This window comes from Drosophila suzukii, chromosome 3 (genome assembly GCF_043229965.1).
Source record: "Drosophila suzukii chromosome 3, CBGP_Dsuzu_IsoJpt1.0, whole genome shotgun sequence".
Classification (NCBI taxonomy): domain Eukaryota; kingdom Metazoa; phylum Arthropoda; class Insecta; order Diptera; family Drosophilidae; genus Drosophila; species Drosophila suzukii.
The window spans coordinates 36,534,115-36,606,203 of record NC_092082.1 but is presented as its reverse complement, the minus strand read 5'-3'; the positions used below and the strand labels follow the sequence as shown (position 1 = coordinate 36,606,203).

The following is a 72,089-nucleotide window of genomic DNA, read 5'->3' as shown; positions in this document are numbered from 1 at the left end:
TCCACAAATTTCCATGAAATCCCTTCTTATCCCTTCACTGTCAGAATGTTCGGGGGCATCTTAGTAAACTCTCTACGCTTTATATAAAAAGTTCAATTTTTGAGGCCAATGTTATTGTACTCACTGAGACCTGGCTTAACCCATCCGTACACGATAGTAAGACTTTGTCTAATAACTTTTTTGTTTATCGGAAGGATCGTCAGACCCGTCGAGGTGGAGGCGTTCTTATTGGAGTCAAATCCAATTTAACTTGTGAGTTTGTTGATATTTCTGAATCATCAGGTATTGAATTTATTTCCATAAAATTATCTTTCCCAAAAAGAAACTTTTTTTAACCTGCTCGTATATATCTCCTGGCTCTGAATTAAACGTGTATCTATTGCACCTGTCCGCCATACATTCTATCTCCTTGTTGCTTACTGAAACTGACCAACTTATTGTGCTTGGTGACTTTAATCTTCCCAATATCTCTTGGTTGGAGAGTAAGGACTCATTGGCAATGATTCCTTGGAGGCAAAATGATTTTATTGATGGTCTTGTTGAACTATCTTTGCAGCAAGTTAACCGGATTCCCAATCATATTGGTCGTCTTCTTGACTTAATCTTTGTTTTTGATAGTAGCGATGCTGAAGTCAGTCGTATTTCGCCACTATCTTTACCTGAAGATTGTTATCATCCTACCCTTCAGCTCTGTATTAACGGATTTTCTAATAATCCTAGGACTGCAATAAATGTACAGCCTAGATTGTCTTTTACGAGGACTGATTACGGCAGACTAGTGAAATCTTTATCGACAGTAAGCTGGTCCTTTCTAGTTGACCTTCCTGTTGATGATGCAGTTAGGTACTTTTATGAGATCCTTTACCGTTTATTTGATGAACATGTCCCTCTTTCCTCCATGAAGAATTAATACAGGCACTGTCATAGCGAGGATCGTTCTAGCAGCCACGGTAATATATGATACAATACAATATTTTTTGACTTTAAACAATTCGTGTAATCAAAAAATTTCGAAACAGAATAAATATGTGAAATCGCCTCAGTCGCTTATGACAAAGCTCCTTTTCTGCCAGTCGTATTCAACTCCAGTTCGGATAACTTTGCCCTTAGTACAGGCACTGTCATGGCAAGAATCGTTCTAGCAGCTATGGTAATGCGTTCAAGCCGTTAACAAACAGTGGTACAATTCAATACTTAAATATTTTGATACAATACTATATTGCTTGACTTTAAACCACTCGTGTGATCAAAAAAGTTCGAATCAGAATAATCATATGAAATCGCCTCTGTCGCTCACCACACCCTACTGGATTTTGTTGTCTTTTACGCCTGCTTGAATTTCGCCAATTCCAGTCTACTCAGCTACTCCAGCTCGTACTCTTCTACTCTACTCTCCGGCACTTCTTTGCAAATTCCGTCGTTTGCAAGTTCTTGCAGCTTCTCTTTTCGCCACAGGAAAACTTTTGTTGTCGCAAAAATAATTTCACCAAATTGTCGCCGAAATATTTTTTCGTCGGGATCTATCTGTGTTGCAATTTATCTCGTTGCGATTTTTAGCGCATTTGTATTTGGGCAAACACACAATCAAGTTTTCGCACAATGTTTGGCACTCTCTTGTGGTCTTCGTAAAGAAACTTTTTTTAACCTGCTCGTATATATCTCCTGGCTCTGAATTAAACGTGTATCTATTGCACCTGTCCGCCATACATTCTATCTCCTTGTTGCTTACTGAAACTGACCAACTTATTGTGCTTGGTGACTTTAATCTTCCCAATATCTCTTGGTTGGAGAGTAAGGACTCATTGGCAATGATTCCTTGGAGGCAAAATGATTTTATTGATGGTCTTGTTAAACTATCTTTGCAGCAAGTTAACCGGATTCCCAATCATATTGGTCGTCTTCTTGACTTAATCTTTGTTTTTGATAGTAGCGATGCTGAAGTCAGTCGTATTTCGCCACTATCTTTACCTGAAGATTGTTATCATCCTACCCTTCAGCTCTGTATTAACGGATTTTCTAATAATCCTAGGACTGCAATAAATGTACAGCCTAGTTTGTCTTTTAAGAGGACTGATTACGGCAGACTAGTGAAATCTTTATCGACAGTAAGCTGGTCCTTTCTAGTTGACCTTCCTGTTGATGATGCAGTTAGGTACTTTTATGAGATCCTTTACCGTTTATTTGATGAACATGTCCCTCTTTCCTCCATGAAGAATTCTTACAGCTCTCCATGGTTTACCCGTCAACTATCTTATCTGAAGAATAAAAAAACCAGACTATTTAAACGGTTCAAAATATCCGGCTTACAGACAGACTTCACCAAATATAGTTCAGCTAAGGTAGAATTTGTCCAGTACAATTCTGATTGTTACAGAAATTACCTGTCTCGTTGTAAGCGTGATTTCAAAAGTAATCCTAAGCTTTTCTTTCCTTTCGTCAATTCTAAACGAAAATCTAGCTGCTTCCCTCTTTCTCTCTTTCTCAATAATAATGTAGCATCTGATGATAATGATATTTGCAACTTATTCGCAGACTTTTTTCAATCCACTTATACGAAATGCAATAATGTCATTAATAAAGATTATCCATACGCACTACCTCATTTGAACTCTATCTTCAAACCAGTGATTGATGTATCTGATGTTCTTCCGAGTCTTAATACTCTCAAGCTCTCATTTTCACCGGGTCCTGATAGAATACCAAGTTGTATACTTAGGAATTGTTCATCTTATCTTGCTCTTCCCTTAACATTGATATTTAATCTGTCCCTAAGTCAATGTAGATTTCCATCCATACGGAAGAAATCCTTTATTATACCATTGTTTAAAAAAGGGAACAAGTCCGATATCCCAAACTATCGCGGTATTGCTAAACTCAGTTCTACTCCTAAACTTTTTGAAAAAATTATTACCTGTCAGTTGCAGCATCATTGCAGGTCTATTATTTCACCTTGTCAGCATGGCTTCACTAGATGTCGCTCTACTTCTACAAACCTACTTGAATTTACGTCTTTAATTACTAGAGGTTTTCTGACACATCATCAAACTGATGTGATTTATACCGATTTTTCTAAGGCTTTTGATTCAGTGAACCATAGGATTCTTATTTATAAATTGTCCCTTTTAGGTTTTCCACCCAACCTACTAGAGTGGATACTTTCCTACCTTTCTAATAGAACTCAAATGGTCTGTTTTAATAATAAAATTTCCAAAATAATTAATGTTACTTCTGGAGTGCCACAGGGTAGTACTTTTTGGCTTAATGATTAATGATCTACCTTATGTCATAAAATCGTCAACTGTTTTAATGTATGCAGATGATGTCAAGCTATGTTTGTCCATGTGTTTACCTAATTCATATAATGACCTTCAATTAGATATTGATTGTTTATATACGTGGTGCATGATTAACATGTTGAATTTGAACTATTCTAAATGTAACTTTATGACCTTTTATCGTAGTAATCCATCTCTGTATTCTTATTCTATCGGAAACAACGCCCTTGAACGTATTTTTTCTGTTCAGGATCTTGGCGTTCTATTTGATCACAAACTTAGTTTTAAAGACCATATATCTACTATAACTAACAAAGCCAGAAGTCTCCTGGCGTTTATGAAGCGCTGGTCAAGGGGGTTTGATGATCCATACACAACAAAGCTTTTGTATGTTTCTCTTGTTCGTCCGTCAATGGAATATTGCTCGTGTGTATGGTCACCTCAAATTAGCTGTTACCAAAATATGTTAGAGTCCGTTCAAAAACAATTCCTTTTATTTGCTTTGAGAGGTTTAAACTGGGACACAGGAAGTCGATTGCCCTCTTATCATGCGAGGTTGCGCCTGCTGGACTTACCAACCCTGAACCATCGTAGAAAGTGTCATGGAGTTATGTTTTTGCATAAATTAATTAATGGTGATGTCGACTCTCCCTTCCTTCTTAGTTCCCTCAACTGGAATGTACCCTATAGACCAGTTCGTCTTTTTCGTCCGTTGTCCCTGCCAATTTGTAAATCCAATTATGCCCTTCATGATCCTTTTCGGGTTCTTTGTGATGACTATAATGCACTGTGTCACGTCTTAATGTTTGATTGCCCTAATGCAACTAATTATGATAAACTTATGTATTTTCTATCTTCCAATAATTTGAAAAATTTCTATGTTACTAGCCATTCTATGTGAGCATGTATTTTAAACTGTCTATTGTTATGTCGTCTTTTTCCATGTCCGCGATTTCGCTTACTTGCCCAAATCGGTTTAGGGCTCCGCGCGTAACAAGCATTGCTTAATGTCGTAAGGGCCACTTGTTTGTACTGACCATAGTGCATCAACGTCCAAGAACGTCCAAGAAAACTGCATCATGGCCAATGGACTCATTAGCGAGGATTATTAAATCAAAATAAATCGTTATTTCTGTTTTCATGATAAAACACAAGGTTTTTCCAATATCATTAAGTTGACTCTTATTTATATTGTAATACCAAGTGTTAACTTTATTAATAGTTAGTCCATAAGGGTCTTTAGACAGTTTTATAAATGATATCGCACTCCCAGAGTCTAAGAGGTATTCTGCAATGATTGGTGCATTAGGAAAATAAACAAAAAATTTGTATAGATCTTACATAGTTGTTGTTGTCACTAGCGCTCTTCCTCTGAGGACATGTCCTACGAAGTGCCCCATTTCTCCACAGGCGAAACAAGAACCAGGAGTCCTTTTTGGCTTGCGGAAATCCTTTGCGAACCGACCCTTGGAGTTGCAGTTCATCCGTCGCAGTGCGTTGCTGTGTAGTATTCAATCGGCTTCGGAAGGTAAATATTAGCGAAGGCTTGCTGCGTCTACTCCGGGTTGGTGAATCGTTGGATGCGGGCTTGATCCCTCAAGGTTGATGATAGTACTCTTTCAATGGTCTGCTCCAAAAACTCCTCTGTGTCCAAGTTAATGGGTTGGGCTAACATCACTTTATTCTCAAAGTACATGGCAAAACGCTCAGTCTGCTGCTATTTGCGTTGCTCGAACTTGCGACGCTGCTCCGACTTTAATGACACTTGCCCAATGGCCATAATTAGTTGCCCACGCAATCTTTCGAAGGGTTCTAGCATCCTAGTGTGGTTTGCGTGTAACCAGCGCTGATCTTTTCCCTTTAGTTTGGTAATGAACCACATCTTTAGGCAGTCGTCTACCATATATCTGACCAATGTTCTTCAAGTGCTCCACCCAAATTTTCGTCGAAGTAAATAGCTGCTTCTTTAGCGAAAGATAACGAAGCTGCTGATGCGGCCCGGACGGTGATTATGTCAGCGCTACCTGTTGTAGCTTTGTTGTTCGGAGCTGCGAAAACTGGCGGGTTGCTGCTGTTGGCAACCGATACATTGCTTTGTAGGGCTGGCGAAACGTTACGGGTAGCAGTGCTACCAACCGATGCGTTGTTGTAGCAAGAAGCTCTTGTTGCTGAAAATCATTCTTAGAAGACATTTCCTGTGAGGTGGGGTGTGCATTGTCCAGCGCCTTAAAGTCCGTGGTCGGAGGCGTCGTCCCAGAATTCTCGTTGGCATCTCTACGTGGTGCCTGGCCACGCTCTTCGGGTGGAGCACGAACGAGACGAGCCATCAGTTCGAATTTAAGGGCTTGCGTTGGCTATCCTAAAGTCATATATTTTAGCTGGACGACCGAGTATTCGATGAAACTTACATGGTTCATGGTGTAGACTTGAACCACTTCTGATTTTGTGAAAGGAATATGTTTAAACGAATAACACGATTTATTATATATTCGCTCGTCCGCTTTATTCAATGGTTCGCAAAAGAATGACTCTAGCTCTAATGCTTACAAACTATGTCTCCTCGTTCATATCAGTTATCGGGAATAGTCTGACCATCTGATGTGCCTACTGCAATTCGGCCATCCTGCCCATTGGATCTCCTGATCCTGATGTACTAAGGGCTAAAGGTATATTTTATAACAATATTTTTATGTTTATATACATGTTATTTTAAACCTCTGCATCACAATGAAATAATTTTTCCTACCCACGGTATTATATTTTGAGCACTCCAACACCCTTGTTTGGATTTCGAATAACTTTAAATCCTTCAACATCCTTACCTTGGCTATAACGAATGGGCATTTATTCTTGAGTATCAACTTTCTTGCTACCCCCTCTGAACTATCAAAAATGTTAACCATAAAGTAATCCCCCCGTGTGTAATCCTACGCCGTTTTCTTTGTTTTGTCAAAATAAGTCTTATTGTATTCCAGAGCTTGATTTTGATTACACTTAGCCTTTTATCGAATCTTCTTTAATCTTTCTGTAACAATTGTATCCTGTATGTCTTGCAATCTTTCTTTAAGCTCTACTACAATCTCACCCATCTCTTGCACACCATTTTCTCACTATTTTCTCAGTTACTGTGTCCCAATGTGTGTCGTTTTCAGGTTCCGTAAGTTTTGCAATCATAGGACGAATGCTTCTGTTTATTCGTTCGACCTGCCCATATGCTCCAATACCTATCTTGAAGTGTTTTACGCTTCTTTCCGAAAAGAATGGTTCGATTTCATTAGAGGTAAGCAACTGCCTCTATGTGAAACAATAGATGTTTGTGTACTATAAGCCCTGAAGTAGTAACTTAATTTTTTCAAAACTTATTTTGTGTTTGTCTTTTAAGTTGTGTACAATCTTACGAATTTGGTAAACACATCTACGATAGGAAATGTGTGCTTATTCGCTCTACCTTTAGCTACTGGTCCATAATGATCTATTTGCAGTAGTTGGAATGGCCTAACCACTTTCGGATAACTATTTAGGAAACCTTCTTAATTGCTTGTTTTTGGGGAAACGCTACACATATCAAGCAGTTGTCAATGTGGCTACTGCATTTCACTTTCATGTTCTTGAACCATAATGTTTTGAAAATCGCGTCCATCATTTTATCTCTACCAATGTGTTCAAGTTCATTATGGTACTTATATATAACATTCATCTGTCGTCGATCTTTTTTCTGTAGACAACCCCGTTCCTCATTTCAAAGATTTTAAGCTGATTTTTTTCTAATTGATCCCTAATATGTTGTATGTTTGGGTACTTCGATTGACAGATAAAAAGATTGTCCTCAAAACTATTAGCCTCAACAATCAAAACATGACACCGATCGGTGAACCACTTCGTTCGAGTGCCCACCGAGATCTTCTAGAGCTGAGTTCTACCCTGTTTAATGTAAGAGTTAAGGAATTTCGGTCAGTTATTACCTTAAAATGCTTTCCCTGAAAGTATATTAAAACAAGGGAGAACGCTATAGTCGAGTACCTCGACTATCAGATACCCGTTACTCAGATAAATGGAGATATGCAAGCAGCAAAGCGAGATTAAAATGCGCCACCTACCGGCGGTATACAGATTTAAGCGTTATGGGCGTTAGAGTGGGCGTGGCAAATTTTTTTTTTGGATCAATCGATAGGTATTGACGAGACCAATACATTTCAGTTAAAATTTTTTATCTAGCATGAAAATTGTGGGCGTCACAGGGTTTTGCGGTTTGTGGGCGTTAAAGTGGGCGTGGCAAACTTTTTTTTGGGTCAATCGATAGGTATTGATGAGAACATTACATTTCAGTTAAAATTTTCTATCTAGCATCAAAACTGTAGGAGCCACAGTTTTGGGCGGTTTGTGGGCGTAAGAGTGGGCGTGGCAGTCTACTGAAACAAACTTGCGCTGCGTAGGAAGCTCAGGAATCTGCACGCCAAATCTCAATAGCCTAGCTCCCATAGTTTCCGAGATCTCAGCGTTCATCCGGACAGACGGACAGACGGACAGACGGACATGGCTAGATCGACTCGGCTAGTGATCCTGATCAAGAATATATATACTTTATGGGGTCGGAAACGCTTCCTTCTGCCTGTTACATACTTTCCGACGAATCTAGTATACCCTTTTAGTCTACGAGTAACGGGTATAAAAAAGAAGAGCGAAGAGCGCGCGATACTATTTTTTAGGAAATAGTCTTTGTAGTCATCCTTGTTGGTTAATACGGATTTAACAGCTTTTATCCAGATGTCGTTGTCGTATGCCTCTTCTAAACGTGACTTTTTGGAATCTGCGATTAGAACGGGCCACGGGCCTCATCTTGGTTCAAGCCCTGTGTTCCCTTGCAGAGCCACGACCCATCTGGCAACTCTTGGTAGTAGGTCATCCTTCTTGATCATCATTGCGAAAGCGTTGCAATCGGTAACCACGGTAAAAGGCTTACCAAGGAGAAAAACTCTCAATTTTTTCAGCGCATTTACGATTGCTAAAACCTCGAGCTCGTAGGAACTGTACTTTTCTTCACAACCGTTTGTCTTCCTGTTCATGAACTCTACAGGATGAAACTGCTGATCTTCCGAGTATCTCTGCATTAAAACCACTCCAAAGCCAAACGTTCTTGCATCTGTATGCACTTTGGTTGTAGCTTTCGGATCGAACAGTTTGAGTACTGGTGTTGAAAATAGTAGATGTTTCAAGAGGATAGCCGAAACTAATTCTTGCTCAGTTAACTTGAGATTTCTGTCATCCTTTTTGTTGTATCCGAAGAAAGTCGCTTAAGGGTTTTGCTGTGGGGGTGTAATCTTTAATGAAGCGCCGCATATATGACGTTAGACCAACTATCGCTGCAAAGCTTGCCTTCTTTGAAAAATTGGAAAATGGACGACTGCTTTAATTTTCTCGTTGGTGGGTGCTATGGCTCTATTCTCAATCGTGTAATCCAGCCCTCGATACCACGCTCAAAACTTTCTCCAACGCATTTAGTCCATCATATTCGTCCTTACTTAGCACGAATCTATCGTCCATATAGACAACGATCGTTTGCGTTTGAATGAGATCCCTCAACGTAGCCGTGAGATATCGGCAGAAAACAGCAGGAGAATTGGAGATACCAAACGGTACATGAGTAAATTCGTACTGCCCGTTATGCGTCACAAATGCTGTTAACTTCCTGGATTCTTCGTCATTCGGCAGATGAAAGAATCCGTTCATGTCCAGGGTTGGGAACATTTTTGAGCCAAGCAACCTGTCGAGAACATCGCCAATTAGACTCATTGGAAAATTGTCCTTCTTGATTTTTTGATTCAGTCGGCGGTCAACGCAACAAAATCATCTGGATCCGTCCTTTTTAGCTACCAGGACCACTGGCGAAGCATACTCTGAGGAGCTGGGTACAATAATTCCCTCTGTCGACCATACCTGCAATTGCTTCTCTATGGAACACTTGTTCTCGTATGACGTGCGTTTTTGGCGTTAATATACAGGAATGTCGTCTTTCAAAACGATTCTCGTGCTTACTGGAGACTCTACCGATTTTATTGTCTTGTACTCTGTAACAAGCTGCTGTACCTTTAGCTTTTGACTGTCGTTCAGGTGAGATAAATTAATTTTATCAAGGACAGAACTTTCCTCGACTTTCTCTGTGACACACAAACCATTAAATTTCTATGCCAAATTCTCTTCCTTTTGCCCTGAACTCGACACCGTTGGAAATGAAAATAACGTCGACTGATTGTAGCGCATCTTTTTCCACAATCGCAGGGTACTCGAGTTCATTCTGTTTAGCGACAAGGAAAGTTTCCGAGACGCATACACCATCTGCTTCAAGATCGACGTCGAAGCATCCAACGGTCACAAGTTAGCCCTTGCCCATACCTGCCTAACTACTGACTTTAGCATCAAGCCGTCAAAACTTTTGAAAATGTCCTCTCTTATCAAACACAAGTCATATTCCGAATCAATCATTGCTATGAATGTCACTCCCTCAGCTTTAATCTTTTTGAGATTGAGTTCCCTCGCAGCTTTCACTTCCAGCACGCTTGCAAGCTTTTTCTTAACGGAAATAGTTGCTTTATTCTCATAGCAATTTTTAGAGATGTGTCCTTTCTTGTTGCGGTTCTTTACTGCCTTCGCTGTTATACTTGAAGCATTTTCTTAGAAAATTGCCCCTTACCTGTTCGTAAATGAATACTTCGTCTTTAAGTTCCTTAATGGATTTCCCTAGATACAACCCTGCCTTGTTGACCTTGCTATCTGGAATGCCATCTACGAAGTACAATACTAGACTTTCCTCATCAAGATTTATCGGTTTGCTGCTCTCCATTTAACTATAGAGATACTCGATGCATGTCATTTTTGGTTGACTTGGCCTTCGGCGGTAAATCTTGTGGCTGCTCCAATCAGAAGTTGCTTGGCATAAATAAATTTCTGCAAATTATCCCAACCCACAGTAACTGCAACGTCATCGAATTCAGACAGCCAGTGATTGAATCCTTCTAGTTCGGATCATGAAAATGATGAAACTCTGTCCTGAATATCGCGTAGGGTAAATCTCGAGCTACTATGTTAAACCGCATCTTGATAATTGGAAGAAACACTAACATTCGCACCATCCTCATCAGCATCGCCGTCTTCATCGTCGGCCACAACTAATTCATAATGATAAAACAACCGATCCTGCAAGCTCCTTTTCTGTCACTCATATTCAAATCTAGTTCGGATAACTTTGCCCTTAGTACAGGCACTGTCATAGCGAGGATCGTTCTAGCAGCCACGGTAATGCGTTTAAGCCGTTTACAAACAGAGGCACAATTCAATATTTAAATATTTTGATACAATACAATATTTTTTGACTTTAAACCATTCGTGTTATCAAAAAATTTCGAAACAGAATAAATATGTGAAATCGCCTCAGTCGCTTATGACAAAGCTCCTTTTCTGCCAGTCGTATTCAACCCCAGTTCGGATAACTTTGCCCTTAGTACAGGCACTGTCATGGCAAGAATCGTTCTAGCAGCTATGGTAATGCGTTCAAGCCGTTAACAAACAGTGGTACAATTCAATACTTAAATATTTTGATACAATACTATATTTCTTGACTTTAAACCACTCGTGTGATCAAAAAAGTTCGAATCAGAATAATCATTTGAAATCGCCTCTGTCGCTCACCACACCCTACTGGATTTTGTTGTCTTTTACGCCTGCTTGAATTTCGCCAATTCCAGTCTACTCAGCTACTCCAGCTCGTACTCTTCTATTCTACTCTCCGGCACTTCTTTTCAAATTCCGTCGTTTGCAAGTTCTTGCAGCTTCTCTTTTCGCCACAGGAAAACTTTTGTTGTCGCAAAAATAATTTCACCAAATTGTCGCCGAAATATTTTTTCGTCGGGATCTATCTGTGTTGCAATTTATCTCGTTGCGATTTTTAGCGCATTTGTATTTGGGCAAACACACAATCAAGTTTTCGCACAATGTTTGGCACTCAAATCTGCTGCTTTAGTCGATTTAGTCGATTTAGTCGATTTGTTTAAGTGTTTAGATTTTCCTCGGCTTAAACTTTTACTAGTTAACAGGTACTTCCACCTTTTATAACTGTTTCTTTTTAGTTTTCACTTCGTTCTTCGTCGCGGCAGTTTTTCGAGGTGTTAACGCACAGTTTTTCTCTTTGTTCTTTTAATTTATCTTGATCGAGCCCCCAATAATTTGTAGGGCATTACAAATTAAAATTTTTTTTCAGGTATAGTTAGGTAAATTAAAGAAATAAAGGTTTTTTTATTTTAACTCCACGACTTTCACTCTATGGATGAAACGACTTCTTCTGACCCATATCCAATATCGACTGACTTGTTTGAATTTATAAGGTGTAATTTTTGTCAGGAAGAGGGTGATGGATATAGATCACTTTGATAAAAGGGATAGGAACTGGTTAGAGTTTTTGGCTGATGAAATATGATATGAGGTTGTAGAAATCTGAACAGTGTGTCCCCAAAAGAAATTAAAGAGTCTGCTGTAAATCCCTCAATATATCCATATACAACTATAATGTCATACATATATTCAACAACTTTTTCTCTTTAATCAAATCGGCAAAAATCTTGTTTACAAAACGTTGAAATACTGCTGAAGCATTTTTTATGTTGAATTGTTCCGTTATCCAGGTATTCATCTAACAATTTTTGGAGCTGGTGCTTTTTACTATATTATAGTCGCCTAGGTGAACCACTGAACGGTTTGGTCTCATAGGTAATATCATTACCACACCTATAAGCCGGATCACCAACTACCATGATGTTTAACATATCCTCTTTAAATCATTCTTCTAAGGCGCTCTTTCGCGGATTTTCAGTAATTTTTCATGACAGTTGCTTTTTAAAACTCTTTTTTTCAACAGTCTCTTCTCTTAACAGTTGCTTCTTAACAGAAGAAGGAGAAGAGTCTCCCAACAGTTGCTCCTTAACCGACTCTTTTCCTCTTTTACTTCTTAACGGTCTCTTTCTCACTTGTATTTCTTTGCCGATCCGCATACCATTCACTTACCGATTTCGAAATTTCAAGAGGATGACCCTTCATCGTATAAAACAGGTTAAAGTTGTCGGTGTTATTATTGAAACGTGAAAAGTGTCAAAGGTGTCTAGATTGATGCTCACTCCACAAATTTCCATGAAATCCCTTCTTATCCCTTCACTGTCAGAATGTTCGGGGGCTTCTTAGTAAACTCTCTACGCTTTATATAAAAAGTTCAATTTTTGAAGCCAATGTTATTGTACTCACTGAGACCTGGCTTGACCCATCCGTACACGATAGTAAGATTTTGTCTAATAACTTTTTTGTTTATCGGAAGGATCGTCAGACCCGTCGAGGTGGAGGCGTTCTTATTGGAGTCAAATCTAATTTAACTTGTGAGTTTGTTGATATTTCTGAATCATCAGGTATTGAATTCATTTCCGTAAAATGATCTTTCCCAAAATTTTTTTTAACCTGCTCGTATATATCTCCTGGCTCTGAATTTAACGTGTATGTATTGCACCTGTCTGCCATACATTCTATCTCCTTGTTGCTTACTGAAACTGACCAACTTATTGTGCTTGGTGACTTTAATCTTCCCAATATCTCTTGGTTGGAGAGTAAGGACTCATTGGCAATGATTCCTAGGATGAAAAATGATTTTATTGATGGTCTTGTTGAACTATCTTTGCAGCAAGTTAACCGGATTCCCAATCATATTGGTCGTCTTCTTGACTTAATCTTTGATTTTGATAGTAGCGATGCTGAAGTAAGTCGTATTTCGCCACTATCTTTACCTGAAGATTGTTATCATCCTACCCTTCAGCTCTGTATTAACGGATTTTCTAATAATCCTAGGACTGCAATAAATGTACAGCCTAGTTTGTCTTTTAAGAGGACTGATTACGGCAGACTAGTGAAATCTTTATCGACAGTAAGCTGGTCCTTTCTAGTTGACCTTCCTGTTGATGATGCAGTTAGGTACTTTTATGAGATCCTTTACCGTTTATTTGATGAACATGTCCCTCTTTCCTCCATGAAGAATTCTTACAGCTCTCCATGGTTTACCCGTCAACTATCTTATCTGAAGAATAAAAAAACCAGACTATTTAAACGGTTCAAAATATCCGGCTTACAGACAGACTTCACCAAATATAGTTCAGCTAAGGTAGAATTTGTGCAGTACAATTCTGATTGCTACAAAAATTACCTGTCTCGTTGTAAGCGTGATTTCAAAAGTAATCCTAAGCTTTTCTTTTCTTTCGTCAATTCTAACCGAAAATCTAGCTGCTTCCCTCCCTCTCTCTTTCTCAATAATAATGTAGCATCTGATGATAGTGATATTTGCAACTTATTCGCAGACTTTTTTCAATCCACTTATACGAAATGCAATAATGTCATTAATAAAGATTATCCATACGCACTACCTCATTTGAACTCTATCTTCAAACCAGTGATTGATGTATCTGATGTTCTTCAGAGTCTTAATACTCTCAAGCTCTCATTTTCACCGGGTCCTGATAGAATACCAAGTTGTATACTTAGGAATTGTTCATCTTATCTTGCTCTTCCCTTAACATTGATATTTAATCTGTCCCTAAGTCAAGGTAGATTTCCATCCATATGGAAGGAATCCTTTATTATACCATTGTTTAAAAAAGGGAACAAGTCCGATATCTCAAACTATCGCGGTATTGCTAAACTCAGTTCTATTCCTAAACTTTTTGAAAAAATTATTACCTGTCAGTTGCAGCATCATTGCAGGTCTATTATTTCACCTTGTCAGCATGGCTTCACTAGATGTCGCTCTACTTCTACAAACCTACTTGAATTTACGTCTTTAATTACTAGAGGTTTTCTGACACATCATCAAACTGATGTGATTTATACCGATTTTTCTAAGGCTTTTGATTCAGTGAACCATAGGATTCTTATTTATAAATTGTCCCTTTTAGGTTTTCCACCCAACCTACTAGAGTGGATACTTTCCTACCTTTCTAATAGAACTCAAATGGTCTGTTTTAATAATAAAATTTCCAAAATAATTAATGTTTCTTCTGGAGTGCCACAGGGTAGCCACCTGGGACCTTTACTTTTTGGCTTAATGATTAATGATCTACCTTATGTCATAAAATCGTCAACTGTTTTAATGTATGCAGATGATGTCAAGCTATGTTTGTCCATGTGTTTACCTAATTCATATAATGACCTTCAATTAGATCTTGATTGTTTGTATACGTGGTGCATGACTAACATGTAGAATTTGAACTATTCTAAATGTAACTATCTATCTATCGACACAGATGTTTTCTCTGGGGATTATCTTCGCTGGCCGACTTTCCGGGACCTTTTCACGGCAATATACATAGATAATCCGAGTCTAACGCCCGTTGAAAAATTAATCCATTTAAATTCAAAAACAAGTGGCGAAGCTCATTCCATAGTTTCAAGATCCCTACTCACCAATGATGGCTTTCGCTCAGCCTGGAATAACTTAACTGAGCGTTTCGAAAATAAGCGATTGCAGGTGAACAGTAACCTGAAAACACTTCTCAATGTGCAATCCATAGCTCAGGAGTCGGGAGCAGCCTTAAAAGAACTTCAACGCACTTTTCAAGGTTGCTTAACTTTCTTAAAATTTTTCGGTGTTAATATTGAGAATTGGGACCCTATCCTGGTTTATATCTGCTCGACAAAACTACCAAAGCTCACTCTCTCATAATGGGAGCAATCCATCCAAAATAATGCCGAAATTCCTACGTGGCTTGAGCTTGATTCCTATTTGACGGAGCGCCATTGAACTCTTGGGGCCGTCGATAGCTTCCGATCTGCCAATTTCCACCACGTCCAGTCCAAAGACACAAATCGAGTGGCAGAATTTCCAAAAATAAATTCCTTCAACACAAGGCTAGTTCCGATACCCAAAGGCTGTGATCTGTGTTCGAAGAAGAACCACCCCGTGCGTATATGTCCACGCTTCCACAAATGACGGTAGACGATCGCCTAGCCTATATTCAAAAGAAGCAGTTGTGCTCCAATTGCTTTGCAAGCAGCCATCAATTCCGGGATTGCACAAGCGCTCACGACTGTCTCACTTGCCAAGATCGCACATTGCTGCATCGAAACAGCGGCCCTACTACTCCGCCGACTCCATCCGATCCTCCAAGGCCAGTATCCGCCTCAGTTCCACACATCATTTCGTCCTATTCAGCGCAAGTTTCCGTACAAAAAGTCCCTCCTAAGAATACTCCATCCGAATATTGGGATCAATACCCCGCCTTGGATGGCAGACGTACTCGAGGTATTAAATCCTACCAATGCCGAGTCTGTCAAAATCCATCCTCTGTTGTTTACGTCAAAAGGGCGTTTAATTTCAGGAGGCAGTGTCGAACGGCCGTTTTATCCAGATGTCTACATCTCGCGCTCTCGCACTGCCGTCCGCTCTCCCTCTCCATCTCTCCCCTAAGTCTCCGCTCTGCTCTGGAGCGCCTAAGTTAAGTTAGGCTTAAGCAGTTCTCATTTCCAAAAGTACAAATAAACATCTAAGCCCGTCGCGTAAAAACCCCAAAGTACTCCCGTGTTTTTTGGGTACCACTCGATCTTGGGGCTTCAACTATTCACAACGATCAAGCCACCCATCCCCAACAACGGGTATTAATATTCTCGTAAGTACCTATCGATTAACATAAAAAATAAATGTTGCCACGCATATATTACGCCCTCAGAAATTATCAAAGCTAGAATTGGGATTTTAAATTGAGATTCTTTAGCTTCGTTCGCAGCGCAAGTTTGTTACGCTAATGTGCCACGCCCACATACCACCCAAAACGGTGGCTAGTCATTCTTAGTGCAAAGAACTAAATTTTAAATGAAATTTATTCATTTCCTTTTGATCTCCTTAGCTGAGTAACAATTTTGTGATAGTCATGGCACGCGACTATAGCGTTAATAGGTGTTTTTGTTTCATATATTTTATTGGATCAGAATCTTATTCTTCTACATGTTACAAACTTTTCGGGGTTACAATTCACCATTTTGAGTAAAAGGGTATAAATAACGCAAGAACGCAGTTCTGACGAACTGTTGGTGCTGCAGAAAATTAACCATACGTCTTATTTATCGAAATAAAATGCTGTCAGGCGTGCACAAAGTTTATGTTGTTCTGAGCTTTAAATTATTCATAGATTCTACTGTTCTACATTTTAAATAAATAAAATAAATGCGTGTATATATTAGGTTCCTCCCTTTCAGCTATACTTTGCCAATGACATTCATTCATATATGTATAATTATTGTAGGTTCTTAGTCTGCATTATATATTTCTATTTATAGAAAATAAAAGCATGTTTTTAGATTAAATGACATTTGACTATGTGGAAAGCCAATTGGGATACAATCGTCAAGAGTCGTTTCCGATTTTAAAGTATTATCATGCCGTGTAGCTGTTCGCCGAAATCGTAAAGCCGAAACGTTGCCTTTTTTAGTTTTTACATCTAAATACATTTCTAAGTCAGCGAGTTTGCTAAATAAAGTTTTAAAATCTCGCTCAGCGCTATAAAGAAATTTACATCGTGTAGTAAAACTTTTATTTTTAAAACAATTGAAAAGTCGTTGGATGCGAAACTCAAGCTGTGTCATAATATATTTGACGTTAAGCTTTGTCACGGAATACACATCATAAACCAGGTGAAGATTATCCCCAGCGGCACATTTAAAAACCTTGGCGGAATAATGTTGTAAAAAGTCAACATAGAGCTGGTAGCATTCCAGATTTAGCTTTAATTTCCAATTTTTTAAAATAATATTTTGAGTATCAGCGTAGTAAAAAAATATTTTTTCAATAGCTCTTAGGGTTTCTAAGCTGTATTCCATTGCTTCGTCGATAATTTCTGAAAATATTGTATGAAAGAATTCCATTTCAGCAAAGTAGTTTGTAAGATAAACCTTAACAAATGTTGGTTGTGCTGTTGGAATTTGCCGAAGTCTTAATAATAGTTCATGACTTGAATTTTTTGACATTTCAAAAAATTGTTCACTATCCGTAGAAAATGTTTCAATAGTTATTGAAGTTTTGTAAAAAAACGTTGACAATTGGTGCATCCTGAGGATATAATTTTCTACGCTTGTAACATTATTTTCGGAGTCACTAAACAACGTCGACGCCGTGAAATTTTTCTGCAGTCTTTCCAAGAAGTGTCGTAACTTATGTTGCAGATTGTGTTTACTGCCATCGGACTTTTCAATGGATTTATAAAAGTATTCCGGAATTAGTTCTGCTCTAAACGAGTGTAGCCAATTCTGTGCTCTGGGTTTTTGTCGAATACCGCTGACATTAAATTGTTCAATTTGGCTAGACCATGTCAGCAAGCTTATAAACGTAGCAATAAGTCTTGTCCAATTCATTGCGAAAGGTACGGTAATGACCGCGCTGCGTTGAACGACCACTAAAAAGAAAATCATGAATTAGGGCTGAAATGAAAACACTTTTTTAAAGCGAAATATTCTATAAATAGCTCATGAAGTATTTTAACAAATGGTAAAAATGGCTGTATAATATATGTATGTATACGTATACACTAGGGTTGTCGAATATTTTCAAAATATCGTACCAATGATTTTTCTAAAAATAAAATGTATTCGATATTTTTGATAATTTTTTATTTTAATTAAAAGTTAATTTTTATTTTTCTAAAACAAATCTACATAAGTTACACACAAAAAAAATATTTGGTAAAATTTACTAATAAAATATTTAAGTCCATGCCACCAAATAAGCGATTTGGCCTATTTAATAGTTATTCCTACGTAATCTGTTATCGTAAGGGTTACCGTAAAACTATAAAAAAGGGTAGAATGGGCCCAACCCATCGAGTGTAATTAAAAAACTATTTTTATACTTTTCTAACCCATAAACAGCTATAGTTACTGAATTTGTTATAATATATGTTTAAAAGGAATTATTTAAATTCAGAAACGAACTACGTACTTTGCGTTAGAGCAGCTGGGAATGTAGCCTACGTTAAGCACGGGTTGGTTCCGGTATTAGGTTTCGGTAGATGGGAACGGGGATATATTAACGCAGCTACTTTCTCTAGATCAGAGATGCTCAGCTCATAAGCACGCGGGTCACATTTGTTTTTGTAAAGTCACAAAGCATGCCTGTGGTCACATGCCCATATTGAATAAGGCACACGTCGATTCTTCTTTGTGTCGCAGATAAGCGCGAGCCAAGCCAACAACGATTCCATTGAACTTTTTTTCGTCTCAACTCACAACGCAAATTGTTGTTGTCTTGTTCTCGACTGTACACTGACACTTTTTTAAACTAAGTTTTTGATATAACTTTTGATTTTAGTTTATTGTTGGTTAGCGATGCGTGCTTTTTGTTCGATTTATGTCGGTAAAAAAAATGATAGAGTTGATTATTTGGCAATCAATTTTAAATTAGAAAGGCAATGCCTTATTTGCCACAAAGTTTTGTTGGCGGAAAAGAAATATTTTCGGGACAGACATTTTAGGTCTTATCATTAGTCGGATGCCGGAAAAGGCGTAATTCCAGAATATAATGACCTTTTAATGAGGTTTTAAAAATTCTTAAATTTATTGAAAACAAGGAAGAACGCTATAGTCGAGTACCTCCAAAATCAGATACCCGTTACTCAGCTTAAGGGACCAAGGGGAAGCAGCAAAACGAGATTGAAATGCACCACCTACCCGTGATCTCAATATATTATTATATGGGCGGTAAACAGATTTAAGCGTTATGGGCGTTCGAGTGGGCGTGTCAAATTTGGATCAACCGATAGGTACTGACGAGACCAATACATTTCAGTTAAAAGTTGTTATCCAGCCTGAAAATTGTGGGCGCCACAGGTTTGGGCGGTTTGTTGGCGTTAGAGTGGACGTGGCATACTCGCGTAACAAACTTGCGCTGCGTACAAGGCTTCGGAATCTTAGTCTGAGATTACAATTCTCTATCTTTGAAAGTTTCCGAAATTTTCGCGTTCATACTTACGATTTTTTGAAGTTTGTGGGCGTAAAAGTGGGCGTGCAAACTTTTTTTGAGTAAATCGATAGGTATTGATGAGAAATATGCATTTCAGTTAAAATTTATTCTAGCATCAAAACTGTAGGAGCCACAGTTTTGGGCGGCTTGTGGGCGTTAAAGTGGGCGTGGCACCCCGCTGAGACAAACTTGCCCTGCGCGGGAATCTCAGAAATCTGCATGCCTAATCCCAGTATTGCATCTTTTATAGTTTCTGAGAACTCAGTGTGTTTACGTGTTTGATGTAGAACATTGAGTATTTTAAAGTTTTCCGTTAAAATGTTGTTTTGGTACTTCAGAGCCTGGTTGATGTAGTTGTAGAGAGTCGACCGACATTGCCCATCCAGCGAATAGTATACATTACGCGGTTGCAGCTGTGCCTTAACAAAATGCAGCAGGCGGATCTCCCGTAAAATGGGGCCAAGTCCTAAAAAGTGCTCGACATTTTCCTGCTCCCTCATATTGCAGATCGGGCACAGTGTCGCTGGCTGTCACGTTTGGGATATAGCTTAGTGGGAGGATTTCTCCCCTGGCCATGAAAGGGGTACGGATTTTCTATGTACTAAATACTTTTCGACCATTGCGACCATTGTGAAGGATCGCCTAACTGTAACCTTTCTCCGTAGGTCTCGGCAAGCGTCTCCCATTCTATGACCCATCACTAGAATTCGTTGCAGCCTATGTTCGGGCATGGTTACCACATTCTGGATATACCTGAAATGCGTTTCAGCTGTAAGGATATGCAGCGGCGACAGACCTGTTTCAAGATATAGCATCCTGTTCGGGGTAAGTCTGGGCAGACGAAAAATTTTCTAAAACAGGCTTAGAATTCAGTAAGATTATTCAATTTTTTGAACCAGTTTTTAAGCCGATCGAGTAGTACCGCAGAAAAGACTTAAGCTTAAACATTTTGAAAAGTGAGAGAGAGAACGCTCTTTGGGACTGTTTTCGATTCCAAGAACTTGTTAAATGCAATGACTAGGCTGGCTTTGAATTGAAAAGAAGCGAACTTTATGAATTCCGATGTTATCCTGTCAGGCCGGGGTGCTTTTCTTTCTTTTAACATCGCATGAACATTTTCCACTTCTCGTCCTGTTACCCATCCAGCGATAGAGTCCAATCTAAAGGCGCGTGAAGATCACGGAAATGGTTTCCTAGGTCAACTTCCATTGATTTTACAAATTAATTTCCTTTGAGTTTCCTAATAGTACTCCAATATGTCCCGCTATCTGTTATGGAATCCAATGATCCCGCTAGGTTAATGTAAAATTGCGTCTTAGCGTTTAGACAAGTTAACTTGTATGCGGCGTTTGCCACTGCTTTTGCTGAGTTTGTTGATTTGACCTGCCATAGCAAGTTGAAAGAAAGTATTCAAGCTGCCTCACACTGCTCCGTTGTAGTATGCACATATATTGAATAACTACTGTACCTAGAGTACTTGAAGCAAACACACTGTAACACTTTGTTGCAGTGTTCACATAAACAAAGGCCCGGTCAAAAACCTAAGTGGCCGAAACATGAGTCGATCGGCGCGCTCACAGAAAGTGCAAGTGTCAGCATTCTGTTGCACACGCCGGCCGCTCAGCCAAACTAAATTACATACATATACCCTTGCGCTCCAGCTAAAGGGAGCATAATTAAATACACTAATATACATAAGATATACATAGCCGTCTCTCTGCCATCCAACTGTAGGCAGCGCAGCTACGAGACTTAGGCTTACTTAGAACCTAAGGAGAATTGTCAAGTCAGAAACAACTTGACGTTGCTGCTCCAGATTTTGAATAAAGATTTTAAATAAAGAATTACAATAACAAATAAAAGATGACATTACTCTACACCGTGTACCACTCTTGTATAATGTATCGGGGCTTTTTTCAGCCTCGATTATTAACGTTACAATCTCTTATGCCCTTTCATTTAATCGAGCATGGTTTAAAACCTCGTATAACTTCCCAGAATCTCTTTGCCAATAATTGCAATTAATATACACTGGCAGAAGGTGCAGGTTTTCATGTTCTACAGTCCTCAGTTGGACAATAATTTTCTCATCTACATTTATTAGACTGATTATATTCTGTTCGTAAAGTTCTTTTTTTGTTCCATATGTAATTCCACCACTTGCTCGTCCTCTTTGACTTCGACAGCATCCAATTTGGTTTCAAGAAATGTTTCAGACAGAATGAAAGTTTAAAACGACGCAATGTATTGAAAGAAACCACTATATATAAGCTAATTTATTTTTATTTCTGCCACGTTATAGGACAATATTCTGATCTCCAGTCTCTTTATGGTATCGGCCTCTTCACTAGGACTACATCTAATACATTTATTTTTGTTTCTTTTTAGTTTATTGACTTTGACGTATGATTTAGGAACGCATAACTAATGTGAGAAATTTCCATACTGTTTCCGTATATTTCCATAAATGTTGTTTCAGCTGGTTTTCCTTGCCACATAAGCACCTTATTATTATTAAACGACATCCAATTTCCATCTAAGTTGATACTATCGTCTTGGACTTTTACGTTTGTTTCCCTGCGCATAGCCAGAAGAATATTTCTTAGCCCTAGAAGAGCCACTTTATTCGCTTGTTCTCCACTGTCAAATGCTTGTCAAGAAACACCTGACTTTCACGCAATTTATGACCATTCTTTCAAATATTCTCCGCTTCTCCTTGGGGATTCAAATTCCACTGAAATGAATTTGGAGCGCACAGTGGTCGCCCCCATAGGTCAAAAATAAAAAAACAAAAGATAATATTACTGCTAAAAAAAGGTCAGTACTGTCTCATAACACCTCAAAATTTTTTACTCTGCTGTTATTTTTGTTTTGCTCCATCTGTCCTCTTCAAGAATAAGTGTTAAACATAGAGCAAAACATTTTATTGTGCTGCAGTGTGAGCGACGCGTCGCGACGTTTCAAGTGAGCTTGTGCAACAATAAATAAAAACAATTTAAAAAAAGATTTGATGCAAAATGGAAGTATTTAATATTTCAAATACAGGTATAAACTATTATTTTAAATTATATTCATGTACTAAGATTGTTGTGTCTATTTTTAATAATTAAGTTAATATTTGTCCGTTTTTGTATAAAATTTGTTTGTAAGTTAAAGTTTCACTAAGACTTTTAGTTGTGAAGTTAATCGAAGTTAATGATCAAACTTATAATAAAATATAAACGAATATTTACAGATTATTTAGAGAACATTTCAGCTGCTAGTTTTTGCTAGCCGCTGCGTAAGCTTGAAAAGAACCACGTGGTCTCGCCGTTTTCGAGCATTTTTTTCGTTTGTGTAACTGTGCTTATATGCTGATATGCTGATTTATAGCAGGGGGTGTAACTTCAATAGTTGGTTGAATATAAACGTTTTGTTTTTTTTGTTTTATTTATTATATTTTTATATAATTTTGCAAAAAAATTTAAATTTTTATCTACACTAGAAGTATTTTTGGCCGCTCGCTCCATACATGCCCGACCACTGCGCTATGGAAGCGACAAGATATAGTGGTACGATCCGGTCAATTTTTTTTCAAATATATTTATAATATTTTTATAGATTTTTGGTGAAAGTTTCATGCCGATAGCACGTCTAGAAGTATTTATGGCCGCGGCTCCATACAAGCCCGACCACTGTGGAGCGGCTCAAATTCGATTTTTCCTCTTGAGCGTTGCTATGCCCATCTTGCGCTGTGGCCGTCTTTTCTGGCTTCCGCTGTATTTTGGTTCCACCAGTATGCAAGCCTACGTCTGGGTGGGTTTTTCCCCTTTTTCTGCATAGCTGTATCTCAGGCTAACTTGGTGTTGTTTACGATGTGGCTTGGGCTCTTTTCTGCTGAGCCACTTGCGTAGAGGTCTTCAAATAACATCAGTACCATCATCAAATTTAGCGTTTCTGTTTTGTACCCTGTCACGGTCTTACAAACTCATGATGGGCCTGTACGTATTTGACTTAGCAGATATTCGTTCGCTACCGATAGTTTTTTTGACCTAAGTAATTATGAATCGGATATCCTGCTCTGCACACATTTGCATATGTTAACGGGTCTTAAACCATATGAATCCAGCCGACGGTTGTGTCTTCACACCATCTGTCATAACTCTTCAGAAAACTTAACCCGACCATCTGGTAGAAGTAATGGCTTATTAAGTTTATTTTATCTATACTAGACCTAAGTAAATATCTTTGTCATTACAAATCATGTTTGTAAACCTGGGTCCATGCTCAATAAAAGTACGAAAAGAAATCTTGGTGAATTCACTTCTCCGCAGCCCAATTTCTTCTGTCCTTGTTGCGGCGACCTTTGCCACTAGTTCTGTACCGATTCGGTAGAAATCCTACATTTGGTGACCCCCGAATTTTAACCGCAACAGTTGTTCAAATTGCTAATCCAATCCAATCAACCTCATACTTTGTTCAAATAATGTTTCCAATTGATCATGCATCATTGATCACAAGTGTGATTAAAAGTGTGATGGTCAACTAAACGACAAAATCATTTTGTTTTATTGCTTTATCAACATATTGATAGTCAACACAAAATTACAGTCCTAATAGGTCAACAAGGCGACAGCAAAATATTGCATCAGAAAAGAGTAAAAAGCTAAATGCATGTGCATCAGCTGGAGCTGAAACACAATTTATCTGTTTCTTTTGTAAGAAACCGAATCATAGCATATGTCGGGTCACGCAGCCGCAGCAGCTAATTAATTCGATATCTTATATTAATTGCATCGCGAAAGGTAGCTCTCTCTAGCTCTAGCTCTCTCGTTTTTTGTGTACTTGCATTCTTGGGCCCAGCATTCGGCTGGCTGTCCCTTTGTAAAATCAGTACGAATTCTGACCTCGACATTAAATGAACTCTCGTCTCGCCTGCTGTACTCTCTCTCGCTAATAAATTGTTAACAAGCCTAAAGCAACCTGAAATTCGTATTTTAATTAAGCAATAACTAATAAAAAAGCTTATTAGTTCAACATTGGAGACCCCGACGTGATTTGTGCATAAATAATAATAAGTGCAAATCATATAAGTCTATATATTGACTTTTTAGTTCTTGCGGCTGCGGTGCATTGGCGGAGCAACAATCATAAGGCCTTAAATGCAGTGAGCGCTATAAATAAACAGCAGTTGGTGATTTCGGAAATTTACATATAAGGCGCAAAATCAGCTTTACATAGAAGCGTACATAGCCAAGTAACGGGCTGTTACTCCCTCGTTATCTTTGCGCTCATCTTCCCGCTGGAGCCGAATTTCGGGCATTTCGTCTGCTGTTGTTGTTGTAGCCATGCCTACGGGAACTTTTAAAGATGTTACCGCTGATGCAAACAGTGCAATATTTTTAAAGCGCAAGGCAACGGCTTTATTTAATAGAGTGGAGCGCTTAGTGGATTCCCCTATCGGTGTTAACATAGTGCGACGAATCCGGTCTTCATGTGAGGTTGGAGTTGATTGATGAGCTTCAAGAGTCATTTAAAAAGGTGCTCGGTGAGCTCGAAGAATTGGATTTCGGGGAAATTGAAAGTGATTTAAGTGAGAAATTTGATGACATTCTCGTAATTCTGAAGTCATCGGTTCGATCCGAAATTTTAAAGCGCGCCTCACAGCTTCTTTCGCACTCAACTTTTGCTGACGGCATCACCCCGGGAGTTTTCGGCCCCCAGCAGCGTCAGCCTCGACATAGGGCAGCATTGCTGCCCCCACTGGAGCTTCCAAAATTCGCTGGAGGATATGCAAATTCGTCTGACTTTTATTCTATGTTTACCACGATCATAGATAGTCATCCGGACCTCACCAACGTAGAAAAGCTGCAGCATCTACGATCGTGCGTGAGGGACGCAGCGTTTGAAACTATTCGCGTAGATCAGCATTTGTTGTCTCGAATGCTTACCCTTGGATTTGTATATTCTGTAATGATACGGGGCATTCCATTTCTTATTGTCAGAATTTTAAAACCCTGTCTCCTGCGAATAGGCTTCAAGAAGCGAAACAGCTCGGTCTTTGCATAAATTGTCTTAAGGTTGGTCATCAAGTTCGGCAACGCAACTCCAGTAGTTGTCGTGCATGCGGATCTACCTGGACCTGGGAAACTCACCTTCCTTTCATTCACAAGAAGGAGCACAGCTTCAAGAAGCACTTCCCTCTGCCTCACCCTCTGCACTGCCTTCCACTTCGACTGCTCTTATTGCACAGGAGTTTAGTAACGATATTGTGCTCTTAGCAACGGCTAGCGTTTTAGTAAAAAACCGTTCCGGAATTTTCGTTCCCTGTCGAGCTCTACTCGATTCGGGCTCACAACTGCATCTATTAACGTCCCGATTCGCTTCAAGTAAAGAAAATAAAATCTTCAGCATCTGTAACTGGAATAGGAGATTCCAATTTTGTGATGGACGGTCACTCTGTCAATATTACGATTCAGTCCTGAACTTCCGAATACTCAGCCAACATTACCGCGGTGATTGCTCCGAACATAACAGGGCGACAGCCTAGCTTCAACGTCGACATTGGCAGCTGGAACATACCCAAAAATATACAGTTAGCTGACCCAAGGTTTTATGCTCCCCAGCGGGTGGATCTTTTAATCGGTGCCAGCCTCTTTTTCGAGATGTTGTGCGTTGGCCAAATCAAGCTCCTTCCTGGATTACCCCTAATTCAAAAGACGCGTCTTGGTTGGGTTGTTTCTGGAGGTTATGGCCTTTCCAATGACTCGGCTTTAATGTCGTCTCAAGATGTACTTCTCGCTAGTAGAGAGAATAGTTTCGATCGGTTAGATGATCTTCTTCCACGATTTTGGGAAGTGGAAAGCTGCGCCGAGCCAATTATACGCGCTACTAAGGAAGAATTGGACTGTGAAGCACATTTCGTAAGACACGTCGTTCGTTTGTCAGCTGGTGATTATTCTGTTCGTCTGCCTGCCAAGTTCAATTTAGATCTTTTGGGAGAGTCCTACCAGCAAGCTTATCGAAGATTCTTGTCCCTAGAGAGAAAGCTGAATCGTCAGCCAGCCTTAAAGGCTCAATACGTAGCATTCATAAAGGAATACCTCGATCTAGGACATATGTCATCAGTTTCTGCCGCTGACATCGAATTGTGCCGATACTTCTTGCCTCATCATTGCGTCATAAAGGAAGATAGCTCCACTACAAAGCTTCGCGTAGTTTTTGATGGATCGGCGGCCAGTTCCTCAGGCTATTCTCTTAACGATGTTCTTATGGCAGGCCCTGTTATTCAGCCTAAGCTGTTTCAGATTCTTCATCAGTTTCGTTCACACCCAGTAGCAATCACAGGAGACATTTGCAAAATGTACCGTTATGTTAGGGTTCAGCCTGAGGACAGCCATTTGCAATGCATTTTGTGGAGGGATTCCCCCCAGGACAGGATTGCGGGTGTTTAAGCTAGACACCGTTACTTATGGCACGAAGCCAGCATCATTTCTGGCTGTGCGAGCTATGCATCAGTTGGCAGCAGATGAGCATACAGCGTTTCCGCTTGGGGCTGAGGTCATTCGTCGCGATTTTTATGTGGATGATTTGATATCTGGAGCCAAGTCCAAGGAAGAGGCAGTCATCGTTATGGATCAGGCATCAAAACTTCTAGCCAAGGGAAAATTTAAGCTTAGAAAGTGGTGCTCAAATGTGTCTGATGTTTTGGATGGAGTTGCAGACAAGGATAAGGAGTCCTATTTGAAGTTTGATGATGGCACTGATTTTGCAAAAACCCTAGGTTTCGCTTGGGATCCAGTTTCTGGCCAATTATGGTTTTTCTTTTCGTTCTTACAGGCGATCTGTCCCGTCTGCAATAGAGCGATTTTACGATCCTCTTGGGTTGGTTGGACCTGTGATCACAAAATCGAAAATATTCCTTCAACAACTGTGCAAGGATAAGTTATCCTGGGATGAAAGCCTTCCTGAGTCACAGAATACGGAATGGAGTGCTATATGTACGAGTTTTGGGCAGATTAAGCATGCGTTATTTCCTCGGCTGGTTCGTTCTCCAAACTCTGAGAGTGAAGTTCATGGATTTTGTGATGTCAGCATAGAAGCATATGGTGCCTGTGTTTACAACGTGTGCAACGGCCGATCTCAATTACTTTGCTCAAAGTCAAGGGTAGCCCCCTTGAAAACACTCACTGTGCCCAAGCTGGAACTGTGTGGGGCGGAACTCCTGTCTAGGCTCATCGCAGAAGTGGCTGGGACGAGTGCATTTGAGGGAAAGTTTTACTGCTGGAGCGACACTGCGGTAGCGCTTTCATGGATCCGAGACGAGCCGTCCAGATTCAATATTTTTGTAGCGAACCGAGTAGCTGCCATTCAAGAGCTAACTGAGTCAGTGGAGTGGCGATATGTTCCAACTTCTTTAAATCCAGCTGACATTCTCTCCCGAGGTGCTTTTCCTTCTGAGCTCAACGAGTCTCCTCTCTGGGCTCGATTCCACTGTGGCCCCAAAGCTGACTGGCCGACCCCAATCACTGCTAAAAAGCCAACGCTTGAGGTTCGCCGGAGGATTCTACTAACAAAATCTCCATAGGAAGACATAGTGGCCAGTTCAAAATTAGCCAATTCCTTTACTGCCCTTCAAAGAATTTTCGGATACGTCTATAAGTTTAGTAGTCGCATCCATCGCCCTACGCTCACGGTGTCTGACCTTCAAGGCGGTACTCTACTGTTGCTTCGTCATGTACAGCGCTCACATTTATGGGATGACATCAAATCATTGCTGTCAAGGGGAATGGTGCACTCCAGCTCGCTCGCATCTCTTTCGCCATTCATAGACCAATTTGGGCTTCTTAGAGTGGATGGCCGGCTAAGGAATTCTTCTCTGGATTTTAATGGGCGTCATCCAATTATATTACCACGGAGTCATTCGGTCACTATTGCCATTATTACTCACTTTCATGAACACAATCTGTAAACTGGGCCACGGGCATTACTCGGCATAATTCAATCGCAATATTGGCCTATTGGGGGGAGGAAGACGGTTATGAAGGCGGTAAACAAATGTATTAGATGCTTTCGAATGAAGCCTCGAGTAGCGACTTTATGAATCTCATGCGTTCGAAGTCACTGGCATTGACTTTTGCGGGCCATTTTTCTACAAGAGGCGCGAAGCAAGCCTCCAGTAAAATTCTACGTTTGCGTCTTCATTTGTTTCGCCACGAAGACTATTCATTTGGAGTTAATCAAGGATCTCTCTACGGTATCATTTCTACATGGCCTCAAACGATTTATATGCACTAGAAGAAGAACGCAGCAGCAGATTTGGTCTGATAATGCAACCAACTTTGTTGGCGCTCGCATGAGCTGCTCGAACTAAGGCGCCTATTCCTCAGCAGTGATTACCAGAGAGCTACATTGGACTTTTTCCTAGCGGAGGCTATTGATTGGTGTTTCATTCCTCCTAGGTCACCACACTTTGGCGGTCTTTGGGAAGCGGCTGTGAAGATCGCTAAGCATCATTTCTACCGCGCTGTTGGCACTGCTGTTTTAGCCTTTGAGGAGTTGCGGACCCTGATGTGTCACATTTCGGCGGTTGTTAATTCTCGACCATCAGTCTCGATTTCAGAAAACCCAGCTGATCTGGATGTATTAACCCCAGCACATTTTTTGATTGGTGGTCCGCCTTCCTCTTTCGTCGAGCCGGATGTGACCAGTCTTAACTTCAATCGCTTGGATGGATGGCCACGCGTGGCTTACTTGCAGCAGATCTTTTGGTCCCGATGGAAGGAAGAATACTTAACATTACTGCAGCAGCGCTCCAAGTGGCGCACCCCAAAACCTGGCCTGGTTGTCGATGACTTAGTTCTGGTCATGGACGAAAACTTGCCTCCCATGAAGTGGCCCCTCGCCAGAGTGATCGAGCTTCTGTTCGTTGGAGATGCGGTTGCTCGAGTTGCCATTCTGAGTGACAAAGCGAGCAGTAAACAAGCTGTGCCTGCTTCCCCTTAAGGATGATGTTGAAATAGAGGCTTCCAACGGGGGGAGTATGTCGGGTCACGCAGCCGCAGCAGCTAATTAACTTAATTCGATCTCTTATATTAATTGCATGGCGAAAGGTAGCTCTCTCTAGCTCTAGCTCTAGCTCTCTCGTTTTTTATGTAATTGCATTCTTGGGCTCAGCATTCGGCTGGCTGTCCCTTTGTAAAATCAGTACGATTTCTGATCTCGACATTAAATGCACTCTCGTCTAGCTAATAAATTGTTAACAAGCCTAAATCAACCTTAAATTCGTATTTTGATTTAGCAATAAATAATAATGTTGAACTAATACAACAGCATATATAAGTGCAATGATTTTTCAAAGAAAACCCCAAAAAAAAGTCTTAACTGGATTCAAAATCAAAAATGATGTGTTAAATATCTAAGTCAAAATCACTCGTCAAAAACATTCACAAATAGAGATTGCATTAAGTGCAACAAAAAACACAACTCCTAATTTAATTTAGAAACAAAACCCCTTGGATGGTATCAAGGCAGCATCTGCGAGTGAAAAGCAATCCAGTTATGTACTCCTGGCAACTGCCCGAGTAAATATTCAAGGAAACAATGCTTGACTCTGGAACCCAAATTGATGCAAGTTCCGAAAGAGGAATCGAAATACTCGGCATTGGTGGAAAATCACACACTTCAAGTGCAAGAAACAACGTCCAGCTAAAATCAAAACCGGCTGATTTTAGTTCACGGCATGAAGCAATGGTTTTTAGTCATTGACTAACCAACTGATAATTGGAAGATTACGACAAAGGCAACATTGACTGAAAAACTTTTTGGAAGACCAGAAGAGATTTATATTCTTCTTGAAACCGATCACTATTTTAATATGCAATTAATGCAAGCTAAGTGCATGAGCTTAAAGAATTCCAAACTTGGATGGATTGTAGCCGGTAAAATTGCAGAGAGAGCACCGACATCACCGATGTGTGCTGTACTCACGGAAGGAGAAAAGGTGGATGAGAAACTCGTCAAATTCTGGGAACTGGACCACTTTTAACTGGAAACAAAATGTTATCCGCCAATAAAAAAACAGTGTGAAGTTCATTTTCTTCAGCACACTCATATGGCTCAGGACTCAAGATTAATTGTAAAATTTCCATATTATTAATTAAAAACCGTCACATAACGTCACAAACGTCTGCGTCATTTCTGCCAACGAAATACTTGGAATATTTAGCAACCAAGCAAATGCAGAAGTATCCTATAGGATCTTCTGCACTGGAAAATGATTTTTATGTCGACGATTGTATCACCGGAGCCAATGCAAGTCCTGAGGCCCTACAAATTGAAAAGGAGCTTATCCATATTCTGTTAGGCTTTAATTGAGGAAATAGTGCCCAAATAGTAACCATCTAATTCAAGGGATGAATAAGAAAGATATAATTTCTAATATACAAATTGAAGATGCTGCTTATGAAGACTGCAGTATAAAAACATTAGGAATTACATGGAATCCTACAATAGATAAGCTCTGCGGAAAAACACAGTCCGTAACCACACACAAAGTAACAAGACGCGATGTAGTCTCCGAAATATTCAAAAAACTCGATCCTTTTGGACTATTTTCTCCAGTTGTTATAAAGGCCAACATATTTTTGCAAGGTTTAACAATGGCAAGATTCGAATACAACGAAGAATTACCTACGCATTTACATTGGGAGTGGAAGCCATTCCGGGAAAATTGTAAAACATTGAATGACGTAGAAGTTTCGTGTCATGTTTTTGATAGAAAAATTACGATATACAAGGAGATACATTTACGGATAAAAGAGTGACTGTACAATTATTATGTGCCAAGTCTAGTTTGACCCCAGTAAATGCTATCATACTCCCGAGACTTTAATTAAAGGAATGAGTTTTACGTGCTCAATTATCTGCCACCATGAAGCAGCAATTGTCGCTACAAGGAACTGTAATATATTTTAGTTCGGATTCCGAAATTGTGTTGTTCTGGATAAATAGCCAAAAACAATAAAGGATAAATTTGTGGCCAATACCCAAAAACCATTATTACAAGGGATTGGCGACATGTTTCATCAGAAAACAACGCTGCAGACATAGCTTCAAAAGGAATTAGTGGTTCCAAATTCACCAATCTAATACTATAGTTCTATGACCCACTTTTCTTATATGGTCCTTCACCAAAACGGCAATTACCATTTGTTGCTGCGAAATCAGAACGCCAAGCTCCACTAGCCACATCAAGGCAACGTTATTGGGCTATAAAGGGGACAACTATAGCTAGAAATGTCATTTTCAAATGCGTCAAATGCACTAGAGCTAAGCCAAAATTAAAAGAACAAACAATGGGACAGCTACCAACATTAAGGGTCACACAAGCTAGACCATTCCATAACTCTGGAATAGATTATTGTGGTCCATTTAAAATTTGTGGAAAGAAAACACATACTGCGTACATAGCAATATTTTGCTGCTTCGCTACTAAAGCTGTTCATTTGGAACTGGTCAGCGAGGAAAATGTCAAACATTGCACTGCGACATTGCTACCAATTTTGTTGTTATTTTGTCCAAAATGGAGGAGATCCTTGGAGAACGTAAAGGAAAGAGAGTTTCGGATACTTTATTCAGAGGGATTAGGAGTTCCCTTATCTGTGCGCCTCACAGCGTTCACGGCTTGTCCTAGCTCCATCAGCTGCGTAAGACCCTCCATTAGCGGCTGCAATGACTATCGCGTCGTTTCGTGGCGGCCGTACTTTGGGCTTCTTGACCTTCTGCTTTACCTGCTGCCATTCCTTTTGCTTTTTCTTAGGGTTTTGCCGGTACCTTTTTTGCTGGAGCAAATAGCGATTTCCATGTTTTTGGCCCGCTTGCTGTTGCTGGTCGCAAGCACTTCTCCGCAAATTGTCCCGGATTTCTCCTTGGATTTCTCCTGCTCTTCGATTATGCTTTGCACAATCGATAGGGCCTCTCTCTGTGGGTAGTCGATTTCATCGACTATGTCTCTCATTGGGTTGGTAATGGAACGGTTTCCTTACATTACCTTTCTCAGCTCGCTGGCCATTAATCCCTGGACTATTAGCTGTTTCAGCTCACCCGTTTCTGTACTTCGGAAGCTTTTGGGCCGCTTTCTTCTCCTACTTGTGTGTCGTTATGCTGCCTCCCTTCGCACTCCAAACTTTTTCCGGGCGATCTCGCCATTACGCAGCTCTTCCTGAAATGGTCAGCTTCGTTGTTGGCCCAATCTGGGAGGTTTAACAACGGCTTGTTGATGCCCCCGGGATTGGCCGGGGCCGACACGTTCCGTTTGCCGGCGTGAATCCATGTACAATTCGTAACACTCATAGGCTTGCACCTGGGTGTTGTGCTGGCCATTTCCCCGCCTGGAGAATTCATGCGTGTAGTAGCGCAGGAAATTTTGACCTTTCCCCGCAGTAAGCTGCTATTTATTAAGTCGGACTATGCGGAGATTTCCCTCTCTTTCTTTGTCTTAAATCTAGTGTTCTTTGCCCTTAATCGGAATTCGGTGTTTCCGTTATTCTCTCTTCTTGGTATTACGCCTTAGAAAAGCAAAACAAAATAAAAACGCGTAATTGAGCAAGAAGTATCCTTGGACTGCAGGCATAATTAAACATCATCTGCGTACATTAGTACATGAGAATGAGTTATAACTGAGAGAAGGTCATTTATAGGAAAAGTAAAAAATAGCAGCCCCAGGTGGCTCCCTTGTGGGACAACGGAAACAACGTGGAGTAGAGAAGAGAGAGAATATTTAAGAAATACTCTTTTTGTTCTGCAATGCAGATAACTTAAGATACATCTTAAAGGATCAACAGGGAACCCTAATAAGAACAGGGAACCCTTACAGTTACAGAGTCAAATGCTTTACTAAAGTCAATCTGACGTCTGTTTGAAGATGTTTTTTAAATCCCTTTATCACAAATGATGTAAGTTCTAAAAGCTTAGTGGTTGTTGATCGACACGGAGATATACTGACCTACAGAGGTGCTGCAAATGGGGAGTAATAATATTTTCAAAGAGCTTTGGGATTACTGACAATTAAGTGATTCTTCTATAATTTGCTATCTTTTTTGGGGAGAGGAATTACAAACGATACCTTCAACATATGGGAAAATTGTAAAGATTCTTAGGCCCCCGCGCAATATCTAAGCACGCAGCCAGGAATTCCATCGGGACCAGGCGAATAGACGGGCTTAACACGTCGACGATCACGTATCGTGTAACGTATCCTAGAAATCTTTAGATTTCCGCAAGGAAGAGCAGATGAAAATTTTTATACTTTTCGTAGCACGTGATGGTTCAGGCTGGTCGTCGATTCCGATGATATAAAGCCCATTACCTCCCGTGTGTATGTGAAACGTGGCATAGACTGTGGAAGTTATGTGGATTTCTTTGACTTAACATTCGTTCTTTCTATTCGCGAAGAATTCGGATTCGCTCGTCATGGTCGACATCGGGAATACTCTCATTACAACAAAATCGCTAAGCTTGAGATTATTTCTTGATCTGAATATGCCTATACACACCAGCAGGCAACTGTGGTTATTAGGATGGTTTTCTTTATTATTTTTCTTAAAGTTACTTTATACGCTTACTTTTATATTATTTATTTTCTAGTAATTGTAAAATGCGCCTTCGTTTTTAAAGAGGTCACTAAAATTTGTTGAAAATGTAATAATATGGGGTCTACACACGGTACAAACCTCCCGAGCGTTTTTCCAACGTTTTCCGACTTAGCCGATGTTTTGTCGCACTGCTCGTAGCTGCGACCGTCGCGTGTGAGTTTGTAATGAGACTGTAGCCCCTCTCCTCTCTGGCCCCTCTCTACGTCTGGCGTTCGGAGCGTAGTATTGATGGGAAACCAATAGTTGGGAGAATTAAGGTGTGGGAATAACTCACGATTAATTAATGACTTTAATAATCTGAACGGTTGACTTGGACTGGCTGGAACTTTTGCAATGCACGTCTGCCTTGGTTGGTGCTAGAATTAGAAAAAACCAAAACACGCGTGTCAGATCCTCATGAAACCAAAATTTCCCGCAATATCGAAAAAGATCGCCATTTTTGTTTGCCAACGCCCGGGACTACCATCCAAATTTAATTTATTTCATTTATTTTTTATTTATTTCCTAACACGTAAAGACTTATATTTATTGCGTTAGTCACATCGGGTTGAGTAAAGAATTTTCAAATAAAATAAATAATTTAAATGTACTAACAAAGTTGTGTTTACAAATTGAGTATAAGTTTAAGTTTGCAACTATCTTTAAGCATGCATAAACTCTTTGATTGTAAAGATAAACTGAGACGCGCTTCTGATGGTTTTAAGAGCATGAGGTTTATTGTTCCATAGGGGAATAGCATTAATAAATAATTGCCAATTCGCGCGCATAAGGTTTCATATCTGGGGATTATACATTTTTGTGTTCTTCGCGATTGAGCTGGAAGAAGTTTCTGAAACAAAGAAGACGGTTCACGGGTGCACACAATCTTTTAAAAATAAATTAACGTTTTAAGGTCAACCCACTGACTAAGGGAAAGGTCAAGAATATTATTGACTACGTGGAAAGTGTGGTGCGACGAATTGAATCACATGCGTATCTTGAGTGTCGCAATACCCAAAAATCTCAACACCGAAAAACTTCGTGGGAACCAAAATTGTTTTGGCCACTTGCACACTTAGCTGAGTTGGCAAGAACGACTGAGAAGTAGAAAGCTGTCTCAGAAGTCCATATGTTCTGGAAGTAGAAAGCTGTCTCAGAACATACGGGCTTCTGAGACAGCTTTCTACTTCTCAGTCGTTCTTTAATTCCCTATTCCCACCTTATTGAGCTGAGCCTAACAGGGACTCATTCTGCGCCGTGGGAACTTAAGCTTAAAAATGGAAGGAAAACCCCAAGAAAAGCATGCAGGAGGTCACTGCAGATGAGAAAGGTCGCCTAATCGAAGCTGTTTCCCATTATTATGGGACCTCACCGAAATCATGCCGGTCGTGACCTCGCAAAGAAAGTAATTTCGGGAAAAAAGAATTTGGTTACGTTGTATTAATAGAAGTATCTTTTTAGCAGAACCACCAATAATACGATCTCCGACGAGCTCTATTTGGGAATCCCAGGACTCCACCTTCACCAACTACTTGGCAGCTAGTGCGAAGATGGAGGAGGAAAAAAGGCTCCGCTAAGGCACACCTGGAAAAGCCATTACCATCCATTGCTAGGATGCTGTGCGACTTCCTGCAGCATCAGGCGAAACAACCCCGTTCCCAACCTGGCTCCTACTTCCTCAAGATCAAATATGCCTATTGGGACTCGGAGCTGGACTGCAGATGGCGCGGGAAGGATGGCGAAGCATCCGTGGGACGAGAAGGTAGCTCTAAACTACTAATTTACATAAATAAACAATAAAAATCAGCAGACTCTTCTTTTTTAAGTTGCGTGAACTTTGAAAACTTCGGTCACACTTCAAAGAACAAGATTTGAAGACTATTGAAACTCTTAGCCGATCTGAGTACTAGGCTTAAAACTGAATAAAATTGAAAATTTGACATGGCTATAAATAAGTAATTAATCGGTATAATATAAAATCATCGAAAAACCACGGAAAACAGCGCTAAGGAAAAAATCGAGGCATCGATGAATTTTTTAATAGTTTTGATATAAGATTCATTCTGTTATTTTATTTATATGAAAAACTACAAAAAAGCTTCGGTACTAATTAAATTTTTTTTATTTTTTATACATGTAATGAAATTCTTTTGCACGTATGGTACACTTAGCACTATTTGTGTAAAGTTTTGTGGATTAGATCCAGCAAAAGCTGGTCTTTGTCGTTATTCTGGAATTTATCATTGCCATATACATATATACATATGAAGCTAATAAATATATTTACCTTGCCATTTCTACTTTTTTCACATATGTAAAACCAAAGATAATATAGACTCCAAGATGAATAACCACTATACAACGGAATGTACGGCGAAATTTGTTGTGTGTATTTTCGATCTTCCTAGTCTGCGTTGTTCGTGTAATAATCTTTGGTTGTGTTAGCTTATAATATTGTGTGCTCTGCAGCAAAAAGGCTCAAACTCGCATTTGACTGATGCGCTGTAACAAAGCGCCCTGGGCGAGGGATCTAGTCGTTTAAGGGGGTTCACCTGTGTGAATGTCGACTTTCAAGCGCTTTTTCGGATATTTCGTGTAAGTAAACTATTCAAGGTTTTTGAATAATTATTTTTGTATTTTGTTAGATTATTTTTTAAGCTTATATATTTTTATGTACAACAGTTTTATCAAGAAAGTGTACTGGTTACCGAAGCTGGAACGAGACTTTCCCAAATTTACGGACCTAAACGGTGTACAGGATACACCACACATAAGTCGTCTGAAACAAAAAACGAAAATACTCCGTTATTCGTAATCAAGTTGCCAAGGTACTGAGTTTACATGAAGTAAAACTTTTGGCATCAATGGAAAGGTAATTTAAATGCCGTTGGAATGATACAATACATTTCTTAACCCATTCAGTATTTATTGTAGAGGACGAATTTGTGTAAGTCTATGTTTAAATTACCTTTCCATTGATGCCAAAGTTTACAAGAAATAAGTTCAAATTATGAGTATATTTAACATTTGTTTTGTCAAAATACTTATGCCGACCAGTGTACTTAGATAGCTCTGCAAATGATTTTGTTTGCACCAATGGCCTTAAAGCGATAGTATGTGAAATACATGGCTATAGGATCGAAAAAAGGGGCCATTTTTTTTAAAACAGGTAGAAAGATTGAATTCGACTTCCGAAATTTTTATTGCTAAAAAAGTTTTCTTGCTGTACAAACATTGCAAATGTTTTGACTCCCAAGATGATTGTTAAAGTAGCAATAATTTAAAAATTCTTCGCCATAAATAAATAGTTTTCCAACGATTTTTGAATGTTTTAACAGCAAAACTTGAATCTAATTATTGAATATGTTTACTTTATGTAATAAGCACTTATCATATTCATTATATATATATTATCATAAATTCATTCATAAAACAAAGTTAAAAAAATAACTAAATAAAGTACAGTTAAAAATTAAAAAATAATAGTAAAATAAAATACAGCTAGAAAGAAGAACAAAAATTAGTATAATTAAATTCAGCCTCAGAGCGGAATTGAACCTCGAACATTTCATCAGCGGGCCACCACCCACATACAATTGTTAAGCGAAATGTGCCTTTTAGGTCGATTCCCTTTTGCCAACATAATTCAAGAACTGACGAATGAACCAAATATTATTTTTGTCTTTTTGGCATCGAGGAGTGTCGGGAGCGAGAGAGCAGGTGACAGAGAGAAACAAAGTAACGGAACTCTAAAAATAGATTCATATACGTGTGAGCTTTGTTTGCAAAAACCGGCTGTGTACATTTTTATGCTCCTGGTTAGGCATCTTGGTATCTCATAGTCTTTTGTAAAACCAACGCCGACTTAAGATCTCAATATCATGAAATTAGAGACCAATGTTTCGTAAAACATCGATGTCTCAGTTAACAAAAACATCGGAAAACATCGTTAAAAGTAAGTTCCATGCTCGATGCATCGAAGTTTTCAGTATCCCTAGTTCCAACACAAAGGTCCCCAGGATGTTAATTCGGGAGACACAGTCGAAAGTTCGGGAACGTATTCCAAAAAAAATTTGTTCTAGGTCGTATCTTTTTTACGCAAAGCAACACGCATGCAAATTTCGCAGGACAAATGTACGTGCTAGGTGCATTCTATCGCGGTGCCATCTGGGTGTGTTTCAATATAGTGCATCCAGGTTTATTTTGCTGGGAATGTAAAAAAACAAAAATGAAACCCGAAGGTTGCCTTAGTCCATTTTTCTACGATCGTTTCTTTGGGTACTTTTCTCTTGACAAACAAATAATAAAGACAAAACGGAACTCGCAAGGAAGCGCGCGGTTTTTCTTGTCTCTTGCATTTCTCGTCAGTTTAATTTTTAAAGTTTAAAAAGTTTGTTGCTTTCTGCCACCAATTTTACTACAATAAAGTAAAGAGTAGATTAGGTTAGGTTAGGTAGGAGTGGTTGGAGACTAGATATTAGTCCCCTCACTTAGGCCACAATGGGCCCCTTGTGATACCACATGATCTCTGAAAGATCCGTTTCCCTAGCTCATGGGTTATCTGCTTTCGCGAAGTATTCTGTTCTTCTCAAAAAACATAATAGTTTTTGAATGCTTACGTCCTGAATGGCCGCAAGGTTCGGAAGTGTGTAGCTACCCAGGGTTTGAAAGCGCTTTAGGTTATGCGCTGGGCAGAAGCATAGGAGGTGTTCGATGCTCTCCTCTTCGACTATCTGTTTGCAGCTGCGGCAGAAGTCGTGGTTACTTAGACCCAGCCTTAGCGCATGAGTGCCTATAATACAGTGGCCCGTGAGAGCATTTAGGAGAGTGGAGATGTCCTCCCTGCTACATTGTAGGAGAGTTTTTGTTCTTTTTGAGTTGTAGTTTGGCCATGTGAGTCTAGAATTGTGGCATGTTGAGATTGAGTTCCAACGGTTGTTGGAAAGTGTGAACAATCTCTGCCTGAGATAGAGCTTGCTGGTAGCCATGGGCATACCTACCGTGTCCTTATCACGAAGGATATCGGCGGTTGTCCCCTGTCTTGCTAGCTCGTCTGCAATGCAGTTGCCCTCAATATTTCGGTGTCCAGGCACCCAGATGAGGTTGATTCTCAGATGAGTGGCCATCTCGTTAAGAGATTTGCGGCATTCAGAGATTGTTTTTGAGCTCGTTGTGTAGGAGTCGAGGGCCCTGAGGGCTGCTTGACTATCCGAGAAAATGAAGATATCTATGTCTTGATGTACAGACGTGTTCAGGTGGGTAGTGGCTTCCTGAATTGCCATCACTTTCGCTTGGAAAACACTACAGTGGTCTGGTAGGCGGAATGAGACTTTTATGTCTAGTTCGGGGGAAAAGACTCCCCCACCTGTTTGGGAGTTAAGCTTGGAGCCGTCAGTGTATATGTTGACGGCGTTTACGAATTGATGTGGGAGGTTGTCGCAGTCTGTACGGGTGGGTATATAGATCTTGTATCTTTTTTCGAAGTTGACTATGGGTGGGACGTACTCCGTATTACGTGGTAGGGGTGAATGTTTTAATAGGATATTGGAGTGACCCGTGGAGCCTGTTGTCCAAGCCGCTGCTTCACGGAGCCTCAGCGCTGCTGCAGATGCCCAGCTTTTGGCAAGTAGGTCCAGGGGTTGGAGATCGAGAATTGTGTTTAGTGCCTCAGTGGCGGTTGTGCGAAGCGCCCCACTGATGCAGAGCTCTGCGCTTCTTTGGATCTTATGAAGGATCCGGACGTTGCAGTTCTTATCTAGAGAAGGCCACCAAACGATGTTTCCGTAGAGGAGAATGGGCCTGACTATTGCAGTATATAGCCAGGGAACTATCATGGGGGAGAAACCCCACTTCCTCCCTATGGCTTTTTTACTATGGCCGCTTTGCGTGTGCGATCTAGGATGTTATCTGTCCAGAGGAGCTTTTTGTCAAGGATGACACCTAGGTACTTTGCTTGGTTGCTAAAGGTTAGGCGCGTTAGGTGTAGTTTTGGGGGAACTAGAATTGGTACCTTATACTTCCTTGTAAAGAGAACTAGTTCGGTCTTTTCTGGGTTAACTCCCAGTCCACAGCCAGCCGTCCACCGGGAGAGGGTGGATAGGGCTGTCTCCATTAGATTGCAAAGGGTTTGCGGGAATTTGCCCTGCAGTAGGATAACCACGTCATCCGCGTAGGCTACCACTTTTGTGCCCGCCTCTTCTAGAAGTGATAGCAGTTTGTTGACCCCGAGTGGGCCGATCCCATAGTGGAGTACACTACTCTGCTGGTTAGCATGGTGTGTATGAGTCCCACTATGGGCCGCTCAATGCCCAGTTCAGTCAGAGCACCAGTAATCGCCGTTGGGGTGACGTTGTTAAAGGCGCCTTCTATGTCTAGAAACGCTGCAAGAGAGTGTTCCATATTGCGGAAACCTCTCTCTATACTGTACACTAGAGAGTGGATGGCGGTATCGGTTGATCTACCCTTACGGTACGCATGCTGTGCGTCAGAGAGTAGGCTATGGTCGAAGATTAGACTGATATGGGTGTCAATTAGCCTTTCCAGGGTCTTCAACAAGAAGGAAGACAGACTAATCGGGCGGAAGTCCTTTGGGTTGGTGTGGGAGGGCTTGCCGGCTTTCGGTATTAAAATTACCTTAACGTCCAGCCACCTTGTTGGAATATGGTTTAGAGCAAGGCAGCCGTGGAAGATGGCTGTCAGCCAGGGTAGGGACATATCTAGTGTCCGTTGTAGCTGGGCCGGGAAGAAACCATCTGGGCCAGGTGATTTGAAGGGCTTAAAAGAGTTGACAGTCCACTGAATGCGGCAAGGGTTTGAAATGTTGTCAATACTCTGGTCGTCTAAGTTCTCCTCTATGTGGAGGTCCTCCACTACATGGGTGTTCTTGGGGAAGTGGGTGTCTAACAGTAGTTCAAGGGTTTCCTGACTGTTTTCCGACCAGCTGTCAGCATTGGTTTTTAGATAGCCAATGGTTGCTGGAGCTTTTGCTATAATTCTTCTGAGTCTGGATGCCTCCGCAGTAGATTCTATGCTACTGCAGAAGTTAGCCCAAGCTCTTCGTTTTGATATTCTAATTTCCTTTTTGTATAGGCTTAGTTTTGTATGATATAAATTCCAGGAGGATTCGCTATTGTTGTATTTAGCTCTACTGAAGTAAGTTCTACACTCTCTTTTAAGGTTCGCCACGGTTGCGTTCCACCAAGGGGGTTTGTGCTTTTTTTACTGTTCTGCTTGGGGAAGCCCTTTTTAAGGCCTCAAGGCAGATATCAGTAAAAGTGTTAACTAGGTTATCTATATCTTGACGGTTGCGTATGTGTGTCGGAGGAGCGTGTACGTTCCTGTTGAGGAGATTTTTGTAGTATCCCCAGTTGGTTAATCTTAGATGTTCTCGGCGGGAGGACAATCTAGACTTATTGTAAATTCTACGTATCGGTGGTCTGAGAAGGAGTGTTCGATCCCCACCTTCCACGCTTCTAGCTGGTTAAGTAGGGGATCAGATATTAGTGTAATGTCTAGTACTTCCCTCCTATTTCTAGTGATGAAAGTTGGGTCATTACCCTTGTTGCAGATGAATAGATTTGATTGAAGGAGATAGTCGTAGAGTAACTCACCCCTTTCGTTGATGTTTGTACTTCCCCATTGTGTGTGGTGTGAGTTAGCGTCCCCACCCAGGATGAGTTCCTTAGATGAGTGAGTGCGTATGAGTTGTTGTGTAGTATTCGTATTCGTGAGCCAGATAGAATGATGCTATGGTGTGATGAGTGTGTTCGTTTAGCTCCAGTCTGACCGTGGTGAGGTCGCCTTCGCTAAACTGTGGAATAAGAAATGTATTAAAGTGTGTTTTTGTAAGAATGCAGGTTCTGGGTTTACCCCTGTCCTTGGTGTATAGGGGGGTTAATAAGCCACAGATGTTGTTACCAACAATCCATGGCTCTTGAATGAGGACTACGTCTATGTTGCCTGTTGCCAGGCGGGTGAGGAGGGCAGCGGATGCTGCCTTGCTGTGGTGCAGGTTAATTTGCAGAAACTGCACCATCTTTGGGACTGGGGTCGGGCTGGGTACCCTCCGCTTCCTCCCCTACGTCCTGGAGAACAGAGCGCCCTGGTCGGGTTGTGTCCTGGGTGCACAGCTGCTTCAGGCTCTCCGTCAGCTCCGAGTCGGTTGACACGTAGCCGGTGAGGGTGGCCTTTTCATGTTCAAGTTCGTCGTCGCGCTCGGTATTTTCCACCTTGACCACCTTCCAACCGTCTGTTGGAAGTTTCGGATTGAACCTGGTCAGCAGGCTGAGTATAGCCTCTGGTTCCGAGGGTTCCGACGGCAGCCACACCCTCGCTCTCGGTCGAGACGAGACGAGACCTTGTTAATTGCAGCCTTGTAGAGTGCTGCCGATCTCTCGTCTTCGCAGGCGATCAACTTAACATTGCCCTGGTACCACCCTGCATCTGTGCAATCGGGTGGCGGGCCTGGGTTTTCGTCCAGCACTTTCAAGGCCACTGACGCAAGGTCCCGTCTAACCAGACCCCATTGGTTTCTTGGGATCCTACCGCCTTCATCGCTCTGGTCGATGACACCAATGATCTTCCTAACCTTTACCACTTCCGCAAAGGATCTCGACCATGTGCCGCGGTTGGTTACCTTAGCCTTCTTGCTCGCTGGTTGAGCTGACTCCATCGACCTCTCTCGCTTGTTGCTGTTGCTGGTAGTCATAGCGATGTCGAAGACTGGGATAACTGCATTTGCCCAGGCTATGTTCTCTTGGATTTTCAGGTAATCCAATTTTGACGTCTGATCCTCACGTATCGGATTGGTGGCCAGCTTTCTTTCGTTCAGAGGTCCAGCCTGGTTAAGTGGTATCCTCTCAAACTCCTTTGCCCTGGTACTCACCACGAGACCGGCTTTAGCGCTCCCCTCAGGTTGGAGTGGCTGGTTAGCCACACCTACGCTGGTGGGAGGCTTGGGCTTGTCGCTATGGCGAGTTGGGCTTAGCCGGCTGCGTTGTTCGCTGGCCTTGGCAGGGGTGGATGTCACATGGACTGGGGTGGTCGGAGCCGTGATCTTGCTCTTCCTATCGTCGTTGGTTACGACTTCCGACTTTTTAAGAGTGTCGGGCTCTTGTTTGGTGCAGTCTTTTTGTTCTTTGTTAGTTAAGTTCTCCATATTAAATCCCACGAGCTGCGGAGAAAGGACAGGTCCACCCGGGCAGAGATCCGCCGTACCCGGGTAAGGCTGACTTAGAACAGGCGGTCGCCACTTGCCTGAGCTCACCGTTTGAGACTGAGTTATTTGATGACTCGGGCTCCCAGCCAGATTGACTCTCGGAACGGTACGAGTGAAACCTTAGTCCAGCCCGGGGTGAGATGAGTTGTGTGGGTAGGGAAGAGGTAGGTTCAAAGAGTGTGGGAAGGGGTATGTGTGAGCTATTTGTCGGAGGCGGCAGCACAAGCGCGACGTCGGTACTGCTACGGCGCAGATACCCGCTGACTGTCCGGGGCTACTTATTTGCGCTTCGTGTTGGGGGCTTGGCGGTAGCCGGGCCGCGTCCAACTTCCACGCTTATTCGGAGCTACCCTGGAGCCCTGGTTCTCGCCCTGGTTCTCGCTATTCGCAACCTGCGACCCGTTCGGTAGCCTTCAGCTCGGCGCCCTCAGAGCCATCCCACTAGCTCTTTGGCTGAAAAAGTGTAGATAATTTAGTTCAATATGAACACAATAAAATAACATAATACATATGTACAATTGTACATTCAAACTAAAAACAAATTAATTAAATAAAATTATAACTATTTGTATGTAAATGGTACATACAACAGTGTAATTGTTTCAAAATAAAAATACATTATATATATGTAATAATATACACATATATATAAGTAAAAAAATATTAAATTTGCTTTATATCTTTCAGAATCGCAAAAAAAAAATGGATGGGCACACCCAGGAGTGAACTCCGTAAATGATAAAAATACATAAATAAGAAGGAAGCAGCAAAGCCCCGTACAGAAGGGGAGTGATTCCGAAAATTTATTTGCGTTCTTGAATATTGAAATATAAAACAAGGAAGAACGCTATAGTCGAGTACCTCGACTATCAGATACCCGTTACTCAGCTAAATGGAGATATGCAAGCAGCAAAGCGAGATTAAAATGCGCCACCTACCGGCGGTAGACAGATTTAAGCGTTATGGGCGTTAGAGTGGGCGTGGCAAATTTATTTTTGGATAAATCGAGAGGTATTGACGTACCAATACATTTCAGTTAAAATTTTTTATGTAGCATGCAAATTGTGGGCGTCGCAGGTTTTCGCGGTTTGTGGGCGTTTAAGTGGGCGTGGCAAACTTTTTTTTAGGTCAATCGATAGGTATTGATGAGAACAATACATTTCAGTTAAAATTTTTTAACTAGCATCAAAACTGTTGGAGTTACAGTTTTGGGCGGTTTGTGGGCGTTAGAGTGGGCGTGGCAGTCTACTGAAACAAACTTGCGCTGCGTCAGAAGCTCAGGAATCTGTACGCCAAATCTCAACAGCCTAGCTCTCATAGTTTCCGAGATCTCAGCGTTCATCCGGACAGACAGACGGACAGACGGACATGGCTAGATCGACTCGGCTAGTGATCCTGATCAAGAATATATATACTTTATGGGGTCGGAAACGCTTCCTTCTGCCTGTTACATACTTTCCGACGAATCTAGTATACCCTTTTACTCTACGAGTAACCGGTATAAATATATGAAATTGAAATCCAGTTTGATGTATTCCTTGGGAAAGCTTTCACATATTTGATTTTTGAAAGCATCTAGCTGCATTCCCATGTAAATGTTACAGGTGCATTAAAAAAGAGTGCGTCTAGAATGTGTCTAGTTTGTTGCATCTGGGTGCATTCCTGGGTACAGCTCACAGGTGCATAAAAAAAGAGTGCGTTCAGAATGTGTTTAGTTTGTTGCATCTAGGTGCATTCAAAATCTACAGCATGCAACGGGTGCATTCTTTTTTTATCTCGCAGCCGTGTAAAAGGACTGGACAGACTCATCACTTTCGGCACAGGTTTTTGGTGCCATTTCATAATGAAAGAACTGGTGCTGGAATGCAGTCATTTACGACTGGGCGAATGCAACGGCGGCAATGCCTTTGTACCGCTTTAAACGTGCTGAATGTGTGACAGATTTTGTGCAGTGATGAGTAGTGCATGCCTGTTTAAATCAGTACCACTCTTCATACAAATTCAGCGCTGTTTTGGCGCTCGGTGGAGACTTTTGCAGTGACTAAGTGCGTAAAAAGCGCCGAGTGGTATTGCAGGGCACGGGACCGCGGCTCTGTAGCTTCGCAGTCGACTGCGTGATGAATTTGTTCCAGCGCTGAATTGTGGAACTGCAGAAATCCTATGTTTATGTTAACACAATTATTGTTCAGTGTAAATATCTGTCGACGTGACAAGTTTTTTAAATCGGACCATAAGTAAAATGGGTTAGTGGGGTAGACGAGGGACTCTCTTGTTATACCTGTTACTTGTAAAGCAAAAGGGTATAGTAGATGCATCGAAAAGTATGAAACAGGTAGAAGTAAGCGTTTCCAACCCCATAAAGAGTATGTATTCTTGATCAGGATCACTAGCCAAGTCAACCTAGCCTTGCCGATCTATCAGTATGAACGCTGTGATCTCGAAAGTTATAAAAGCTGCAAAAGCAGACTCTAAAGATTCCTGCGCAGCGCAAGTTTGTTTCATCGGGCTGCCGCACCTACTCTAAAACTGCTCCAAAAACGGCGGCGCCTACAATTTTAGTGCTTAATACAAATTTTAACTTAAATGTATTGTTATTATCAATACCTATCGTAAATATGAACGTGGATATCTCGGAAACTATAAAAGAGATTTGGGATCTCAGATTTAGATTCCGTAGCCTTGCATGCAGCGCAAGTTTGTTACGCGAATATGCCACGCCCACAAGCCGGTCAAACCTGTGGCGCCCACAATTTTCACGCTAGAAAAACAATTTTATCTGAAATCTATTAGTACCGTCAATACCTACCGACGCAAAATAGCTTGCCACGCCCACAAACCGCCCAAAACTGTGGTGCCCACAATATTCATGCTAGAAAAAATTTGTAGCTGAAAAGTATTTGTCCCGTCAATACCTATCATTTGACCTAAAAAAGAAATTGCCACGCCCACTCTAACGACCATAACGCTTAAATCTGTCTGCCGCACACATAACCATGTGGCGCATTACAATCTCGCTTTGCTACTTTTTAACCTGTATTTAAAAAAATGCATCACAACTGACTCTAATATAGATTCATGTTCATTTGAATTTGTTACAGTTTAAGTATATTTACAAACCTTTTAAAAATGTAAAATTAGAAATAAAACAAATTAACATACACATACATTTTTTATTTAAGCATATGAATTTATTAACTTGTGTAGTCGAACCTTTGGTTGGTTTCGAAATCGCTCTGATTTAATTCGACGCAGATCGTGTCCTTTTGAATTGACATAAAATGGTAAAACGCCATTTTTTTTTAAAACTATTTTATTTCCCAATGTAAAATGCATATAGTCAACTTCTTGATTACTTTGCGCCTGAGTTGAATTCAAAAACGGAATTCCCTTTACTTCAGTTAGCCTATTTCTTGTATTTTGCTTCTGAACAATGTTAAAATTAGTTTCATTAGCAATATTTTGATAAGACCTTTGTGTCATTAGACCTATAAAAAATGCTTTTACAATATGCTGTAGGTTTGTAGAACCCTCAATTTTGGCATATAAGTCTTTTATACCTATAACTTTACAAATTGTTTGTATTGCCCGATGGCACACTAAGCCGTATCCATGAGGCTTTTGAAAACAATAAATCTTCGTTTTTCCAAAATCTGTACTAAAATCATGATAAATAGTCCTGTTTTCACAGAGGCTTACATTGATTAGTTTTTGTCCTGCTCGATTTTTCGACTTTCGAAGAGCAGTTCGAGCTTCTGGCGCTTTAGCAGTAGCAAATCCGGCTAAGCCTTTACCATTTCCCGTTACCGATAAGACAGAATATCTACGTTTCCTACCCATATTTCCTTTCATAATAAATACAATTTTGTTTTCCAAAACTCGTGTATCAAATGAGGTAAACTCTTCCTCACCAACAGTATCAGGCTGTCCAATACTTCTTCCAGGCATTTTACTTCCAGACCAACCTCGATCTATTGGATTTAACTTTATCAACCTGAAATTTCCCATTGTATCACGTAATTTTAATATTCCTGTTTCTCTATCTAAGTTTTCGTCAAGTTTCTGCTGGTAAATAAGTTCATTTCCACGCATGATAGGTGAATTTAATCCAGGCCATATACGATTGTTTTTTCCATAGCCGATAGTTTGTCCTTTGTTTAGATCCTTTGCTACTTTCTTTCCACTTCCTTTTCCACGACCTCTTTTTTTTCCAGCATTACTAACCGCAGTTACTCCACGCCAAATATCTTCAGCAGGAACTAAAAAGAAAGGAAACATATGTTTATTTTAAGAAGTAGTAGTTTTTGAATTTTTCGAGATCTTAGCATTCATTTGAACGGGCGGACATGACTAGTGGTCCTAGTGGTACACCCTATAAGGTCGAAAGCGCTTTCTTCTAACTGTTACATACTCCGACGAATAAAATATACTCGACGAGTGACGGATACAGTTGAACACATAAGCTAAATATAAAATGAACAAGAGAGAACGGTTTAATCGACTGGGTCAACTATCAGATACCTGTTACATAGCCTTTATATCAAAAATTGATCAATGCTAAGTAAAAATGTAAGGATAACCGTTTTAAAATTGGAATATGCTTGGAAGATTCGCAAATCACATTAGGCACACGAGATTTTCCGTACGAGATTTAGCCGTAGACTAATGGGAAAACAGAAAGATTTACAGCGCTGTTTCGTGCACAAATGTTCGGTCCTTTTACCGCCTTCTAGTGCTCTTCAACACAAGTTAGCCGCGCACTCTGCTCTCTAAGAGAGCCGGCAGCGTTTTTGGCTTTCCGCGCAGTTCGAACTGCAACTATTTACACTCACACACACATGCATAAATACATTTATTGTCTGGTAAAGCGAAATGCACTGCCGGCGCAAAGAGAGAGCAGCGTGCGCGGCTAACTTATTCTACTGAATAATTAAGAACTTAAGCAAAATTTCCTCTTTGTCTTCCCCCATCTCTTCAATAACCTTAAAACCATGTTAATGTAAACTTTAAATTTTTGAAAAACAGGGGCGCGGGAGGGGGCTTCTGGCTCTATGCATTACCCCTCTCTCCATTCAGATATGCAGTGCATTCACATCAGCGAAAATGAAAGAGACGGAATATCGTTTACCCAGAGTTGAAAAGGACTAAAAGGCAGTACAAGGACCTAATATTTGTGCCCGTAACAGTGCTTCAAGTCTTTCTGTTTTCCCGTTAGTCTACGACTAATTCTTGTATGGCGTTATGGGCAATCGATGTGTATTGCCGGGACTAATACATTTTAGTTAAAAGTTTTTATCTAGCATGAAAATTGTGGGCGCCACATGTTTGAGCGGTTTGTGGGCGTTAGAGTGGGCGCGGCATATTCGCGTAACAAACTTGCACTGCGTACAAGGCTACGGAATCAATTCTCTATTCTCCATCTTTGATAATTTCCGAGATATTTGCGTTCATATGTACGATTTTTTGAAGATTATGGGCGGTCTATAGGCGTTAAAGTGGGCGTGGCAAACATTTTTCGGTGAATTGATAGGTATTGATGAGAACAATACATTTCAGTTAAAATTTTTATTCAAGCATTAAAAATGTAGGAGTCACATTTTTGGGCAGTTTGTGGGCATTAGAGTGGACGTGGCCCCTGCTGAAACAAACTTGCGCTGCGCAGGAAGCTCAGGAACCTGCATGCCAAATCCCAATAGCCTAGCTCTTATAGATTCCGAGATCTCAGCGTTTATACGGAAAGACGGCCATAGCTAGATCGAATCGGCTAGTCATACTGATCAAGAATATATATACTTTATGGGGTCTTCTGCCAGTTACATACTTTCCGACCAATCTAGTATACCCTTTTACTCTACGAGTAACGTGTATAAACACCAAAGAAATATATTTTTTTTCCGATTATTCCTTTCGGAGCTATAAGATATACATAGCTGTCCGATCCGGCTGGTTCCGACTTATATACTACTTGCAAAAGAAAGAAAACTTTTGGGAAAGTTTCAGCCCGATAGCTTTAAAACTGAGAGACTCGTTAGATACGGACGGACAGATGGACATGGCTAGATCGACTCGTCTAGTGATGCTGATCAAGAAAGTATATACTTTATGGGGTCGGAAACGTCTCCTTCACTGCGTTGCAAACTTCAGACTAAAACATAATACCCTGTGCAAGGGTATAAAAACTACCCGAAATATTCGGTAGTTGAAACGCCACTGACAACCACTGACAACATAAATAAATTTTTTTTTTCTTAGGTTATAGAGATGACAGATCGACAGAAAATAAGTGTGCGTCTGGCTTCTTTGCTTTAAGCACTTCATAAATGACAACCGTCAATATTAAGTTAAAAAGCTTAAGTGTAACTTTAAAAAAATGGGTTACCTTGAATGGGTAAAATTTAATTCATGCATTTAATAATACTCAGATGTTAAGATGACAGACGGGCTAAAATCATTGATTTCAGTATTTCAAAAACTGCTGTCGTTAAAATAAAGTGCGAAAACTAATTTATATTGCCGCCAAATTAAGATACAACCTGTTAGGGACCAATCTTACGATTGGCCTTGCCACCTGACTTGCGAGTGTTTATTTGTGGATGTTTTTTTTTACAGACGCTAAACATAGTTTGATTCCAATTCAATTTTTATACCTGTCTCCATCAATAATAACATAATTTAACTCGTTTTAATAACGAAGATATGCTAACATGCTAAAAAAAATGATTAGAGAGGAACTGAGCAAGGGGTCAAAGGGGTAGTATTGCAAAGGAGCAAGGCCAATTGGTGAAATGGGCTAAAACGTGACGGGTTAACGAGTTTCGGTGAAAAGGGGCGAAGGAATAACGGGGAAAAGAGGCAACAAATGGTATTAGTTCATTTAGTGTTAAATCCGCGGAATTAAAGAACAAATTACAATTTTTTTGTAATATTTCGATTGCTTTTAAATTGTCTTTTAAACTACTTTTAAGAACAGTCTAGAGAAGTTTGCATGTAAAGCCTAGTACTCAGATCGACGAAAACCGAGAGCTAACCATAGGAGTGAGCGAGAGGCAGTGAGCGGCTAACGCTTTTCGTCGGGTCTGTTTTTCAGCGCGGTACTCAGATGAGCTAAGGAAATACCTGAAAAAATACCAGATTTCACGAGTTAATTTTCGATGGACGCCGTTAGCCGCGGCCCAAAGAATAAGAAATTTAATCTTTGGCGGTCTTTGTGCAAAGGCGATGTGGAAACTAAAAATTAAAAATGGAAGGAAGACCCCAAAATCGGTTGCAGGAGGTCAGTGCAGATGAAATAGGACGCCAAATCCAAGCTTATGCCCTTTATTGTGGGATTTCACCGACAACAAGCAATTCAACAAAAGGGGCAAATTCCCAGAATAGTTGAAGTACTGGAGGAGATCCACTAGAGAATCCCAGTGGGAAGGAACATGCCGAGTGGGACTTCGATCTCTTCATAGACAGCTGGAGGACCCGCTGGCTTCTATAGGGAGGAGGAATAAAGGGCGTCCGCTAAAGAAAAGTTGGAGAAGCCATAGCCAGCCACTGCCAGGATGCTGTGCGACTTCCTGCAGCATCAGCGGATCAACCCCGTTCTCCCACTTCCTCAAGGTCCAATATGCCTATTGGGACTCGGAACTGTACAGCGGTGGAGCGGGAAAGGTGGCGAAGCATACGTGGGACGAAAAGGAAGCTTTAAACTACTAATTTACATAAATGAAATTATTCGTTGCACATTCCATTTATTTTTAATTAAATTCCTTTGTGTACCAGCAGACTCCTCCTTTTTAAATTTCTCCAATTGATTTGTTTTCCGTTTGGAACGGGATCCAGCTGCTTAACAGTAAGACCATGCTACATGCATTGCGGGTGAACTTTGAAAACTTGGGTCACACTACAAAGAATAAGATTTTTCGACTAGTGAAACTCTTAGCCGATCTGAGTACTAGGCTTAATAAATCGGAAGCCCGCATACTTTGCTGCGCCGACATTTTCTGTTCCCAAAATCTTTCGGCGGTCATATCATTCTAGTGAACGTGTCACTGTAATTGAAATATAATTTCACTTATAGTGCGTGTATTATCAAACTAATAAATATGAATATAAGAAATACCACATGTTTCAGACTGCATTACTTATATTAGAAAAATGTGATCTATTTAAATCATACTTGACTCGGGAAAACCGATCGATGTAAATATTATCATGTTGATATACCGAACTTAAGAGATATTTTAGCCGGCAATTTTATTGAAAATCCTTGCTGTGCCAGTAATTAAGTTTATCATCTATTCATGTATTTTACTTACGTTTGTTAAAAAAACTTGTATTACGTAAGCCAAGGTAATTGGGTATAACACTTTGTTTAGAAAATATCGAATTTAGACCACAATTTATTATTTTCGATCTCAAAGCTGGAAAAAAAACTTGCACGATTGATGCTCGATTCATGTTGCCCAATATAGTTATAGAACACGCAAGGGTAAAATATAAGCGGGCCTAACTAAAAGAAGCTAGCGCTACAATTAGTCTCGAATTCGGAACAGTAAAAGAAGGAACATTTTAACAATAAACTTAGTATGCTGTTATACCCAAATCCCACAAGCACCAGTCATGCGAAACGTTTGAGAATTTTTAGTAATAAGGCATTCCGACAAAAACTTTTAATATAGTTTAACCATACCCTTCAGTTCTGCAGTAGGGACGCGGTGACATGGCTCAAGGCAAAAAGCTTTTTTTGTTTTTTTTTTGTGCCTAAAACGCTGTGCCGCTGTTGACGTCAGCAGAGCAGTCGGCGCAGCGTAGAAGACTGCCCAAGAAAACGATCGTGCAACAAAGAGAGGCAGATACTCGGATATTTCCCTCTCTTTCTTGTCTTATAATCTGCCTGCACTCCGTGCTCGCAGAGACAAATTTCGGCCGGTCCGTTATTTTTTTTTGCGTATCTCCGTTATGTTCGGCTAGCGACTAGCGGAAAAATTTTCCTCGAGCAGCGACATGTGAATGCCCTAATATTTTAGGAGCATTATTGTGTATCGAAAATATACAACTTATATTGTTTTATAAAAGTAAATTATTTGATTATAGTAAAATTAAGTAATTTGGATTTACTTATAATGTTTGTTTACTTATTATACATTTTTATTACAATATATTTTTTAGTGTAATTATAGAAAATTAGTCCGTTAAAATTGATTTCAATATTTAAAACATTAGTAGTATTAGTATTAACATTTTTAAAAAATTCGTATTGTATTTCTTACTTAAGAAGTACAAATTATATAGTCGGATATATTTCGCCTTAGAAAGGGTATAAGTGCAGTGGCACGCGCCAACAGCGAAGAGAAAACAAAAGAAATCAAGTAAAGGGGTGAGAAGACTTGGTGCATTCTAATTGAGTGATTGAAAGGGAAGCATCCATGTTAATTGTGCGCAGCAGAGTTACTTTAGACGTCTCTTTAAGTTAATATAATAAAGTCAGGTAAGTGCTACGTTAAGTTTTAGATGTTGTGCATTGATCTTAGTTTAATGTACGTAAATATTGAAGGTATTCAATGGGTTCCGTTAGCCGAAAGTGGATGACGAAATGTTTTGATCCAATAAAAACCCTGCAAAGGGTTAAACACAGCTATAAAAGGTAAATATACAATTAAACAAATAAAACGCATTTTTTAAACATATGTTTTTTCAGGAGCGTTGGCCAAGGATTCAGAGGACCCGGACAAAGGTTTAAGAACGGCGATGACTAACGTTTAAAATAAGCTTACGAAGCAAAAAACCGGAAACAATAATTGTACAATTTTTGAAAATCTAAATAATACCATATAATTAAAATGAATTAAAATGAAATTAAATATGTATGTATTTTAAATTCTATATTTTTATAATTGAAAACTCAAGGAAAAATTCTGATTTTCCCAAGTGATTCACTTGGGACGTGTCCCTTGCAAGTGATTTCACAAGTGAAAACTCAAGGAAAAATTCTGATTTTCCCAAGTGATTCACTTGGGACGTGTCCCTTGCAAGTGATTTCACAAGTGAAAACTCAAGGAAAACTTCTGATTTTCCCAAGTGATTCACTTGGGACGTGTCACCGGCACGTGACAGGCCATACGAAAAATGAGTATAAGGAACAAGTGAAATCTCGTAGGACTTCGAAAAATTTTCATTTGAATTTTCACTTGTGAAAATGCGGACATCCCATACAATTTTCTATATGGAGCGTCACTTGTTCTTCACTTGTGCACGAGGACATGTCTCAGGTGATTCCCAAGGTGATTCACAAGTGAAACTTTTTTTTTTGAACTGAAGGGTAGTTAAACCATATGTGGAAAAATGTCTTTTATGGCAAATGTGAGTCAGAGGTAAAATTTAATACGAAAAATAGTTTAATTGACAAAAAAAATACATTTTTACAACTTATATTTTGCGTCATTATGAGTTAAGCAATCTAAGGGATAAGCAATTTTAAGACGCATCTGTCTCCCGAAGTTGGTCAAAATTGTAGCATAAATGGTCAAAGAATCGTTTGTGAGAAAAGTGTTATAAATAATTAACAGGAGCAAAGCCGTTTTAATTTAGAGAATTTTTCGTGGCTTTACCGTTGACCCAAAACAGTTTCTTGATAAATTTATTAATAGCAATGATGAAAACACTTGGCGCTGTAAAGGTTTGTCATGCTAATGTTCAACTTGCTCTACATTTTTACGTTATTTTCCTTTTTATTCGGAAAAACAAAATTTTTACGTCCTCTTCCTTCGGCTACGATTTGTTTATGCCAATCGGCTGTTTTTGGCCTTAGCAATTCTCTATTTAAAGCCTAGTACTCAGATCGGCTAAGAGTTTTACTAGTCGAAAAATCTTATTCTTTGTAGTGTGACCCGCAATGCATGTTACATGGTCTTACTGGCAACCAGCTGGGATTGTTGCCAAACGGAAAACAAATCAATTGGAACCATTTAAAAAAATGGTTGCTGGTGCACAAAAAAAAAATTAAAATAAATGAAATGTTCATAGAATGTTTTTATTTATGTAAATTAGAAGTTTAAGGCTTCCTTCTCGTCCCGCGTATGCTCCGCCATCTTTCCCGCGCCATCTGTAGTCCAGATCCGAGTCCCAATAGGCTGGCCAACAATGGCTGGTGATGGTTCCTCCAGCTGTCCCTCAGCGGGCGACCTTTTTTTCTCCTCCCTATAGAAGCCGCTTTAGCTGTCAAGTAATTGGTGGAGGTGGAGTCCTCAATGGAGAGCTTGTCGGAGATCGAGCGAACTCCCATGTTCCTTCCCACTAGGATACTCTAGTGGGTCTCCTCCTGCGCTTCAACTATTCTGCGGATTTGCCCCGTTGTGGTATTGCTTCCTGTCGGTCAAGTCCCACAATAATGGGCCACAGCTTGGATTATACCTCTTTTTTCAACTGCACTGACCTCCTTTAGCCGTTTTTGGTGTTTTTCTTCAATTTTTAATTTTTAAATTCCCCACCGCTTCTGCACGAACACCGCCAAAGATTAAATTTCTTATTCTTTGGGCCGTAAAAAATATTCAATTTGCTTTATATATTTCAGATTTCAAAAAAAAGAGTGCGTTCAGAATGTGTTTAGTTTGTTGCATCTAGGTGCATTCAAAATATATGCATCTACATGCATGCAACGGGCGCATTTTTTTTTATCTCGCACAGACAGGCAAGAAAGAAAGTCAGATATTTGCAGATTTCCCTTTCTTCTATTGTTTTATAATCTTATTGCACGCGGCGCTCGCACAGACAAAGCTAATGACCAAAATTTTGTCTGAAAATTTGTTGTGGCACAGTGACAAAAGTATTGTTTTATAAAATTCAGTTATCCTGGTGTCGCATCGCAACTGGATTCTGTGTTGCTCGGAACGGACTCACCGACATGATTCGTGCGGCGACGTAATAGCGTGTCTGGTCGCCGAGGGATCCTTCCACTGTTGCCCTTGTCCAAATGTTTCCAACCTACGGGCTTTCACTGCTAGATTATTAGAAGGGTGTTTCCAAGAAGATCCGCAAAAAGATATTGCCCTCAAAAGTGGGTCATTGAACGATCATTGATTCTCTCGTATGCTGTCTCTATATTCTTTCGTACCTTTTCTGGATCACTTGGAGCTTGTCCGCTGTCTGCATCCCAGCCATCTCGTGGTCATACAAGGACCTTAACTTCTTCGCTAACTTGTAGTTGGAGCCGTTCAGGAACATGTGATGTCAGAAGATAGTAAGGAAGAGCGCTTCTCCTGTCGCGGAGTGGATCGCGTTGCGAAAAGCTATTTCAATCTCTGGAACACAGAGAAAAGAACAGAACAATACCCGTATGATTTTGTCTCCTCAATTTTCACATATCACTTTTTTCATTTCAAAACAAGGAAGGAACAAAGGGAAATGGAGATTGAAATGCGCCACCTACCCGTGATATCAATATTATGTGGGCGATAAACAGATTTAAGCGTTATGCGCGTTAGAGTAGGCGTGGCAAACTTTTTTTTGTATCAATTGTTGGGTATTGACGAGACCAACACATTTCAGCTTTAATTGTGGGCGCCACAGGCTTGGTCGGTTTGTGGGCGTTAAAGTGGGCGTGGCATATTTGCGTAACAAACTTGCGCTGCGTTCAGGGCTACGGAATCTAAATCTGAGATCCCATTTCTCTTTCTTTGATAGCTTTCGAGATATCCGCGTTCATAATTACGATTTTTTGAAGTTTGTGGGCGGTTTGTGGGCGTTAAATTGTGCGTGGCTTTTTTTTTAGGTCAATCGATAGGTATTGATATGACCAATACATTTCAGTTAAAATTTTTATTCTAGCATCAAAACTGTAGGAGCCACATCTTTGGACGGTTTGTGGGCGTGGCACGCTGCTGAAACAAACTTGCGCTGCGTAAGAAGCTTAGGAATCTGCATGCCAAATCTCAATAGCCTAGCTCTTATAGTTTTCGAGATCTCAGCGTTCATTCGGACGGACAGACAGACTGACAGACGGACATGGCTAGATCGACTCGGCTAGTGGTCGTGATCAAGAATATATATATATTTTATGGGTTCGGAAACGCTTCCTTCTGCCTTTTACAAACTTTCCGACGAATCTAGTATACACTTTTACTCTACGAGTAACGGGTGTAATTATACGAATTCATATCAATATGACACGAATTCATATCAATAAGATACGAAATTACATATATCAATTACAAATGTTTATATGCATCCGTATGTGCATGTCAAATTGATATAATTTGCATATGTCTTTTTATAAGTCTTCGAAAAAAAGTAAAATGTGCCTTCGTATTCTTTGTGTATTTATGGTATTTGGAATAGTATTAAAAATATTGTTTGACTGAACTGCCGCTGTCACTCTGCTATTCAACGACAAGTTTTCATATAAAAGTGGAACAACTGTTTTTGATTTTGCGAATGTTTTGTATATTACATGCAATTGTACTTACTTGATGTTTATCTTATTCTCATTTATTTAAATTTGAACACTGTAACGTCCCTTCAGTTCTGCACTAGGGTCGCGGTGACACTGCTGACGTCAGCAGGGAAGTCGGGGCAGCGTAGAAGCCTGCCTACGAAAACGATCGTGCAACAAAGAGAGGCAGATATTCGGAGGTCCCCTCTCTTTCTTTGTCTTATAATCTGCCTCCACTCGGTGCTCTTAGAGACAAATATCGGCCAGTCCGTTATTTCTTTTGCGTCTCTCCGTTATGCTCGACTTCCAACTACCATTTCGGCGGAAAAATTTTCATGGAGCAGCGACATGTGATGCCCTAATATTTTAGGAGCATTATTGTATTTCGAAAAAAAACAACTAATATTGTTTTATATTCAAAATATTTGATTATAGTAAAATTAAATAAGTTGAATTTACTTATAATGTTATTTTTACGTATTATACATTATTATTACGAAATATTTTTTTAGTTAGGTTATAGAAATTTAGTCCGTCAAAACTAATTTAAGTATTTAAAACATTTTAGTATTAACATTTTATAATAATTCATATTGTATTTTTTACTCAAGAAGTAAAAATAATATAGTCGGATATTTTTCGCTTTAGAAAGGGTATAGGTGCAGTGGCACGCGCCAACAGCGAAGAGAAAACAAAAGAAATCAAGTAAAGGGGTGAGAAGAAGACTTGGTCCATTGAGTGATTGAGTGATTGAAAGGGATGCATAAATTTTAATTGTGCGCAGCAGAGTTACTTTAATAGTTTCTTTAAGTTAATATAATAAAGTCAGGTAGGTGCTACATTAAATTTTAAGATGGATGTTGTGCTTTAAACTTAGTTTAAAGTACGAAAATTTTGAAGGTATTTAATGGGTTCCGTTAGTCGAAAGTGGATGATGAAATGTTTTGTGCCAATAAAAATCCTGCAAAGGGTAAAACACAGCTCTAAGAGGTAAATATACAAATAAACAAATAAAACTAATTTTTTAAACATATACCCAACATTATTTCAGGAGCGTTGGCCAAGGATTAGGAGGACCCGGCAAAGATTTAAGAAAGGCGATGTCCAATGTAAAAACCAAATTAACGTAACATAAAACTTGGCTTACTAACAATAATTGTCCTTTAACAGAAAACGTAAATAACAATATTTAAATAGGAAATGGGAAAAATTCGGAATTTCACAAGTGATTTCACTTGGGACGTGTCACCCGCAAGTAATTTCACAAGTGAAAACTCATCAAAAATGTTCTGATTTCCACAAGTGATTTCATGTGGGACGTGTCATCGGCACGTGACAGGTCATAAGAAAAATTAGTATAAGGAACAAGTGAAATCACGTGGGACTTCGAAATATTTTCATTTGAATTTTCACTTGTAAAAATGCGGACATCTCATACAAATGTGTACATTGAGTGTCACTTGTTCTTCACTTGTGCAAGAGGACATGTCTTACGGGATTCACAATGTGATTCACAAGTAAAACTTTTGTTTTGAAACTGAAGGTGTCGTGTCCTGCTTTTCGCGCAGGGTAGACGCCGGCTAGTCAACGAACATCCCAGGGAGGGGAACAACCAACAATGTTGTCTACGCAGCAGACACAACAAAAACAAAACGGAAATTCGAACTCGGAGAACGGCAATTTCACGACGGATTTTTCTCGAACATCTGGACTGGACAACACAGCTCTTATTGTGGTCCTGGAGTCCCTCCCAACCATGAGTGTATCCTTCAACATCCTTTGGACACATCTCCCAATCCTGTTCGGTGGATCGTGCTACCTCGCCTAACTCATCTCACCCCCCAACACGAATTTCTACTCACACGACTTCATTTCGTTTTCACGTTATAATTCACAATTTTCTCTTAAATTTTAACATTTAATAATCCTTCCTACGGTACCGAACTTTTACAGGGAACACATATATATATATATAAATAAATAAATAGCAATAAACAATATTCCAATAGTAAATAAATAGGTTAAATAAATAAATAATTTAAATGGATATAAGTCGGAATAAATTAATTTGGGCGGGTTACATAATCAATAACAGCAGTCTCAATTTTTTGGTATGAATTTTCGGCTTGTTGAATTTGTTTGCCTCTTGTAGTTTTAGAGAAACTTTTGCTAATTCTGGGTGGCAAATATACGTGGCGAATAAAAACCTGGGGCCACCCTGGGATGAGTGGCCAATTTTCTTGTCGAAAATGTAGATATCCTCCTGGTGGCTGGTCTTCGTCTCTCCTTACGTCAGTATATTTTCCTGATCCAGGCTTTTCCCTCACGGAATATTCTATAAATATTTATATTTCAACTCCACTCACATTAACAAGGATTTTTTTTATCACTCACTGGGTAGGAACTTGACTTCTAATCTTATATATTTTTTTTTCCACCAGAACCGTCTGCGACCAACTATATTTGCCCTTTAAACACCCTTGCTTGTTTCAATTTTTCAAGCCTCTCTTCGCTTAAAAACCACTCAAACTTTTCGAATTTCAACCTTGGTTCATTTGGGAGTTATCCGGTTTAAGGAACCAGTTCCATGACTTGTCTAAGCTGCACGACTCCCTGAACTCACGAGTCGTCGATAGTTTGTATCGATTTTTCGCCTATCGTTATCAGTCTTAAGGTAAACAGCTTTGCTAAATTCCAATTTGTGCATATTTTTGTCGTTTAGCACATAACAAAGGGGTGCTTCTTGGTGGCTGGATTGTACCCACTGCACTACAAACATTTTTGCTTTCGAATGAAATCGGCTGTATTAATAGCTTTTATAGTTTTTTGAGGTTTTATTGAATATTAAGCGGTTTTACAATAGGTTTTAAGCGGGTTGCGATTACCGGTTGCGGGTGAAATTCAACAATGTGCATTTATGACTGCCGAAAAACGTGGACCAAAAAAAGAATGCACATCTACTGCATTTTCGGCTTTGCGTGTGAGCTTAAAGCATTTATGTAGAAAACAAGACAATGATGAGTATTAAACTAGGTGCGATTATATGGAAATAATAAGAAGTAATAATAACATTGAAATCCAAGTAAATGACCGATCCATTTCTCAACATACCGTCCCCCCTGAACGACGGTTCAGTTCAAAGGAGGCACAGCAATTTTCGCAATGGACCGCTAGTAGAATTCTCTGGCAGTTTTACTGTGAACACATGGAATAGGGTACTCACAAATATCCTTTGGCACAGACTTCAATAGGGCGTAACAGTTTGAGCTCCACTTACGAAGGTTGAATTGAGTTTTGCTTAGAAGCAAAATGAAATCATCTTTGAGTGCAATGAGATCCTTAATTTTGTCGCATCCAGTGGGAATATAACTAACGTACGCATCTCTGTTAAAAACGACAGCAACGCTCGGATGCACTTTGGCATAGTCGTTCGCGAGCTGCTTAAGGACTCAAATGGCGATGAACGGTAATGAAGGTAAGTTATTTGAAACTGTCAGCAGTCGATAATGATCCAGCGTAGCGGTCTCCTCCTTTCTCCAAACTATTCGTTAATACTGCGTGTTTTCTTCTGACACCAAAATGCCTCTAAACATCTATTCGATGTCATCGCAAAATACATATAGCTGCTGACGGAATCGAACAGGTGGGGCTTTGTACAATCATGAATTAAGCGAATGACCCTTGGAAACTTTTCCATGAGTGCTCTTTGCAAGTAATCCTTCATGAAATCAACATTCTTTTGTTTGAGTGCAGAGAATTTTCAAAATTTCAGTTCAAAGGCGGCAAAGCGGTTTAAAGCTAGTAGTAACGTAGAGCCAATGGGTTCCTTGAATGGGTACTGAACAATGTATACACCATCTTCTCGGCGACCATGCGTTGTAAGAAAATATTGTTCTGCAGGATCGCAGGCGTCAATCGTTGCTTGGCTCGGATGCACTTGCTCCATGTCCATGAATGATCGAACTAAGAAATACAAATCGTCGTAAGCGTGGTGGACTAATGCGTGCGTAGACGCTTCGTTACAGTCATTATAGCTGCCTGTAATAACCCAACCAAAATTAATATGTAGTGCGATGGGGTATTCAAACTCTTGGCGATGTCCAGTATATATGTTCCACAGTTGATCTGGGCCTAAGATAACTTCGATTTTTCCTGTTGCTCCAAACGTCGGGTCAGCTAACGGTAAGCTGCGAATCTTGTTCCAGATAGGAGCGCTGGACTTGATCTGCTGAGCTGGAATCAAAGAACTCAAAGAACTCATAGTCAGGTCAGAAACATCCAGTGTTGCAGTCGTGGTTCTTAAAAGCAAGGTGAAGCTAACGCGACCTCGGATAACTCCTGCTGGGTTAATATCTTAGCCAACAACCGAGATGCGAGCATGCGTACGTGGAATTCCGATCCTTTGGATAAACGAGTCAGCTACCATGGTTATTGTTGATCCAGTATCGAGCAATAACTTACATTTGGTGTGTCCATAAGGCTTGATTGTTGGCTCGCTCCACAGTATAATGGCTGACAGCTATAGCATTTATATCAGCAGCATGATCAATCGAAGGAACTATATTTACTTCAGCCGCAAACATATGGGCTGAAGCCAAAGGAATCAATCTTGACTCTTCCGGGTGGAACAAGCGTGTGATGTTTAGCGTGACACTGACTGCAAGTGTTAGAAGAATTACAATCCCTGCCTTGACGAGATCGTCTTAGGCAGTTACAACCAAGCTTAGTATCCCTAGCGAAATTACGGCGATCTAGTACTGTGAGGAGTTGAATAACTCCCCACAAATAGAAGCAGCAGCAGATGGCCGGCCGCTTACCAGATACGCGGCGAATTCGCGTAGTAACGGCGCGGCGGGGAGAACGAGAGAGTCTGGAGACCAATGAAGGAGAGCGAGAGAGATTGGAGACCAAGGATGGAGAGCGAGAGAGTTTGTAGACCAAGGATGGAGATCGAGAGAGAATGGAGATTTCGCGGGCAGAGCAAGAGTGCCGTATGCAGAGGGGGATAACGGAACTCCTCTGGACTTTGGACTCTCCCGTGAACTTTGGACCGGGAGAGGAAGTGCCACATCTCGGCAGTGGAGCGGCACACAGGCGTGCCACAAGCGGCACGGGAATCAGCGGAACGGCAGCAGTGGGCGGAACATCTATTGGAAGCGGTACATAAAGGGTAAGTGGGTCATCCAGGAGGCACGGACTTTGGACCCAGAGTGGAGAGATCCAGCGGGCCGTGCGCAAAAGGGAAATAACGGTTCCCGGAGGCCCTATATAAGGCCGCAGAGCGCTGGCAGCTGGATCAGTCGATCACAAGGAGTCAAACCGTCAAGATCACTCAGATACCAAAGTGAACAATCAAACAACCAGATAACCTACAAGGGAGCAGCAGCAAGTCGAGTCGCCAGAGAAGCAGCGCCGTGGGAGCCTACAAGGAGCGAGATTGCTACGTCGAGACGTTCGGGATTGGGATACCAGGAATCTCCGAATTGAGACGCAGGTAGCTGAGATCCAGAGGGCATCACACGGCTAGGTCAAGGCGGTCGATTAACCCTGTCCACAAAGTCCTGGCGTTACGCCTGGAAAGAGTATAACAAGCCAGAAGGGAGAGCGGTCGATCAGTAAGGTCTCGAGTGGAATTGTCCAGGAGAGCCCTACGGATTCGACTTGCGAGGTCCCGGAGCGGCGTGCCCGAACCACGAATATAACAAGCCAGAAGGGAGAGCGGTCGATCGGTACGGTCTCGAGTGGAATTATCCAGGAGAGCCCTACGGATCCGACTTGCGAGGTCCCGGAGCGGCGTGCCCGAACCCCGAGTACCAAAAGCCACACGGAAACGTCCCGGACAAAAAGCAAAAGGGTGAGGCTAGGGTGGAACGTTCGTTTACACTAGGCGTGGAAGCGAAGTAAGGCGCGAGGCAGCTTCCTGGCGTTACCGCCTTGACTGTCCGCGCGGGCTGAGCAGAAACCCCAGTGGGACCATCCGGGACAGAGCAAGGGACAGGCGGCGGTGTGTCGAGAGGAGCGATCCTGGAGAGCGCAGCTTCTGTTCACCCTAGTCTGAGAACGGTGACGCTTCCCTAAGCCCGTACGGCCGATACCCCTCGCGAGTCCGAGTCGTTACCAGCAGTCACCAAGTCACGCGTGAGAAGTGAACCGCGAGCGAGCATCTTCAGGGAGCTGCGAGGATCTTCAGGGAGCTGCGAGGATCTTCAGGGAGCGGCGAGGATCTTCAGGGAGCTGCGAGTATCTTCAGGGAGCTGCAGGACTGGAGCACCGAATCATCAAGGCGAGAGGTCGTAGAGTCATCCAGGACCGTCGGAAGCACCGAAGGTCACAAGCAACGAGTCAAAGCCAACCAAGCGACTAAGACACTTGTAATAATATACCCGCAATAAAACCCAATACGAACCCGTGAATTCTGTGCTTTCTCACTGAGCTACCGGGCGGTCACGTTAATATAAATTTGGTGGGACGAACACACAATATACTGAGCTAGCCGCACGAATCTCGTAGCGAGCAGACAATAAAAATCAGTTCGTTACATCTGGCGCCCAACGTGATTGTCCCAACAGTGAAAACAGCACAGTAAAAATGGGAAAGAAGTGGATTTACCGCCTCAAGAAGGAAGACTTCGCCCATGTCGCACAGAGGCTCAACGTCGCCCTGGAGGGCAGGCTAGACGACATGAGGAAGGCACTATCGGAATACTACTCCGAAACAGAGAACGATCCACAACTCGTCGACATCTGGGCCGAGCTAGAGGCGACATACTACGACAGAGCCGGCCCAAGCATTACGTTAACGAACGCTGAAGGGGACAACCTGGTGGCAAGCCTGAGCGTTGACAACATACAGAAAGAGGCCCACAGGAGAGAGTCAAGCCAAGAAAAGAAAGCAGCAGCGCTGATCCCGAGACCAAGCCAGTCGGACTATGCAAAGGTCGCTAAGCAGGTCCGCGAATGGTCGTTCAGGTTCGACGGGGCGGAAAAACCATTCGAGTTCCTGGAGCAGGTAGAATGGTCCGCCAACACGTACGGTTTGGAGCTTGATATGATCCCTCGAGCGATGCCGGAGTTGCTAAAAGGAAGGGCCTTGAAATGGTTCATCGCCAACAATAAGCAATGGAGAACATGGGCAGAATTCATTGAAAGCTTCCACACATATTTCCTGCCAAGAGACTTCTTCACCAGGCTGGCGGACCAGGTCCGGCAAAGGAAGCAAGGCTTCAGCGAGTCGTTCAAGGACTACATGATCGACATGCAGACGATGGTGAGGCCACTTAACTATTCTACGAAAGAGACGTTAAGGGTCATTAAAGAGAACTGCAACCCCAGTCTAAGGATCTTCCTAAGGGCATACAAAGTGTCGGACCTGGACACGCTGATGATATTAGCAGACGAGTATGAAGAACTGGAAAAGGAGCGGGAAGCGTTCGCGCAAGAAAACAAATTCTCGAAGAACAAGTCGTCATCGCCAGCGCAGGTAACATGCAGAACATGCATGCACATGCAGCGACATGTGATGCCCTAATATTTTAGGAGCATTATTGTATTTCGAAAAAAAACAACTAATATTGTTTTATATTCAAAATATTTGATTATAGTAAAATTAAATAAGTTGAATTTACTTATAATGTTATTTTTACGTATTATACATTATTATTACGAAATATTTTTTTAGTTAGGTTATAGAAATTTAGTCCGTCAAAACTAATTTAAGTATTTAAAACATTTTAGTATTAACATTTTAAAATAATTCATATTGTATTTTTTACTCAAGAAGTAAAAATAATATAGTCGGATATTTTTCGCTTTAGAAAGGGTATAGGTGCAGTGGCACGCGCCAACAGCGAAGAGAAAACAAAAGAAATCAAGTAAAGGGGTGAGAAGAAGACTTGGTCCATTGAGTGATTGAGTGATTGAAAGGGATGCATAAATTTTAATTGTGCGCAGCAGAGTTACTTTAATAGTTTCTTTAAGTTAATATAATAAAGTCAGGTAGGTGCTACATTAAATTTTAAGATGGATGTTGTGCTTTAAACTTAGTTTAAAGTACGAAAATTTTGAAGGTATTTAATGGGTTCCGTTAGTCGAAAGTGGATGATGAAATGTTTTGTGCCAATAAAAATCCTGCAAAGGGTAAAACACAGCTCTAAGAGGTAAATATACAAATAAACAAATAAAACTAATTTTTTAAACATATACCCAACATTATTTCAGGAGCGTTGGCCAAGGATTAGGAGGACCCGGCAAAGATTTAAGAAAGGCGATGTCCAATGTAAAAACCAAATTAACGTAACATAAAACTTGGCTTACTAACAATAATTGTCCTTTAACAGAAAACGTAAATAACAATATTTAAATGGGAAATGGGAAAAATTCGGAATTTCACAAGTGATTTCACTTGGGACGTGTCACCCGCAAGTAATTTCACAAGTGAAAACTCATCAAAAATGTTCTGATTTCCACAAGTGATTTCATGTGGGACGTGTCATCGGCACGTGACAGGTCATAAGAAAAATTAGTATAAGGAACAAGTGAAATCACGTGGGACTTCGAAATATTTTCATTTGAATTTTCACTTGTAAAAATGCGGACATCTCATACAAATGTGTACATTGAGTGTCACTTGTTCTTCACTTGTGCAAGAGGACATGTCTTACGGGATTCACAATGTGATTCACAAGTAAAACTTTTGTTTTGAAACTGAAGGTGTCGTGTCCTGCTTTTCGCGCAGGGTAGACGCCGGCTAGTCAACGAACATCCCAGGGAGGGGAACAACCAACAATGTTGTCTACGCAGCAGACACAACAAAAACAAAACGGAAATTCGAACTCGGAGAACGGCAATTTCACGACGGATTTTTCTCGAACATCTGGACTGGACAACACAGCTCTTATTGTGGTCCTGGAGTCCCTCCCAACCATGAGTGTATCCTTCAACATCCTTTGGACACATCTCCCAATCCTGTTCGGTGGATCGTGCTACCTCGCCTAACTCATCTCACCCCCCAACACGAATTTCTACTCACACGACTTCATTTCGTTTTCACGTTATAATTCACAATTTTCTCTTAAATTTTAACATTTAATAATCCTTCCTACGGTACCGAACTTTTACAGGGAACACATATATATATATATAAATAAATAAATAGCAATAAACAATATTCCAATAGTAAATAAATAGGTTAAATAAATAAATAATTTAAATGGATATAAGTCGGAATAAATTAATTTGGGCGGGTTACATAATCAATAACAGCAGTCTCAATTTTTTGGTATGAATTTTCGGCTTGTTGAATTTGTTTGCCTCTTGTAGTTTTAGAGAAACTTTTGCTAATTCTGGGTGGCAAATATACGTGGCGAATAAAAACCTGGGGCCACCCTGGGATGAGTGGCCAATTTTCTTGTCGAAAATGTAGATATCCTCCTGGTGGCTGGTCTTCGTCTCTCCTTACGTCAGTATATTTTCCTGATCCAGGCTTTTCCCTCACGGAATATTCTATAAATATTTATATTTCAACTCCACTCACATTAACAAGGATTTTTTTTATCACTCACTGGGTAGGAACTTGACTTCTAATCTTATATATTTTTTTTTCCACCAGAACCGTCTGCGACCAACTATATTTGCCCTTTAAACACCCTTGCTTGTTTCAATTTTTCAAGCCTCTCTTCGCTTAAAAACCACTCAAACTTTTCGAATTTCAACCTTGGTTCATTTGGGAGTTATCCGGTTTAAGGAACCAGTTCCATGACTTGTCTAAGCTGCACGACTCCCTGAACTCACGAGTCGTCGATAGTTTGTATCGATTTTTCGCCTATCGTTATCAGTCTTAAGGTAAACAGCTTTGCTAAATTCCAATTTGTGCATATTTTTGTCGTTTAGCACATAACAAAGGGGTGCTTCTTGGTGGCTGGATTGTACCCACTGCACTACAAACATTTTTGCTTTCGAATGAAATCGGCTGTATTAATAGCTTTTATAGTTTTTTGAGGTTTTATTGAATATTAAGCGGTTTTACAATAGGTTTTAAGCGGGTTGCGATTACCGGTTGCGGGTGAAATTCAACAATGTGCATTTATGACTGCCGAAAAACGTGGACCAAAAAAAGAATGCACATCTACTGCATTTTCGGCTTTGCGTGTGAGCTTAAAGCATTTATGTAGAAAACAAGACAATGATGAGTATTAAACTAGGTGCGATTATATGGAAATAATAAGAAGTAATAATAACATTGAAATCCAAGTAAATGACCGATCCATTTCTCAACATACCGTCCCCCCTGAACGACGGTTCAGTTCAAAGGAGGCACAGCAATTTTCGCAATGGACCGCTAGTAGAATTCTCTGGCAGTTTTACTGTGAACACATGGAATAGGGTACTCACAAATATCCTTTGGCACAGACTTCAATAGGGCGTAACAGTTTGAGCTCCACTTACGAAGGTTGAATTGAGTTTTGCTTAGAAGCAAAATGAAATCATCTTTGAGTGCAATGAGATCCTTAATTTTGTCGCATCCAGTGGGAATATAACTAACGAACGCATCTCTGTTAAAAACGACAGCAACGCTCGGATGCACTTTGGCATAGTCGTTCGCGAGCTGCTTAAGGACTCAAATGGCGATGAACGGTAATGAAGGTAAGTTATTTGAAACTGTCAGCAGTCGATAATGATCCAGCGTAGCGGTCTCCTCCTTTCTCCAAACTATTCGTTAATACTGCGTGTTTTCTTCTGACACCAAAATGCCTCTAAACATCTATTCGATGTCATCGCAAAATACATATAGCTGCTGACGGAATCGAACAGGTGGGGCTTTGTACAATCATGAATTAAGCGAATGACCCTTGGAAACTTTTCCATGAGTGCTCTTTGCAAGTAATCCTTCATGAAATCAACATTCTTTTGTTTGAGTGCAGAGAATTTTCAAAATTTCAGTTCAAAGGCGGCAAAGCGGTTTAAAGCTAGTAGTAACGTAGAGCCAATGGGTTCCTTGAATGGGTACTGAACAATGTATACACCATCTTCTCGGCGACCATGCGTTGTAAGAAAATATTGTTCTGCAGGATCGCAGGCGTCAATCGTTGCTTGGCTCGGATGCACTTGCTCCATGTCCATGAATGATCGAACTAAGAAATACAAATCGTCGTAAGCGTGGTGGACTAATGCGTGCGTAGACGCTTCGTTACAGTCATTATAGCTGCCTGTAATAACCCAACCAAAATTAATATGTAGTGCGATGGGGTATTCAAACTCTTGGCGATGTCCAGTATATATGTTCCACAGTTGATCTGGGCCTAAGATAACTTCGATTTTTCCTGTTGCTCCAAACGTCGGGTCAGCTAACGGTAAGCTGCGAATCTTGTTCCAGATAGGAGCGCTGGACTTGATCTGCTGAGCTGGAATCAAAGAACTCAAAGAACTCATAGTCAGGTCAGAAACATCCAGTGTTGCAGTCGTGGTTCTTAAAAGCAAGGTGAAGCTAACGCGACCTCGGATAACTCCTGCTGGGTTAATATCTTAGCCAACAACCGAGATGCGAGCATGCGTACGTGGAATTCCGATCCTTTGGATAAACGAGTCAGCTACCATGGTTATTGTTGATCCAGTATCGAGCAATAACTTACATTTGGTGTGTCCATAAGGCTTGATTGTTGGCTCGCTCCACAGTATAATGGCTGACAGCTATAGCATTTATATCAGCAGCATGATCAATCGAAGGAACTATATTTACTTCAGCCGCAAACATATGGGCTGAAGCCAAAGGAATCAATCTTGACTCTTCCGGGTGGAACAAGCGTGTGATGTTTAGCGTGACACTGACTGCAAGTGTTAGAAGAATTACAATCCCTGCCTTGACGAGATCGTCTTAGGCAGTTACAACCAAGCTTAGTATCCCTAGCGAAATTACGGCGATCTAGTACTGTGAGGAGTTGAATAACTCCCCACAAATAGAAGCAGCAGCAGATGGCCGGCCGCTTACCAGATACGCGGCGAATTCGCGTAGTAACGGCGCGGCGGGGAGAACGAGAGAGTCTGGAGACCAATGAAGGAGAGCGAGAGAGATTGGAGACCAAGGATGGAGAGCGAGAGAGTTTGTAGACCAAGGATGGAGATCGAGAGAGAATGGAGATTTCGCGGGCAGAGCAAGAGTGCCGTATGCAGAGGGGGATAACGGAACTCCTCTGGACTTTGGACTCTCCCGTGAACTTTGGACCGGGAGAGGAAGTGCCACATCTCGGCAGTGGAGCGGCACACAGGCGTGCCACAAGCGGCACGGGAATCAGCGGAACGGCAGCAGTGGGCGGAACATCTATTGGAAGCGGTACATAAAGGACAAGTGGGTCATCCAGGAGGCACGGACTTTGGACCCAGAGTGGAGAGATCCAGCGGGCCGTGCGCAAAAGGGAAATAACGGTTCCCGGAGGCCCTATATAAGGCCGCAGAGCGCTGGCAGCTGGATCAGTCGATCACAAGGAGTCAAACCGTCAAGATCACTCAGATACCAAAGTGAACAATCAAACAACCAGATAACCTACAAGGGAGCAGCAGCAAGTCGAGTCGCCAGAGAAGCAGCGCCGTGGGAGCCTACAAGGAGCGAGATTGCTACGTCGAGACGTTCGGGATTGGGATACCAGGAATCTCCGAATTGAGACGCAGGTAGCTGAGATCCAGAGGGCATCACACGGCTAGGTCAAGGCGGTCGATTAACCCTGTCCACAAAGTCCTGGCGTTACGCCTGGAAAGAGTATAACAAGCCAGAAGGGAGAGCGGTCGATCAGTAAGGTCTCGAGTGGAATTGTCCAGGAGGGCCCTACGGATTCGACTTGCGAGGTCCCGGAGCGGCGTGCCCGAACCACGAATATAACAAGCCAGAAGGGAGAGCGGTCGATCGGTACGGTCTCGAGTGGAATTATCCAGGAGAGCCCTACGGATCCGACTTGCGAGGTCCCGGAGCGGCGTGCCCGAACCCCGAGTACCAAAAGCCACACGGAAACGTCCCGGACAAAAAGCAAAAGGGTGAGGCTAGGGTGGAACGTTCGTTTACACTAGGCGTGGAAGCGAAGTAAGGCGCGAGGCAGCTTCCTGGCGTTACCGCCTTGACTGTCCGCGCGGGCTGAGCAGAAACCCCAGTGGGACCATCCGGGACAGAGCAAGGGACAGGCGGCGGTGTGTCGAGAGGAGCGATCCTGGAGAGCGCAGCTTCTGTTCACCCTAGTCTGAGAACGGTGACGCTTCCCTAAGCCCGTACGGCCGATACCCCTCGCGAGTCCGAGTCGTTACCAGCAGTCACCAAGTCACGCGTGAGAAGTGAACCGCGAGCGAGCATCTTCAGGGAGCTGCGAGGATCTTCAGGGAGCTGCGAGGATCTTCAGGGAGCGGCGAGGATCTTCAGGGAGCTGCGAGTATCTTCAGGGAGCTGCAGGACTGGAGCACCGAATCATCAAGGCGAGAGGTCGTAGAGTCATCCAGGACCGTCGGAAGCACCGAAGGTCACAAGCAACGAGTCAAAGCCAACCAAGCGACTAAGACACTTGTAATAATATACCCGCAATAAAACCCAATACGAACCCGTGAATTCTGTGCTTTCTCACTGAGCTACCGGGCGGTCACGTTAATATAAATTTGGTGGGACGAACACACAATATACTGAGCTAGCCGCACGAATCTCGTAGCGAGCAGACAATAAAAATCAGTTCGTTACATCTGGCGCCCAACGTGATTGTCCCAACAGTGAGAACAGCACAGTAAAAATGGGAAAGAAGTGGATTTACCGCCTCAAGAAGGAAGACTTCGCCCATGTCGCACAGAGGCTCAACGTCGCCCTGGAGGGCAGGCTAGACGACATGAGGAAGGCACTATCGGAATACTACTCCGAAACAGAGAACGATCCACAACTCGTCGACATCTGGGCCGAGCTAGAGGCGACATACTACGACAGAGCCGGCCCAAGCATTACGTTAACGAACGCTGAAGGGGACAACCTGGTGGCAAGCCTGAGCGTTGACAACATACAGAAAGAGGCCCACAGGAGAGAGTCAAGCCAAGAAAAGAAAGCAGCAGCGCTGATCCCGAGACCAAGCCAGTCGGACTATGCAAAGGTCGCTAAGCAGGTCCGCGAATGGTCGTTCAGGTTCGACGGGGCGGAAAAACCATTCGAGTTCCTGGAGCAGGTAGAATGGTCCGCCAACACGTACGGTTTGGAGCTTGATATGATCCCTCGAGCGATGCCGGAGTTGCTAAAAGGAAGGGCCTTGAAATGGTTCATCGCCAACAATAAGCAATGGAGAACATGGGCAGAATTCATTGAAAGCTTCCACACATATTTCCTGCCAAGAGACTTCTTCACCAGGCTGGCGGACCAGGTCCGGCAAAGGAAGCAAGGCTTCAGCGAGTCGTTCAAGGACTACATGATCGACATGCAGACGATGGTGAGGCCACTTAACTATTCTACGAAAGAGACGTTAAGGGTCATTAAAGAGAACTGCAACCCCAGTCTAAGGATCTTCCTAAGGGCATACAAAGTGTCGGACCTGGACACGCTGATGATATTAGCAGACGAGTATGAAGAACTGGAAAAGGAGCGGGAAGCGTTCGCGCAAGAAAACAAATTCTCGAAGAACAAGTCGTCATCGCCAGCGCAGGTAACATGCAGAAGATGCGAAGAGACAGGAATCCAGGAGACGCGGGGAAACGACCAATGGTCGCCACCTAACCGAGTACCACGGCAGCAGGCAACAGGAGCACCACGCGGAGGCCAATGGACACCACCACAACAGCAACAGATGCAACCAGCAAACAATGTTTGGAGGCCACCAAGTACAACACAAAGGCCTTGTGAAACGACACACATCACAGACCCCCAGGAGGCCTGCCGAAAGTGCGGCGGTCATGGACACTGGGCGCGGGGATGTCGGCACCAACGCCTGTTGTTCTGCTGGGTGTGCGGGAGAGTAGGCGTCAGGAGCGTTGAATGCTGCCAGCAGGCGGGAAATGCCCAGCGATCTCAGCCGCAGAGAGGCGAGCGGGGGTCGCAAGATGCTACCTCTCCAAACTAACGGGAAAGCTGATCGAGGAGGAGCAGCAGTTGTCCGCAGCGGTGACGATTGGTGGGGGCACATACAAGGCCACAATCGACACCGGGGCAACAGCAAGCTTTATAAGCAAAGAGCTGGCGGACGACCTGGCTGCCCTCGGAAAGATTACGAGGATACGACGGCAAGTTAGGTTGGCAGACGGAAGATGTGGCGGAATCGATGAGCAGCTGGAGGTGGAAATTGCGTTCGGGAACAAGCGACTGAGCATGAGCCTGTTGATACTACCAGGAGTAGTGGATTCATTGGTGTTGGGATGGAACTTTCTAACACAAGTCGGTACCGAAATTAAGTGCGCTGGACACGAAGTGATAATACCGGCCAGGAATCGTCACAAGGGATGGCTCGAGGAAAAGTTGTCGGTGGCAGTCGTACAACGGGCAAGCGAAGATGACGACACGACGAAATTCTTGGAGGCAGAGCTATCGACTTTCAGCAGCATGAAGGGAACATCAA

General features: G+C 41.3%; 3 protein-coding genes and 2 long non-coding RNA genes across 12 annotated transcripts; 2 read left to right on the top strand and 3 right to left on the bottom strand.

The window, feature by feature from the left end:
- The first annotated feature begins 15,761 nt into the window (after positions 1-15,761).
- Positions 15,762-36,188, top strand: LOC139353279 (uncharacterized). Of its 2 annotated transcripts, XR_011604472.1 has the most exons (6): positions 15,762-15,958; positions 19,638-19,882; positions 19,965-20,124; positions 34,825-35,316; positions 35,376-35,673; positions 35,738-36,188. It is a non-coding gene; the product is annotated as an uncharacterized lncRNA (long non-coding RNA). The 2 variants fall into 2 exon arrangements; XR_011604473.1 differs by lacking the exon at positions 19,638-19,882 and having other exon boundaries at positions 15,769-15,958.
- On the bottom strand, positions 16,243-17,737 carry LOC139353277 (uncharacterized). Its single transcript, XM_070996994.1, has one exon. The coding sequence runs from the start codon at positions 17,694-17,696 to the stop codon at positions 16,620-16,622; it is 1,077 nt and encodes a 358-aa protein (XP_070853095.1). The 5' UTR covers positions 17,697-17,737; the 3' UTR covers positions 16,243-16,619.
- Positions 33,830-43,765, bottom strand: LOC139353278 (uncharacterized). Its single transcript, XM_070996995.1, has 3 exons — positions 41,781-43,765; positions 41,522-41,721; positions 33,830-34,288 (listed from the first exon to the last, which is right to left on the bottom strand). The coding sequence occupies exon 1, from the start codon at positions 43,066-43,068 to the stop codon at positions 42,187-42,189; it is 882 nt and encodes a 293-aa protein (XP_070853096.1). The 5' UTR covers positions 43,069-43,765; the 3' UTR covers positions 33,830-34,288; positions 41,522-41,721; positions 41,781-42,186.
- A 2,519-nt stretch (positions 43,766-46,284) lies between these two features.
- mRpS5 (mitochondrial ribosomal protein S5) lies at positions 46,285-51,637 on the bottom strand. The gene is made up of 2 exons (XM_070996993.1): positions 51,429-51,637; positions 46,285-47,384 (listed from the first exon to the last, which is right to left on the bottom strand). The coding sequence occupies exons 1-2, from the start codon at positions 51,568-51,570 to the stop codon at positions 46,303-46,305; spliced, it is 1,224 nt and encodes a 407-aa protein (XP_070853094.1). The 5' UTR covers positions 51,571-51,637; the 3' UTR covers positions 46,285-46,302.
- LOC136117722 (uncharacterized) lies at positions 50,076-52,973 on the top strand. Of its 7 annotated transcripts, none has more exons than XR_011604470.1 (4): positions 50,076-51,189; positions 52,425-52,600; positions 52,667-52,756; positions 52,811-52,973. It is a non-coding gene; the product is annotated as an uncharacterized lncRNA (long non-coding RNA). The 7 variants fall into 7 exon arrangements; XR_011604469.1 differs by having other exon boundaries at positions 52,388-52,600; XR_011604468.1 differs by having other exon boundaries at positions 50,076-51,312.
- Positions 52,974-72,089: the final 19,116 nt, after the last annotated feature.

Coding starts and splice junctions, on each gene's coding strand:
- LOC139353277 (XM_070996994.1), bottom strand. CDS start 17,696: ATGAATTGGACAAGACTTATTGCTACGTTTATAAGCTTGCTGACATGG.
- mRpS5 (XM_070996993.1), bottom strand. CDS start 51,570: ATGAATCGAGCATCAATCGTGCAAGTTTTTTTTCCAGCTTTGAGATCG. Junction 47,385..51,428: donor TACAAGTTTTTTTAACAAAC/GTAAGTAAAATA, acceptor CTTTCTTTTTAG/TTCCTGCTGAAGATATTTGG.
- LOC139353278 (XM_070996995.1), bottom strand. CDS start 43,068: ATGGAGAACTTAACTAACAAAGAACAAAAAGACTGCACCAAACAAGAG.